The sequence below is a fragment of the Arachis hypogaea genome, chromosome 20 (assembly GCF_003086295.3).
Source record: "Arachis hypogaea cultivar Tifrunner chromosome 20, arahy.Tifrunner.gnm2.J5K5, whole genome shotgun sequence".
In the NCBI taxonomy this organism is placed as follows: domain Eukaryota; kingdom Viridiplantae; phylum Streptophyta; class Magnoliopsida; order Fabales; family Fabaceae; genus Arachis; species Arachis hypogaea.
This window is the reverse complement of record NC_092055.1, coordinates 19627364-19693407: the sequence shown is the minus strand read 5'-3', so window position 1 is coordinate 19693407 and position 66044 is coordinate 19627364. Positions and strand designations below refer to the sequence as shown.

The 66044-nt window shown below is 34.2% G+C and overlaps 3 protein-coding genes and 1 long non-coding RNA gene across 30 annotated transcripts; 2 read left to right on the top strand and 2 right to left on the bottom strand.

Annotated features, from left to right (window-relative positions):
* Positions 1-5793: 5793 nt before the first annotated feature.
* Positions 5794-9878, top strand: LOC112783688 (uncharacterized). Of its 2 annotated transcripts, XR_011878991.1 has the most exons (6): positions 5794-6217; positions 7568-7637; positions 7813-7887; positions 8245-8326; positions 8575-9256; positions 9629-9878. It is a non-coding gene; the product is annotated as an uncharacterized lncRNA (long non-coding RNA). The 2 variants fall into 2 exon arrangements; XR_003193523.2 differs by lacking the exon at positions 7813-7887 and having other exon boundaries at positions 5818-6217.
* Positions 9879-22008: 12130 nt separating this feature from the next.
* On the bottom strand, positions 22009-26832 carry LOC112784232 (ABC transporter D family member 1). Of its 26 annotated transcripts, none has more exons than XM_072229465.1 (11): positions 26473-26804; positions 26295-26356; positions 25823-26209; positions 25547-25689; positions 25126-25337; positions 24591-24876; positions 24288-24360; positions 23992-24131; positions 23293-23478; positions 23077-23169; positions 22009-22589 (listed from the first exon to the last, which is right to left on the bottom strand). In XM_072229465.1, the coding sequence occupies exons 3-6, from the start codon at positions 26122-26124 to the stop codon at positions 24754-24756; spliced, it is 780 nt and encodes a 259-aa protein (XP_072085566.1). In that variant the 5' UTR covers positions 26125-26209; positions 26295-26356; positions 26473-26804; the 3' UTR covers positions 22009-22589; positions 23077-23169; positions 23293-23478; positions 23992-24131; positions 24288-24360; positions 24591-24753. The 26 variants fall into 26 exon arrangements, with proteins under 26 accessions (XP_072085566.1, XP_072085564.1, XP_072085568.1 ...); XM_072229463.1 differs by having other exon boundaries at positions 22009-22397; XM_072229467.1 differs by having other exon boundaries at positions 23992-24102.
* A 1091-nt stretch (positions 26833-27923) lies between these two features.
* Positions 27924-32077, top strand: LOC112784234 (ras-related protein RABH1e). The gene is made up of 6 exons (XM_025827381.3): positions 27924-28285; positions 29853-29923; positions 30032-30120; positions 30478-30589; positions 30885-30975; positions 31253-32077. The coding sequence occupies exons 1-6, from the start codon at positions 28169-28171 to the stop codon at positions 31394-31396; spliced, it is 624 nt and encodes a 207-aa protein (XP_025683166.1). The 5' UTR covers positions 27924-28168; the 3' UTR covers positions 31397-32077.
* A 357-nt stretch (positions 32078-32434) lies between these two features.
* On the bottom strand, positions 32435-36434 carry LOC112784233 (uncharacterized). The gene is made up of 7 exons (XM_025827380.3): positions 36076-36434; positions 35466-35577; positions 35313-35371; positions 34229-34510; positions 33943-34018; positions 33191-33299; positions 32435-32664 (listed from the first exon to the last, which is right to left on the bottom strand). Exons 1-7 carry the CDS (start codon positions 36097-36099, stop codon positions 32589-32591), a joined length of 738 nt encoding a protein of 245 aa, XP_025683165.1. The 5' UTR covers positions 36100-36434; the 3' UTR covers positions 32435-32588.
* Between the last annotated feature and the right edge of the window lie 29610 nt (positions 36435-66044).

The following is a 66044-nucleotide window of genomic DNA, read 5'->3' as shown; positions in this document are numbered from 1 at the left end:
ATTGTATTAAAATGCACAGGTTATGTAAAGGTGGATCTTAGACTCATTTTAAAATTTAGTAAAATTTTTAAAATATATAACATTAAACTCAAGATGGAAGCTAAAGTAAATAAGATATAAATATCATAATATTTATTGTATTATTGAAATATTTAACTTGTTAAATATCAAATTAATTTGAGAGAGTAAATTAAGTTAATTTGTTTGAAATTAAATAAATATAATTAATCACATGAGTATAATAATATGGTTTCGTTTATTTTTATTATATTAAATTAAATTAAATTATTAATTTAAATTATATCTATTTAAATTAAAAATTTTATAATTTAAAGTTTTAAATTATGTAAATTAATTAAAAAAATAAAAATATATCAATACGATTTAAATTGTATGAAAATAAGAACAAATTTGTTATACGAGTGGACGAACTTGCTTCAATTTTTTTTAAAAAAAATATATTTTAAAAATTAAAGATAAAATTATTTATTTTAAAAAATAACTATTTTTTTTAGTTTATTTTAGAAAATTTTCCGCATACAAAAAACTACGCGAAATGAATACACGTTTTTATTAAGTATTGATCCTACAATTTTCAGCAAATACTTTGTGTGAATATTTGTTTCATTATATCCATAGGTATGTGCATATGGATTAGAAGAAGGACCTTTTAATTTTTAAATATATGTAAGTATTATAATAATATTTTCATAAATTATGCATACAAGTTTTATAATGATATTTTTACAGGGTGCTTGATTCCAAAAAAATAATCTCAAAATAATTCAAATTTTTGAATGAGGACTATGATTTGTTTGAATCTGAATTATAATTGTTTACAATATTTTGTCAGTATTAGTTTGGGTTAGCCACTTAACTCATCTTAATCGTTACACTGTAATTTGATGATCGACCCGCATTCATGATTTGCTGAAACTGGTGATGAAGTAAACTTAATTTATAACATGAACTCAATATACTATTTTATATTCATTAATTACTGGTAGCTTCCCCCATTAAGTTTGAGCTATTTTATACAAAAACTGGTTGATCAAAGAGAGATGATATTTTTATTTTTTATTTTTTTTTGGTTTAACTTCAAGGTTCAGTGCTAGTTTGCTGAGGTCAACGCTGTTTTTGGAGCTTAAGCGGCATCATGGAGATCATCTAGTACTAAGAGAGACTCATGAGAATGAGGTTCTTTTGGAGCTGCATGGAGCGAGTGACTTCATGGTGCTTCATGGGACAGTTCCTCATTTGTGCAATTCTGGTGCTTGACGTGATGCTGAAGGTTTATTATTATTATTATTATTATTATTATTATTATTATTATTATTATTATTATTATTATTATTATTATTATTATTTATTTATTTAACCATTTTTTATTTAATAGTCAATATAAGATTAATTTTATAAGTGAAACAAAGAACCAATCTCGACAGGTGGAAGCAAAACTTCGGGTATGCGGCTACGAAAACTGGCATATTGTTAACCTGGCAGGAGTGGCAGGAGGACTTGTGCTGGCTTGGAAGGACAGCATCAGTGTTCAAATTATTAGTAGTGGAGAATTTTTTGTGGCAGCCGAAATTAAGGAAGTCGGAAGCAGTGAGGTATGGGCGTTCATTGGTGTCCATTTGAGTTGTTCAGAACAAATTCGATCCTTACAGTTTGAGGAGCTTATAACAATGAGCCAACACATGGAAGGAAAAGTGGTAATAGCAGGCGATTTTAATGCTATAACAAGCCAAACAGAAAAGGAGGGTGGAGGCCAAAAATCAGCAAGCACCATTGCAACATTCACTAATTTTATTGACAGTAACGAATTGGTGGATATTGGAATGGTGGGGCACCCTTTCACGTGGACAAATCGAAGACAAGGAGAGGATTTGGTGAAGGAGAGGCTTGACCGCTATTTAGTTGGGATGGAATGGAAGTTGAAGTTTCCGAATGCAGTGGTGCACAGGCTCACAGAGTCAGGCTCGGATCATGCTTCAATTTTGATGGAAACCGAACCTCAATCCTGGCATAGTAAAAGGCGGTTTAAATACCAGGAACGTTGGTGTGGAGAAGAGGATGTCAAGAGAATTGTCAGTGAAGTGTGGAGAATGGAAGTTGTAGGCTCGGCTATGTTCTCCTTGGCCCAAAAGTTGAAAGTTTGTAGACATAGACTAGTTCAATGGCAGAAAACTCACAAAGCAAACTCTCAGAAAGAAATTGAGGACCTTCAAGCTAAACTAGAGGAGTTGCGGGTGGCTGGAATCAATGGGGGAGAGGAGGTTACCAGTTTGGAAGAGAAGTTGGAGCTGGCATATTTGAAAGAAGAGAGCTATTGGCGAGAAAAATCTAGAATCAAGTGGCTAAAAGAAGGAGATCAGAACACTAGATTCTTTTACCAGAAATTTCAATCAAGGATGCGAAGGAACAGAATTTGGAGATTAGTGGGGAGGGACAATGAGATTGCATCGAAACCGGAGGATATTGCAAAGGTAGCTGAGGACTACTTTTGCGATATTTTTACTTCTTCTTGTTCGGCTGATCCGAATCCATACTTAGAGGATTTGGAGTCTAAGGTTACAGCTTCCATGAACCGTAGGCTCCAAAGGCCAGTAACTATGGACGAGGTCAAAAGAGCTACATTTAGTGTTCATGCTCAGAGTGCTCCTGGTGATGATGTGTTTACAGCTAAGTTTTTTCACTTTTTCTGGGATATAGTTGGAGGTGACGTTTTTAAGGCAGTGAGAAGTTTCTTTCACAGTGGCAGAATTTTAAAAAGCTTCAATCATACTCAAATTTGTTTGATTCTAAAGGTGCCAGATGTCAGTGACATGACTCAGGTACGACCGATCAGTTTGTCTTCAGTTATGTATAAAATTATTTCTAAAGTTATGGTGCACCGATTACAAGGTATTATTCATAAAATTATAAGTCGAAATCAGAGTGCGCTTCTCAAAGGAAGACTCATTTCAGATAATATTCTAATTGCCCACGAATGTATGCACTATTTGAAAAATAAGAGAAGTGGGGCAGAGCATGAGATGGCTATTAAACTAGACATGAGCAAGGCTTATGATAGGGTTGAATGGCATTTTTTATGGTATATTATGGATAAGCTGGGGTTTGATGCTAAATGGATTAACTGGACTAAGGAATTGGTAACGACTGTTTCTTACTCTGTTGTTGTGGAAGGTCAACCATTTGGCTATTTTAGGCCAAATAGGGGCATCCGACAGGGTGACCCCCTATCTCCATATCTCTTTCTTTTTTGTGCAGAAGGACTTTCCTTCTTGCTACACAAGGCAGAGCAAAACAGATTAATTCAAGGAGTTCAAGTTAATCGGAGATGCCAAACAATTAATCACCTTTTGTTTGCTGATGATTCAATCCTTTTTTGCAAGAGCGCACCTAATACAAGCCAAAGCATTCTAGAATTGCTAGAGACCTATGAGGGTTTTAGTGGGCAAAAAGTCAATTTGAATAAGTCGGCTATCTTTTTCAGTCACAACACTCCTCAGAACACAAGACTAGCAGTTGCTCAGACACTAAATATTGAACATATCGGAGCACAAGACAAATACTTGGGACTGCCCTCTATAGTTCAAAAATCAAAGAAAGCAACCTTTGGAGCTATCAAGGATAAAGTTCAGAAGAGGATTATGGGTTGAAAAAGAAGTATATTGTCATCAGGTGGCAGGCACACGCTATTGAGAGCGGTGGGGGAGGCGATTCCTATTTATACACTCTCTTGTTTCAAGCTCCCGGACACGCTGTTGACTGAGATTCATAGCATGCTCTCGCAATTTTGGTGGGGTCAAAAAGGCGCAGAACGAAGAATGGTTTGGATTAAATGGGACACAATGACGAGACCAAAGAAAGATGGAGGGCTGGGGATCAAGGATCTAAGGGTGCAAAATTTGGCTTTATTGGGCAAGCAATGTTAGCGTCTAATGAAATACCATAATTCTACTATATCAAGAATGCTCAAAGCTAAATATTTCAGATATACAGATTTCCTACATGCAGAGATAGGAAGCGTACCGTCGTGGGGTTGGAGAAGTGTTCTTGAAGGGCGCAAGGTGATCGAGAAAGGCTTGTTATGGAAAATAGGCTCTGGCACTAATGTTCGCATCTTCCATGACCCCTGGCTCCCACCACCAGTGCCCCTTAATGTCCCTCAAAATGCACTCACAATCCCGCCAAATATGCAAGTGTATTACGTTAGTGCGTTACTAAATCCTGATAGAAGTTGGAATAAAAATTTGATTGAGTCGATTTTTTCAGTTGATATATGCAATAAAAATTTTTCAATCAAACCAACAGAGGAGGAGGATGAAGTTAATTGGTGCTGGACAAAATCTGGTATATATGAAGTTGGGTCAGGATACAAAATTGCTTATGGATTCTTTCATTCTCCTACTTCATTGAGGTCCCAGAACATACACAACAGAGTCTGGAATAGCATTTGGGAGTTGAAATTACCACATAAAATTAAGATTTTTCTATGGAAAAGTTTTCATGAAAAGCTTCCGGTGTTGCAACAAGTTCACAGCCGGTTCGCATCCACTCCTGCCACTTGTCCAAGATGCATGTTGAAGGCTGAATCAATTTCTCATGCTTTGTTCCAATGCCCCCTGTCTTCAATAATATGGAGCCTAAGCTTAATAACCCCTGACCTATGGATGAGAGAAGAAGAAACTTTTTTCAATTGGTGGCAACGAGTCTTATCCTAGGCAGTGGTTCAATTCGACGGTAGACAAAAGACCCTCCTCATAGCGGCGTTGTGTTGGAGCACTTGGAAAGCGAGGAATCGGTGTGTTTTTGAGAAGGTAATAAGCCCAGCACCAGAGATAGTGAAAGAAGCTAGCAATTTAGTGCGTGAACTCGTGAACCATACTTGATAGATGCTACTTTTTCTTTACTCTTACTTTACTCTTCTTTAAGCTCTTAGTCTTTCAGTCACAGCTGATGATAAATGGAAATACCCAATTCTTTTGTACTTCCTTATGGAAACACTTTTATTTTATATTAATAAAATAATATTTATCTTTGGAAAAAAAAGATTAATATTTTTATTAGTCATTTTTAATTTAATATTAAAATTAGTTTAATCTATTTAATTTAAAATTAATTTAACAGAATAATTTTATATATTTATAATCAAATCTAATAAAATATTAGGCTGAATTCTATTGACTATCAAATATTTAGATTAAATGAATATGTCATTTGTTAAATATTAAAAGATTTTTTTGTCACTTTTAATAAATATAATATTTATTAGTTATTTTTATCACAATTTTTAAATAATTTAATGATTATTTTGTCTACATCTGAATCTTTTAGATATCAAATTGGTAGTTATTTCTATTTTGAATAAATAATCAAATATATATAATATATATACACAGCACAACAGTGATATTCACTAAGTATATAAATATATTTTTTTAAATTTTAAATTTATTTATTAGTCACAATTATAAAATAACAAATCTATAATTATTTCATTCTTTCTTTTTAATGGTTGTGGTAACAAATTTATTTAAATTTTGAATTATTATTTGTTTTTTTATCATTGAAGTTAATAAGTGAAGTTCACTTATAGTGGGGTCAAATTTAATTATATAGTGGGGGCAAATAAATTTTATTACTATATATTAGTTAACAAATTTTTAAATTCCAATGGGGACTTGCCCCCACTCCCTTCAACATGGATCCGTCCCTGATTACGACATTGTGTCTTTTTTCTGTAGGGTATTTTATGTCCATTCCAATTAGACATGTATTTGAAATGAGCATGGTTAACAAAAAAGACTCAACTATGAAACTGTATTAAAGGGTCTCTGACATCATCATCACATCCTAATCATAGAGACCAAGGCTTCTACAAATTAATCTACAAGTGCTTTTATTCTTGCAGACAAAAAAATTGTTTAATTCCATTTGCTTTGTTGTTTATTCTTTTAGCATTGTTTGGCTAATTGGTTCATATTTGTGACTGTGACCGAATTTGAGCTGAAAATTTTTCTACTCCAATTTATTTAACAATAAGGATGTTGCACCTAAATATTGCTTCTATGATAGGTGATGCCCTGAATTCTTTGAAGAACAGATTGACAGATCCTGCTGGTGTTCTTCAAAGCTGGGATTCCACTCTTGTCAATCCATGTACATGGTTTCATGTTACTTGCAGCAATGATAATAGTGTGATCCGTGTGTAAGTTATACATACATCACTTTTACTTTTACTTTTACTTTTATAGCCGTTTGTGTATGCTTTGATTTACCTTGAATTATGACTCCACTAGGCAGCTTCAAAGTCCTAGATGCTTCACATAAAGAACAATAAATCACATATCACAATACATTAACAATTTTTGTCATTTCACACAAACAAGAAATTAAGAATCAATATGAAGAGAGACAGAAACCTTATAACTTCAGGTTTCTTCATTTCTGGCATAATTAGCGCAGCAAAAGCAAGAGAAGCTTTCTAAATCAAATGGTTAATACCCAGAAAATGCAGAACTAGCCTTCTGAAAAATCTTCTCTCTATTATTGCTCTGAGACTATTATTTTCTAAGCCTTTAGGTACAGCACATTTGAGATTTGCATTCTCCATGCACCTGGAATTTTTTTTATAAGGTTTGAAACAACTAAACATTATCTGTATCCAAAGGACAAAGCTTATCATGTTTGTTTTTTTTTTTTCTTTTTTCTTTTATTTTATTATTTCTTATCTATATACCTAGATTTTGGCCTCTACTATGGAGGGATAGATAAGGTGCACTCAGGTGAGTTTCTGTATACTACTACACCACCAACAACTTTTGAGGATAACAATATTGTGATGATGATGCTTTTTCTAACCATTCATTCCTTTGGAGTTGGAATTTTTGATTCACCTTGCGGGCCCTAAATCCCACATACACTATGCCAAGTTTCATAATTATCAGTACAAGTATCCTTGTTTTTGTTTACATCATATATATATACTATAATATATAGTAATTAATTATACAATTCGACCATACCACATGTCACTGGTATTATTGTGGAACGTGGCCAAGTTTTTTTAGTGCTATTTTTTTTAGTCTAATTAATAGCACTTTGATCCGGCCTTCTCCCTTAAAGAATACCAACAATATCAGATAAGATACCTACTTATGATTTCTATTCTTGTGATATGTATTTGTACTAGTACTATATTATGATGATTCGTACTTATGATAAAGTACTATATTGTAAACTATATACGTATACTTTTTTGTTTATATTAAGTTAAATCTATAATAAATGCATAGATATTTGTATGGTTTGGTGTAGAGCTTAGTTACTATCCAACAAGATTGTGTGTGTGTCTCTTTGTATATATATGAAAAATGTTAGGAGTCATTTATTTTTAGTACTTATGCATGCAAATTTTTCCAAAACATATGGCAATTGGCAGTAGGCTCTCCATTAATGCTCATCATTTTTCTTGAGGAAAATCTAGAATTGAGTTTATATTAAGAATATAACATTTTGTATATATAAAACCTTCTAATTTTTACCATTTTTCTTTCAGATTAGAGAGATCCGCCAGAAATATGATATGGTGACCTACCTGTTGGAGTATATTTACTATCCTGACCAAAGTATGTCTTTTCGGAGTTAAAACTCAACTTATTGCACGTTCATATGCTGTGGAGCATAAGTTCTTTTTATTTTTATATTCTTAAGTTGCACTTCATTTCTTTTGTGAGGTTTTGTCTAAAATGTTTCCACGCTTGGCTAAATGCCTCTTTAAAACTTGTGATAAATGTTGTGTAGGAGGAATTGCATAATAATCTAGTCAGACTAGATATGCTATTTCAAAAGGCAGTGGAGTCTGGAATTGAGATACAGGTCTGTTGTCCTTGTTTTTACTGGATCCCTTCAGTTTCAGTTTTAAGAGAATTTCTGTGATTCACTCCTATTGGAGAAGAAAAGAAGTTTTATGATCATTTATTTCTGTTAATGGTTTATTGTTATACTTAAATTTTAACAAGAGCTAATTGAATGGTGAAAAATCAGTTGCACTTTTAACAAGATCTATCTAAGAGAGATGGTTTCCACAACCTTATTATGATGCTGATTATTTATCCCAAATGTTCCATTTGATTCTATTTCATTATTCTTATCTCATTGTCAATCATATCAGTAGTTCAAGTGTGAAACTAGCTTATAGTTTTCAACTAAAAAGATTAAATTTTTGTAAAGCAGGGTGAAGTTTAACAGATCGAAGTCTCTCAACATCCTTCCCAAAATTAGACAAAAGATCAGAATGTATCCTGTGTTGCTGCAGGTAACGCTTCATAAAGTCCCATAGTTTCGGTTAATCATCCTATAGTACTGCTCTAAATTGCCCCTTGCAACCTCCACTACTCTTTCTTGAACCATCTGTTCCCTCAAAAACCTCTCACAATGCTCATTTCTTGAACCATCTGTCTCAATTATTGCATATCATGATGAATTGGTGTTACTCTTCTAATGTTGTGAGAAACTTATTTTGTACCTGATGAAAGGCTAATATTACCCAATCTCTTGTTTTAGATAGAGTCAAGGGAAGAGAACTAAACTGGGAGAAGAGATATGACACTATCATTGGGACAGCTGAAGGATTGGTTTACCTGCATGAGAATTCAAAAACTAGGATAATTCAAAGAGATATAAAAGCCAGCAACATCTTATTGGATGCTAAACTTTGCGCCAAAATTATATGTGGTAATAAATCTTGTTTCTTTTTATTTTCTTATGATTATGGAATGTCATAAAATACTAAAGAATTTTTCATTGAGGTGCAGAAGTGTGGCAGCATTCCAGTTAAGTCATGGAGAGCAATTATTGCATGTTTAAGTCATGAAACAGTATTTATGCACAGATACAAACTGTTTTCTTTTATGTAAAAATGAGATTTGAATGAGTTCTTGTAGGAAAGTATTTCCCAAGACAAGAAGAGAAGTCATGCTGGCTTTGTATTTAAAAGACTCCTCAACACTCTTGTCTGTTTCATTTGTTGTTTTCTCTTTTATATTTAGGTTAATTCTGATAGTGGTTAGCTATAAGAGCAGATTGCTTTATACACCTTTAGTGTATGCTACAGTACAAATTTTACAGGCTAATTCTGTTCGCAAGTGTCCTGAATGTAAACAGCCACTACCCGAAAGCTATTCGCCTCCGGCAGATGAACCTTGGACGACTGGGATCTTTGGATGCACTGAAGATAGGGAAAGTTGTAAGTAATGCATTAATGGTCAATGTTAATAGTCTGTTTATATTTTTTTTTATGCTGTAATTGCCTTCAGTTTGATATAATCTAAACTAAGTCTATATAGGCTAGAGTGGATCCATGACCATGAATTCATTGAGTACTGACTATTTGGCAGAAACTGAGTTGCATAGACATTTGACAGCATAACATTTTCATATTGTACTGATCATGGTTAGTCCTTATGCATTCAATTGACATAATTTTCATTAGGATGTTGAGTAATGAGTTTTTTGTGCCATAACAAAGTGAATAACTTTCACTATTGACATTTTTTCATGTATTTTTCACTGTTGTGTACTTTTACTGACATGCAGTACTTTGAAATAATATTTTCAGGCAAGAAGTGTAGCCCTTTTCCAATTGCATTAAGAGATATAAAGCAACACGACATTACTCAAAGCATCCGCGGACTACTGGTTGATTGGCTTGTAGAGATTTGCATAATGTAATTTTTTTCATATAATACAATGTTATGAATTATAGTTGATAAATTTAGTACGGTTGAACAATACACTGAGGATTATAGTTGATGTATCAATACATTTTGTTTATATTTTGAATTATATTGACTTGCTTGTTTATAGTACTTTTCTTTTAGTTTGATAATATGATGAATTTGTTTATTTTTTGAAATATTATAAATATTCAAATACAAATTAGATAAAAATTTATATTTATTAAATTTATATTTATTTTGTATGAAAACAGGTTTATTTTGTAGTTAAAAAATAAAAAAAAATTATTTTATCTTACAGACAGATTTACAGATGAATTTTTTGTCTGTATTTAGAGTTTGGAGTGGTTTTTCAAGGCTCTAATTACTGACAGAAAATTCATCGGAAAGTTCGACGCTAAAGGGAAATGGATGGAGAATTTACAGAGGAAAAATCCATCAGTAACTGATAAAAATCCGTCGGTAATTTTTCGACGGAAAAAAATCCGTCGGTAAATAATTTTCGACGAGGCTTTTACAGAGAGACAAAATCCATCGGTAATTTTATCTGTAACTAAAAATTCGTCTGTAATATAAACCAAATCTATCTGTAAATCTGTCTGTATTAAGCAATTTTCTAGTTGTGAATCTCAAAAGATTATTATTTTGTTTAGGTTGTTTAATATAACTATTGATAAAGTTTGTAAAGCAAGATGAAACTAATGATTAAATAAAATAGTTATTCTCTTTTTTTTTTAAACTCATTTTACCTCACTCATTAAAAATGACTCAAATCAAATAAAGTATTGAACATTTGAATATAACATGTATTTATTGAAAATTAAAAAATATTTTATATTTATTTATTTTATTTTATTTTTGATATACTTTATATTTATTTTTCACTTGACTTTTTTTTTTTATTCTTTTTCGACTTAGCTTTAATTTTGTTCGGCATTCAGTTTGGCTTTTCTAAAAAATTGTGGAAGTAACTTTTATTTCTTATAATTTTTACTATTATCTAATAACTCATATATTATGGACTTCAAAAACCATAAGCCTTTTATACTAGTATAGTATAAGTACAAAAACAATGCCAAAAAAAATATTTTATATTTAAGCATGACAAACTTGCATTATTGCAACATAAACTCAGGATCAAGGTAATTATGTTGCATAAAGACCTGTAATTTAATTTATCGGTCAAAAAACAACTCACTTCATGTCAAATCACTAATTCATATTCCACGCGTCAATATTATAAGAGGAACAACAAGCTAAAAAGTACGAGAAGTATCATTCACCTCATTTAGTCAGGTGCAGGCTAAAACTCACCTATTTTAATAGAATCTTCGATACATCTGAACCAAATATAATGATTCACATTAGAATATCGTTTCTCCATGTTACAATTATACCCAAAATATAATTGATAGATAGATAATATACATAATATTTCATATATAAATTATTATTTATTGATACAAAATTATAAATTATATTAATATTATTTGAGTCATTTTTTTAAATTTCGGTAAAGCAAATTTAAATTTTACAAATAGATTTAATTTTAATTAGTCAAACCCTAAACTAAACTTGAGTTTAGTCTGATTTGACTCAATTCGAATCTCTTCCTGTAACACCCTACTACACAGAGTTTTACGCTTAAGTCGTAGAACAAAGGTAGTATAGTGTTACGGACCTCTAATCAGAAAATATTTATATATAATAATGAAAAGAGATAATATACTAGGAGCCTTGAAAAACGGGTAAAAAAAATCGCAAAATAAAAAATGCAACGCTCAAGGAATATAATTACTTGCGTGCTAAGAAACCTAAAGGTTCAAGATATAAATGAACGAAAGAATGAAAAGAGATTCAAGAATACAGTAAAACTAGCTCCTGACTCAACCTGCGAAGCCAAGGCTGGCCGGAGAATATTTATATATATATATATATACACACACATAAGTATCCCAGATACCCAAAATACAGAAACCAGTTCCTAACTCTCTGGTAACCTCTATGAGGAACAAAATAGTCTAATTACTTGAAGAGAAACTAAGTGCTCAGGTACATATATATATACAAACAGAAACCCAAAATGTCCCGGGGGCTACTCCGCTTCAGGAATCCAGACGCCTAGCGAGGAGCCTCTCGACCTGCATCTGAAAACAGTAACACAGTATGGGGGTGAGAACTGGAGGTTCTTAACATGGTAAAGGTGCCACGCGTATAATAAATAAGGTCCTGGGAATGCCAGAGGCAATCCTAGAACTCCATCATACAATTATAGAACTTAATTTCTAAGCAGAAGCCATAAAAAGGGGTAGGTGATCTAAGCATTCCTAAACTTACTCACTTTTAAACCTAGCATAAACACCAAACCATTCCACCCTTCCTCCGCTCCTCCATCTTCCATGATTCAGTAGAGACAAACAACCAAACAAGTTCACGCACAAGTAGAAAACAGATAGTGCAAATAAAAAGTATAACAATTAGCAAGATATATGTTCAATTAGGCAATCCCAAGTAATGCACAGCAGACAAACAAACAAGATGCATATGATGCATGCCTGTCCTATGGCTGATAAGGCTCATCTATTGGTTATCCAGCCAACCCGACAAGTCCGAAAACCTTAGACTGTCCCCCGTTGCGCATCCCCATGAGTCTATGCATAGATTTCACATAAATTCATCATTTAATCATTCATTCATATATCACTCAATGGGGTTATCCATACCCGGGAATTTATACGTGCCCGGTCACCCTTACGACGTAGGGTCAACAGAGTATCGAGATTCTACTTGGAACACGAGGTGGCAAGCCACGGTTCTGTTACCCAGAAAAGTTCGTATCTCAGATAGCATCATTCATAAGCCAATTCATGTTCATAATCATTATTTAATCATTCATCAAGCCATGGCATCATAACTTCTTTTAATATCCATCTCTTGTTCCTATAAATCCTCATGTTTTCCCTTTTCTTCATTTCCAAGTTACCCTATTTCCCTAGCTTCACCTAGTTACTGGACTTAGCACTCTACTTTATGTTTAAAAGGATGAAAATGGGGGTTTAGAAGTGAAAATCTGGTTTAAAACATAAAAATTCAGTTTTGCAGCAAGCAGGAGCCACGCGTGCGCGTGGTAGTGTGAAAAGGTAGCACGCGTGCGCACTCCCTTACCATACGTACGCGTAGTTGAGAACAGCATGTCACGCGTATGCGTGGGTCATGCGTACGCATGGTCATGCATGTTGGCTCATCGTGCGTACGCATGGGCCACGCGTACACGTGAATGTACGCTTTTCCAAAAAAATAACAAATTGTCCAGAAAGCTGCAAAACCAGAAATTAACTACCTGCATTCATATTTTTTACACCAAACTTTCGTCGTCCATAAATTTCTCTACAAAATTCTATTTTTCACAAAATTTATATCGTTCAAAAGCTTGTAAAACCATCTTTTATTTGAAACAAACTGCATTTTCATCCAAAATTTGAGGAACAAGTTATGGACTACCAAAGTTCATCAAAAACCACTTTTTTACCAAATTATACCAAACCCCCATTTTACCAAATTCACATTCCTTTACTCATAAAACCTGCACATTTGCAACATAACCAGTCCCTTTTCATTAACACCGACTACTAACTCATTAATGCTCCTACCATCCCATAAAATTCATACAATAACTCCAAAATCCACCATTCTAATTACAAGCTAAAACTTTAAAATTCATTAACTTACTTCCTCAATTCATCAATAACAACCTATAAATCATCATTAACCAATCAACAAGCCATAACCACAAAATTTCATTAACATATACCAACAACATCATCAACTCACCATTATAAATTCCAATAACACATATTTATTAACATCAATAACTCATTCTCATTAATTTTAACATCTCATGTCCATTAATTCCAACACAAGTTCACTCATCAATTTATCCATCAACATCACAAAGCTAATCATTTAATGCATATAACCATTTCAACTTATCCTATATATAGTTTCCTAGCTAAGTTTTCACAGAGCCTTATATTTTAAATGCGCGAAACATAAACCATACCTTGGCCGATCACCGTGTTTGGTCCAAGGCAGCCACACTAGCTATACATATAGCCCCTGCAAGCTTGAGAATTCAACCACAATCTTAGCTCCAATCACCACCAAGCTTCCAAATGCCTACAATTCAATTCCAATGCACATATATATACTTAATTCACACCTAATACACATATATATATATATATATATCCCAAATTCAGTTTTTACATAGTAAAATCAAAATTGACTAGGGTTAAGGTGCTCCTTACTGTACCCATACGCGCAGCAACTCAAACCCAATGAGTTTCGCAAGCTTAATCGGACCTAGAACACCGAATTTGGCAAAATCTCATTACAAGCCTCAATTTCTAGAATAAAAAAGGGGGTAGAGATTCTGAGATAGAATTAGGGCTTACCGGTGAAATTGATCCGACAGAAATGTAGATGTCGATGCGTTGGACGCGTGACCGCGAACGGTGCGGCGATCGGAGCTCGAACGGAGAAGTTACGGTGTTTGGAAATTGAAACAAGGGTTTCGTACCCTTCTCTTCTTCTCCCTGCATCTAGCGCTGCTTCTGTTGTGTTCTTAGAGAAGAAAATGAGCTTTAGCTCATTTATATGCTGGGCCGGTTGGGCCCACGGGCCCAGTTTAACCAGTTCGACCCATCTGATCCAATTTTGGGCCAAAATTCTCAAAATTGGTATCAAAATTCTCGTTTTGAAGAGCTCTATCCTATTTTGATATTAGTTTTGCATTTTTAATTTTTCTAATTAAAATTTAATTTATTAACTAATTATTTGCTAATTTTACAGGGTTTACATCCTACCCACCTAATTAGGAATTTTGCCCTCAAAATTCAGATTCAATTATCTGAAAAGAGGTGTGGGTAGTCCTTCGGCATATTCCGAGTTTCTTGAAGCTGACCCTGTTACTCGAAACGTCCATCTACTTTCATTTAAACTGGCTTAGGTTGTAAGACATGAATTTGTTTTAGAAGCGTGTTTCAGAAGTTACGAAATATGGAGTACGTCGAATAGATTCGAAAGGTACGGCAGAAAATTATTTGGCACACCACTGACCCTCAATACTCTCTGAAAATTAAAATGGGCTAACTTAGCGGGTCTTAACTTCTTAGTTTTTTATTGCTCATCCGATTCTAGTTCGTTGAAGTAAGTTTTTCAGAAATAGGTATCCTCTTCCTTCCAACTTGAGAAGTCTTCTTCTTAAATCTGCCTAACTCTTTCGTCAGCTTTCATAATGAGAATTCTAACTCAGATTTGCGTAACTTTTTCTCTGTTGTCTCGGCTGTCAAATTCAGGAACTAAGACGTTTGATGTTCCAGTTTTTTATTAATTCAAAGGTGTTTAGCGTACTGTGGAGTCTCACCTTCTCCCTGATGTATAGTCTCGTTGATATCCCCAATAAGCAATTTGCTCTGATGGGCAAAATGGACTTGATCACTTGATCCACGATTTTCTAACAGCATCACCTTTTGTCCTAGACCTCGGTAATCTATTACGAAATCGATAGCTATTGCCTTTTACCTTTAATCTAGAACCTTCGGCGGTGGTAGCATTTCGAATGGCTTCTGGTGGTCTCTCATTTCTTTCTCATGCGTCAAACATGTAATCACATAGATTGCCACTTTGTTCTTCACTTCTGGCTACTCAAAATGTCTTCTTGGATTCGTGCTATGTTTTAGAAATCTCAAGGTAAACTCGAAAATCCTCTCTTGTAAGCATCGGGCAATAGTTTCTCATTTCAACTCCCGATTTTGACACATAACTCTTTCTTGGTATCTTCTTGATTCAATAGGCTTCAATACTCTTAGTAGCTCCTCATCACTATTATTGCGCTCCCTAAGTCCTCGACTTTACGATCTCCATTTCGGCATTTGGCATATAAATCTCTTCTTAATTCCCTTTTGTTTACCAAACTTCAATATCCATGGTGGCTCCTTATTGTCCCGTTACGCGTCCCGTATCTCATCGTTACCATGTTGTAAACTAGCAATGGATTTAGTCCGACACTTCCAACCACACTCACACTCTCCAACTTAGAACTTTAACTCTTCTAACATTTTCTCCTTTGGAATTAACGTCCAAGAATTCCTTAGAAACTTCTTGCTTAGGGCGTCTACTGCAACCTTACGATGTCGCATCAGCACGCCTCTTAAGTCCTCCTATAATACATCGTAGTCATTCCCTGAATGGTTCGTTAGGCTCAAATGATACAAGCATTGGCATGAAGATCAATCTTCTTTCCATGGCTCGAAGGCTTCCATCGTATCCTGGTATTTCATTCACACGGTGCACCTCTTTGCATCTATTTAGTCACGAGCAGTACGATCGGCGAGGATTAAGGTTTTAAATTCCCTAGTAATGCCGCTGGTTTATTTTCATGTTCAAAAGTCTTGCTCTAAAGGATTGATACTCTAATAATTGCATCTAAGAGTTATGCGCGTCGTAAGATCCAATACGAGTTGATTTTTCAAAGAAATGTTATGTTCAAAGAGACGAACGAGTAACACGAACGGTGTTCACAAGAATTCAAAAGAAAGTCTTGCATATAGTTAACCAGAGTTGTACAGAATTAATGGAATGCACAAGAAGAGAAACCTAGTTGCATCTCAGGAAAGAAGTTCGAATCAAAGCTTGAATAGAAAGAATAAGGCATGCCGAATTAAATAGGTTCTAGTTGGCTTTAAAAGAATGCGAGTTTCCACAAGAGAGCAACTCCACGCACCGCAGGTTTCTAGGATTCAAAGATTATGCGATTATATTAAAATGAGTTCAGGCTTATTTCAAAAGAGACAAGCTTTATACGAGTAAAGAACAAATTCGGAAGAACGATGAATTGGACTTTTACAGAAAAAGATTCAAGATGGAGCTTTCAATGTAAGCTATAAGAGAAAGGTTAGATTAAGTCGTGAAGATTAGTTGGCATGCTCTCGCAAAGAAACACTTAGATTCTCTCTTCCAGTACTCCCTTCAACTCGGTCCTGAGTTTTACCGATTATAATGACGTCTTTACTTGTGGTGCAATCAACACTAATCCGGCTTTTGACACTAAGTTTATCACAAACTCACGTTCTCTCTAAGGTGAAAATTCTGGTACATCTTCAAGAATGGTCTCAAGAACTCTCTCGTATAGGAATTTGGTCTTACCTTGACACGTCTCTTAATTAATTAGTAACTAAAGGTTGAATCCTCTTTATTCCTCTTCCTCGAAGTCTTAACGTCACTAGATTTCAAACGGTAACTCCGCATAGCTCTCGACAGTTCCAATTCCTTAGGTATAATCCACCCTGCTTTCACTGCGTCAGTCTGGCTCTTATCCTTCAAGAACCTAGCCACTCCTCTAAGTTAACTAAGTATCACTCCATCTCAACAACTAATAGTCTTCGACTAACCATCGGCTCGGACTCCATGATCATCAAAACTTGTCATGCATTACGAATTGAAATTCAACTGCTAGTTCATGGTTACCTCAGGTCTGAAAATCGGATTCGGCTGCATCCCGGCGTTTCTTCTGTGGACAGTCTTGAGCTATATGCCTCAGCTTCCCGCACTTGTAACATACACCTAGCCCGGCCCTATGCGGCTCGTCTGAAGCAGTCTCTCCATAGCTTTCCTGTAGCTTCGCCAACTTCATGGAGTAATCTTCTGCGAGTTGGCTCTTCTTAACCAATTCGGTGAAATTCGTTAGCTTTTGCGGATACACGTAGTTAAAGATATCTCTCCTAAGTCCTTTCTCATACTGAGCACACATCCACTCCTCATAGTTAGCTGGATTTCCTTGACAAACTTTTGAGAAATGGCACAGGTTGTCGAATTCATGGGTATAGTCAGCAACTGACATATCTTTTTACTTCAGCTACATTAACTCCAACTCCTTTGCAGTGCGAAGTGCATGCAAGAAATATTTCCCGTAAAATTCCGTCTTAAATCTACTCCAAGGGACATCTGTTAACTCCACCTGCAAGGTATGACATAACTCCTGCCACCACTTCTGAGCATCTCCCTTCAACATGTAGGTTACTATTTCCACCGACTGTACTTCAGGAATATGATGAGTGTACAAAAACCTCTCCACATCTCAAAACCACCGATCAGCTTCCAACGCATTGGCATTTCCATTAAACTGAGGTGGACCACTCTTGAGGAAGTCCGTAAGGGTCATAGATCTATAATATTGACCTACATTGCTTGTACCAGCACCCGAGCTTCCATCTCAAAGTGTTTGCATCGGTTCAGTTCTAAGATTTTCCCTCTGGTTACCTCGCTCGGATCTGCGAGACGACATTTAGTCCCTATTCACACCAAACAATTGATATTAGGGTGATCAATCTCAATATCTCAAGTTTAGTGCTTAAGAGTCCCAAATGCATGCTCACGAACATGTATGCTACACATATCAATTAGATATCCAAATAGCACATAGACACATACACAGAGAATGCACAGAAGCATAATCAGTCCGTCCTCGGGCTCTATAGGAACAAACTGCTCTGATACCATAATGTAACACCCTACTAAACAGAGTTTTACGCTTATGTGGTAGAACAGAGGTAGTGTGGTGTTACGGACCTCTAATAAGAAAATATTTACATATAATAACGAAAAGAGATAATATACTAGGAGCCTTGAAAAACGGGTAAACAAAAATCGCAAAATAAAAAGCGCAACGCTCAGGGAATAGAATTACTTGCGTGCTAAGAAACCTAAAGGTTCAAGATATAAATGAATGAAAGAACGAAAAGAGAGTCAAAAATACAGTGAAACTAGCTCCTGACTCAGCCTGCAAAGCTAAGGCTGGCCGGAGAATATTTACATATATATACATAAGTATCCCAGATACCCAAACTACAGAAACCAGTCCCTAACTCTCCGGTAACCTCTATGAGGAACAAAATAGTCTAATTACTTGGAGACAAACTAAGTGCTCAAGTACATATATATATACAAACAGAAACCCAAAATGTTTCGGGGATGACTCCGCTTCAGGAATTCAGACACCTAGCGAGGAGTCTCTCGACCTGCATCTGAAAACAACAACACAGTATGGGTTGAGAACCGGAGGTTCTCAGTATGGTAAAGGTGCCACGCGTATAATAAATAAGGTCCTGGGAATGCCAGAGGCAATCCTAGAACTCCATCATACAATTATAGAACTTAATTTCTAAGCAGAAGCCATAAAAAGGGGTATGTGATCTAAGCATTCCTAAACTTACTCACTTTTAAACCTAGCATAAACACCAAACCATTCCACCCTTCCTCCGTTCCTCCATCATCCATGATTCAGCATAGACAAACAACCAAACAAGTTCACGCACAAGTAGGAAACAGATAGTGCAAATAACAAGTATAACAATTAGCAGGATATATGTTTAATTAGGCAATCCCAAGTAATGCACAGCAGAAAAACAAACAAGATGCATATGATGCATGCTTGTCCTATGGCTGATGAAGCTCATCTGTCGGTTATCCAGCCAACCCGACAAGTCCGAAAACCTTAGACTATCTCCCGTCATGCATTTCCATGAGTCTATGCATAGATTTCACATAAATTCATCATTTAATCATTCATTCATATATCACTCAATGGAGGTTATCCATACCCAGGAATTTATACGTGCCCGGTCACCCTTACGACGTAAGGTCAACAACGTATCGAGATTCTACCTGGAACACGTGGTGGCAAGCCACGGTTCTGTTACCCAAGGAAGTTCGTATCTCAGATAACATCATTCATAAGCCAATTCATGTTCATAATCATTATTTAATCATTCATCAAGCCATGGCATCATAACTTCTTTTAATATCCATCTATTTTTCTTATAAATCCTCAGGTTTTCTCTTTTCTTCATTCCCAAGGTACCCTATTTCCCTAGCTTCACCTAGTTACTGGACTTAGTACTCTACATTATGTTTAAAAGGATAAAAATGGGGGTTTAGAAGTGAAAATCTGGTTTAAAACACAAAAATCCAATTTTGCAGCAAGCAGGGGCCACGCGTGCCCGTGCACGCGCACGCGTGGTAGTGTGAAAAGGTATCACGCGCGCGCATTCCCTTACCATGCGTACGCGTGGTCATGCATGTTGGCTCATTGCGCGCACACATGGGCCACTCCCGTATGCCCAGTTTAAAATGCCACACCACGTGTATGCATGGGCCACTCGTACGCGTGGATGTACGCTTTTCCAAAAAAAATAACAGATTACCCAGAAAGCTGCAAAACCAGAAATTAACCACCTGCATTCACATTTTTTACACCAAACTTCCGTCATCCATAAATTTCTTTACGAAATTCCATTTTTCACAAAATTTATATCGTTCAAAAGCTTGTAAAACCATCTTTTATTTGAAACAAACCGCATTTCCATCCAAAATTTGAGGAGCAAGTTATGGACTACCAAAATTCATCGAAAATCACTTTTTACCAAATTATATCAAACCCCATTTTACCAAATTCACATTCCTTTACTCATAAAACCTGCACATTTGCAACATAACCAGTCCCTTTTCATTAACACCAACTACTAAGTCATTAATGCTCCTACCATCCTATAAAATTCATACAATAACTCCAAAATCCACCATTCTAATTACAAGCTACAACTTTAAAATTCATTAACTTACTTCCTCAATTCATCAATAACAACCTATAAATCATCATTAACCAATCAACAAGCCATAACCACAAAATTTCATTAACATATACCAACAATATCATCAACTCACCATTATAAATTCCAATAACACATATTTATTAACATCAATAGCTCATTCTCATTAATTTCAACATCTCATGTCCATTAATTCCAACACAAGTCCACTCATCAATTTATCCATCAACATCACAAAGCTAATCATTTAATGCATTTAACCATTTCAACTTATCCTATATATAGTTTCCTAGCCTAAGTTTTCACAGAGCCTTATATATTAAACGCGCGAAACCTAAACCATACTTTGGCCGATCACCGTGTTTGGTCCAAGGCAGCCACACTAGCTATACATACAGCCCCCACAAGCTTGAGAATTCAACCACAATCTTAGCTCCAATCACCACCAAGCTTCCAAATGCCCACAATTCAATTCCAATGCACATATATATCCCAAATTCAGTTTTTACATAGTAAAATCAAAATTGACTAAGGTTTAGGTGCTCCTTACCATACCCATACGCACAGCAACTCAAATCCAATGAGTTCCGCAAGCTTAATCGGACCTAGAACACCGAATTTGGCAAAATCTCATTACAAGCCTCAATTTCTAGAATAAAAAAGGGGGTAGAGATTCTGAGATAGAATTAGGACTTACCGGTGAAATTGATCCGACAGAAATGTAGAGTTCGACGCGCTGGACGCGTGACCACAAACGATGCCGCGATCGGAGCTTGAACGGAGAGGTTACGGCGTTTGGAAATTGAAACAAGGGTTTCATACCCTTCTCTTCTTCTCCCTGTGTCTAGCGCTTCTTCTGTTGTGTTCTTAGAGAAGAAAATGAGCTTTAGCTCATTTATATGCGGGGCCGGTTGCGCTCACGGGTTCGGTTTGAATTCGATTCAACCGGTTTCACAACTAGAAAATGGCTTAATACAGACAGATTTACAGACAGATTTAGTCTTTATTACAGACGGATTTTTGGTTACCGACAAAATTATCGACGGATTTTGTCCCTCTGTAAAAGCCCCGTCGAAAATTATTTACCGACAGATTTTTTTTCCGTCGGAAAATTACCGACAGATTTTCCCTCTGTAAATTCTCCATCCATTTTCCGAAGGCGACGAACTTTCCGACAAATTTTCCGTCTGTAATTACAGACAGATTTTCAGACGGATTTTCCGTCTGTAATTACAGACAGATTTTCAGACGGATTTTCCGTTTGTAATTACAGAAAGATTTTCAGACAGATTTTTTGTCTGTAATTACAGACGGATTTTCTAACAGATTTTCCATCTGTAATTTAAACTTTGCAAAATCATCTCACACTCTGATTACAAACAGAAAATTTGTCTGTAAATCCTTTATTAAGGTAAAATAGATTTTTTTTTATTTTTCTAATTACAAAATAAGCTTGTTTTCATACAAAATAAATATAAATTTAATATAAATTTTTTATCTAATTTGTATTCGAATATTTATAATATTTCAAAAAATAAACAAATTCATCGTATTATCAAACTAAAAGAAAAGTACTATAAACAAGCAAGTCAATATAATTCAAAACATAAACAAAATGTATTGATCATCAACTATAATAAATAACAACCATATATCAAAGTGTGTTGATACATCAACTATAATTCAAAACATAAACTCAATATATTGTTCAACTATACTAAGTTATGCAAATAACGACCATATAAAAAATTCTTTTGATGTTTCCTATTTCTGCAGATGCTGTATCCAACTGGAACCAAGTTCCCATCGAATGGACCTTTTAGGAACAACTGCCTCCTCCTTTAAGTTTTCCAAGGATTCTTGAACCTTCTTCCGAACTAGATATTTAGAAGAATCAGAATCATCCAAATTTGATAGAGATGTCACAGACCCTTCCAATTGATCAGCATCAACTGCAGACTGGTGATGAAGCAGTAGCCTCAAACTGTAAATATCTCAGATTCATTAAGATCGAATATTTATGCAGCTTATTACCAACATAAATGGCAATAATATATATTTTAGTTTTCTTGTATAATTTCCCCTTAGGAATTACAAAGCACCAATAATGCCTCGACTATGATTATGATTTAATATAAATGGCAATTCTCCTCGCTTCAGGTGTCTTGTCCCTTCCCTATATCCAACAGTTGAGAAAAGATTATGATTTAATATAAAAGCAATATGTGAGCTCATGTGTGTGTGTGTGTGTGTGCAATTTTATTGCCCTGAAGAATTAACCCTGCAGAATGAATGGCTCATCTCTAACTCCCAATTTATTTGAACATAACCCACATCCAAATTAAATTCCCAAAGCAAGAATGAAGATTCATCGTTGAACTAAAGCTTTCAACAGTGTGACTTGAAGAATTCAAGAATATTCCAAAAATAATATGGTCAGAGATTGCTGCTATCACACAGATCCTACATTTTAGAGCCATTACTACAATTCAGTGCAGCTAAAACATAGAAAACAGAAAAGTATAAACAGTTACATATACTTCAAGTATGATCTAGTACCCAAATCAAAATGCTAAATGACCAGCTCAATAATAAAAATGCAGTTAATATCAACAGAAAAACTAATTAGAGAAGAGAAGTGACAGCTTCTGGGAGGAACATACCCACAAAGGTGTCAAATATGATAACAGTTCATCGAAGAAAGGTAAGAAGGAGGCTTTGAAGGTTTTGATCAAAGTTCCCAATATCTCTCCCACCTGGGACACATAAATGTTTTGAAAGGATGACCAAAGAATTGATCTGTACAAACATAATACAAAGACAGTAGTCCAGCAATCAACATAACTCAGATTTTTTAAAAACGAATTTAAACAACTAACTTGATCAAAAACTTCTTCCTCTTGTTCATTTTCCTCTTTAATCAGCTCACTCTCTTCAGCATCAAAATCTTCAGCTTTGGTCCTCTCTGCCCTCTCTCTTTTCCTACTTGAACTAGCTGTGATCACTTGTTTTATCTCGTCAACAATGGACCTGACCTGGCTTTCATCCAAAAGCATCCCAGAAATCTGAAGTACACAAAAAGATTAGAACACATACTGGATTGATGCTACACAGGAATTACTCTTTCCTTGTAATAATTTGATTATAAAATAAATAAGTGACAACAAAAAGAGTCTTCAAAAGGAAGCAAGCAATAGGCATCCATCTTAATAGTGAAGGGGAGTGAAAATTCTTGCATAATAATATATGATTATTTTTAAAAACAAGACTACAAAAACCACAACAATTACAAAGTGGAGCAGACTTACTATCACATGGAAATGAGGGGCAATGGTTGAACAGATTAATAACCAATTCAACAAATATATATATATATATATATCCTAATCTAGAATTCTAGATCAATTATGAAACATGAAATAAACAAAACCTTTTAGTTTTGGCTTTATTAGCATCACTTATGATGTTAGCTAATATATGTGAAGCTAGATTTTATTTCCAATTAGAATGTTAAGTATCAAACTTCGAGTGTAACACCCCCTAATTTTGTATAATATTTATCATCTAATGATACTAACCTGTAAGCATTCATTCAATGAATCCAACATGCTTGCATAAATTTCTGTATCTGGTTCCTGCAAGCAAACAGAAGAGGGAGAACTTCAGCACCACAAATGCCGTTGTAGAGCCTGGCCAGGCAAAGTCCACCCAATATAACCTATATTAAGCTTTGTTATCAAATCCATGCCTAGACTAGGTCTCCTAAACTAACAAAAAAGTCCATACTGCACACATAAAGGAACACCTCAGCTTATATGATATTTAGAGACTGATCAACAACCCCCTAAGGGTTCAGATCATAATAACAACTTACTCATGCTGTTCGCATTGCCGCTTTTTGCGTCCCTGGACGGCAATGTTGCTTTTCTCTGCATTTCAATTCCAACCTGGAGAGTGAAAAAAAACAAAAACAGAGGATCGATTAATTGATCACTCGAATTTGAAGTAGAATTGGGAAGTTCTGTATCAATAGAGGAACAAAAAGTTCAATGGAAACAGAAGCAACAGTGGATGCAGGTATTTGACCACCAGTCTTCTCTTCTACCCACTAATTGGATAAATATCTTTTAAAAAAGTAGTAAGCCATTTATTGCAGAAAATAAAAGAGTTGACTCACAAATGTTTGGCATGGTGCAACTTATCAAGACCAGGTACACTGCCACTAGAAATTGGTATAGGTCCTTGAAGCTCATTGTTAACTTATTACAATACCATCTTTTTTTTTTGAGACAGGATGGTGCCAACTTAATGCATAAACATAGCATTACTAGGTTACTCCATTAAGAAAACTGACTAAATGCATTGCCTGGTACAGCTTCATCAAATGCATTGCCTAGTAGTTGATTAAATGATGAGCTAGATGGAACTTGCCCACCAAAATATTTTACAATGGAATGTGTCCCCTGGAAACATACAGTTTTGATAAAAATTTCAATACCACTGTGACAGAAACAGCTATCACTTGCTAAGGAGTTACGATCAGCGAAAAGAAAAATTTTTAAAGGGTAAGCTAGCAAGTATGCACCTAAACATTGAACATATAGCTTATTGATAATATATATCAATGCTATAATAAGCATTTCAAAACCTTATGATGTGCTTACTGTTCTAAGGTTGAGAGAAAATTTGTAACGGAAGTAGTTCAAACTTACAGATGGTATGGGGACAATCTTACTAGTAGAAACAGACAGTGATGTAACTCCCCAGTTGTTATTTTCATTCCCATGAGTCTTAGAGTTGCAAAAGCCCAAAAATTCACATAATGCAGCTTGAAACAGAGTGAGGGCATCTTCTTGAATCTTTGTAGTTCCGTATCTTAAAGGACAAGATTTAGAAGGGAACTTTCTAAGTGAATCTGATTCTCCTTTCTGAAAGAAACATTAAAATAAGACAGATAGATTGATGCAAAACTACTGATGAATACAGAAGATGACTCAACCCTAAGAGTCAAGTCATCCACTAAGACATTACCAGTGGGAGTTACAACCTGAATTTTGGGAGCAGCATCAATATCAAAATAATAACAAAATCATAATGACAAGTTCAGGTGTATAGATGATTCATTGAAATCACTTGCCTTGACACCAGAGAATTCAATGTAGTTAGCTTCACTTATGAAACTTCTACTTCCTCGTCTTTGGAGTGAAGATTTCCCATTCTCCAGGCTTAGCTCCCTTGATACAGCCATTAACTCATGAATGCGATCAGCATAACCACTATAAAATATATAGTTTACTTAGAATATATAGGCTTGAACTTTGCAAGGATTTGTATATAACATATGCCTACATACCAAGAATAAAAACCGATATCAACTTCTAAAAAGGATAAATGACAGATTTAATATACCTGAGTCGATTGAGCCGTCTTGCACTAATAAAAAGAGTTCCCAGTGACTGAAATAGGGAAACAATAACACTAGTATGATATCTTAGATTGCTTAGCATCTCTGCATGCCCTAAAGTTGAACTGTCAGACCTTAGATGGCCAGAAAAGAAAGGCTCAATTATCAGAATAACAGCAACTGTAGCACCAAAGTACTTCAATAAAAAGTCCTGAATCATGCCAAACCACCAATGGTCATGTAGGACACTACTCAAATGCCTAACCAAGGTCTTAAACTTCTGTTGAATATGGGCTTCTTCTCTCATTTCTCCACCATAAAATGCTATACTTTCCAAGTGAGTCCTCAATCGCGAGTGAAGCTGTCGATAGTCTCCTTCCAGTTGCTGCTCTCTGAACATTAGTTTACCAGGAGCCAATGTCATCAAAATCAATATCAAACTATGAAAGTTAAAAACTATAGAAAGCAATGGCCTACCATGAATTTTAGGTCAAAAAAGCTTCGATTGCAGAAAATAATTCATCAAAATTAGAGTAAACCTGTAGATTCAAACAAAGCACAAAAGTAGAGTATGATAAACCTAAATCTGTCATAGAAAAATTGAGCCCTAAAATTTATCACGAAGAATAGAATCACAAAATCAGGATATATATACCTGAAATTTGATATGGTTACGAGAAGAACTGAGGGAGCGAGTTGAGATTAGATGGAAGAGGAGCCAGAGGGAGCAGATGCGATGAGAGCGGCGGCAGAGAGAGCTCTGCGACGATGGGAGTAGATGCGACGAGAGCGGCGGCGGAGGGATCTCGTGCGACGCAAGGGATGACAGAGAGAGATTGTGCGACGCAACGGCGGCAGCGGCAGCGGCGGAAGAAGCAGAAGTAGCAGCCACGGAGAGAAGAAGTAGCTTGTGCTACGGAGAGAAGAAGAAGCCGTGTTTCATTTGGAAGAAGCTGGAAGAAGGTCGAGTTTCATTTGGGTTTAATTAAATATTTTCGACAGAAAATTTTAAATTACAGACGGATTTTCCGTCTGTAATAATTTAATGAAACGCAGCGTTTTGTCTATTTAATTACAGACGAATTTTCCGTCTGTAACCATTTTTCACGGAAAAAAATTATTTTTACTGACGAAATTATCGACGGATTTTGTTTTACGTCTGTAATTTATGCTAATTCATTTTTTTTGTTTTCCGACAAAAATCTCTCTGAAATTTCGTTTGTATTTTCGTGGGATAAAATCCGTCGGAAATATCCGTCTGTAATAACTAGTTTTCTAGTAGTGTTTGACTCATCCGATCTAATTTTGGGCCAAATTTCTCGAAATTGGTATCAAAATTCTCGTTTTAAAGAGCTCTATACCTATTTTGATATTAGTTTTGCATTTTTAATTTTCCTAATTAAAATCCAATTTATTGACTAATTATTCGCTAATTTTACGGGATTTACACTTCCAACCTTGTATAGTTATATATGTCGAGGCATAATTAAATACATGTATAATTTTTTTTGTATTATCAATATAAAATTAAATTCTTTATTTTATTAACTTCATTTAAAAGAATTATCACGATGACTCGTATTATTTTACTTTATACATTGTTTATTTGCCACTTTATTTTTCTCATAATATTTATCATTCCTTTATACAAAAATTATTATTAAATATCAATTATATACTTAAAATTATTGAAGATTTTTCTAATATTTTTTATTAGTTAAAGATTATTAATATTTATCGTAATAACTTTGTATTTAGCCAAAATAACAAATAGAAAGACACGAACTGAATATTTCTAGTAACTTAGCAATGGAGTTAGACTGCCCTGCTTTTTTGCTTCCATTTTGGTTGCTTCAATTAAGGGAAGGGATATAACTTATAAGTGCCCAAATGTAAGAAGGAAGGGGCAAAATTTGTCAAAATAAAATAATTAAAGAATAATACTACACATTTAAATTTTGTTATGAATAAAATTTAATTAAATTAAAAAATAAAATTTAAAATAACACTACACATAATTAATTTTTATTATGTTAGATATTTTTGTTGGACTTAGTTAAAAAAAAATTTAATGTGTATTATTATTCTTAATTAAAATAATAAAAAGAAAATGGCGGTGACACGGTCCTCTTCGTCGTGGTTGGCGCTCTCCACAGCCATATATAAAGCCATCAAACTTTGAATTGCGACCCTCCGGTCGTCGTCAACAATTTTCTGTCCCTTTCTTCTCTCTCTCTCTCTCTCTCTCTCTGAGAGAGGTTCAGATCCAGATCTGAAACCTAATCTCACTCTCCGTTACTCGCATTCGCGTAAACGATACATTTCCAAATCGATAATTCAAAAAGAAAAAAATGGCGACGGTGTCACCTCTCGCCAAGTATAAGCTCGTTTTCTTAGGCGATCAATCGGTTGGAAAAACCAGTATCATCACACGTTTCATGTATGACAAATTCGACACTACCTATCAGGTCCTTCACCATATTCTCGATCTTTTCAGGTTTTGGTTTTGTTTGATCATTCTTCAATGGTTTTCGTTGATCGGTTCTCAATTCAATTTGATCGGTTTATCAAACGTGAATGGTTTTGGTTTTGGTTTTGATTTTGCATTTCCCGTTGATCTCTTCTTCTTTGCGTAGTTTTGTGCGGATCAACCTGAATTAGAATAGTGTTTCCGTTTTCAAAAATTAGCCATTTCTGTGTATGCTCTGTTAGGAGTTAAGAATTAAGATCAGAATAAGTTCATGCTATTCATTGATCACTTAATACTGTATTTAATTGGAAAATAAGTATCAGAATGACTTTTGCTATGATTTTTAAGACCTGTTTATCTCACGTGATTAACTGTGATATCTTGAATCGTATTAAGAATTATTTTGTTCAGTTTAAGAGTTGTGAATTAGTACAGGTTAAGAAGTACATCCAAAACAAGAAACATAATTATGTTGTATGCATCATACATGATTCCCTGCCTAAAATATAAACAAGTTACTTGAACCTCAGACATGAAATCTTAAACTTTAAATATCAATAAACAAATATAGAACTCCAAATAATACGGTAAAGCAGTTAGGCATTAGTTACTCGTATATCTTGACTGTTCCTGCAAACTTGTGGTACATCCTAATAAAAATTCAGTGTAATACTCGTATATCTTGAACACGTATTATCCGCTGAGAACAGTGCAATACTCTTAGTTAACTTTCTTTTCTCCCTTTAGAACCATGTTAGTACTTTGAATATTCTGTTTGATAAGAATAATAGAGCAATGAAACATTTGGATAGGATGCATATGTCGTGAGTGGGTGAATGCAAGTTCTTGTTATGTCAAATTGACAACAAAGTAGTAGAGAACTCAGGGTGCATTCAATAACATCCCCTTAGTTCCTTTTATCTAATAATTAAAGTTTCTTCAACTTCTCAGTTTCTCTTATGAGAATTGGTCAAAAGCACTGGAAAAATAAAATCCTGAACTGCAAAATCCAGAAAAAAATTTCCCCAGCCTTAAGATGTGCTTTGCTGGCTTGCTCAGTTCTCAAATCAAGAAATTCTAATTATGTATCATCCAATTTAAACAACTAGGAATTATGGATATTCTGCAATTGTAACTTGTACTTTTCCCTGGCTCTTCCCCCTCGCCCTCACCAGGAGCAAAACACATTGTTGTTTGATATCGTTTTGATATAATCGAAGATTGATTTTAGCCGGGAGTTAGACCAGTTGCTTACAGATTGATATTGCATTAGCAATGCACGTATTGAAGTTTGAGTTAGACAAGTGCTGAAGTAGAGTAGAACTGCAAAAGAGACTGTATGTACTTGTAAAAATGTTTGAATTGTTATTATTTCGCTTGAAAATAGATTTACAGGGGTTGTTTCTATGTGTACTATATTTTGTGATGCTTCTTGTTTATATTAGTTATCTGAGATAGAATTTTGTCTTCCCTTTCATGCTATTTTCATTTCAACACTTTCATTTCCCTTGTCCTGCTACTACCTACTAGGCTCTTGACAACTTTCTTGATCATCTGATTTTCAGGCTACTATTGGCATTGACTTCTTGTCGAAAACAATGTACCTTGAAGATCGAACGGTTCGTTTACAGCTTTGGTAGGCTATGTTCCTCTTAAACTTGTTAGACAAGATCGTCCATTTTTGTTTTTTCCATTTTACCTATTCTTTGCATGTCTCTCAGTGTAGTGCATTTTAACTTCACAGGGATACTGCAGGGCAAGAAAGATTTAGAAGTCTAATTCCAAGCTACATAAGAGATTCTTCTGTTGCAGTTATTGTATATGATGTAGCCAGTGAGTAATGGTTTTTTTTCTTTTCCTCTTTGGTACTAGGATCAAGTCTAATTAACGAGGTCCTTTATGGATCATACATATTTTATTATGACATAATTTCTTCTTGTTATTTATGTATTTGAATTTTGAAGAAAAGATATTATAGCAAATGAATACATTCTTAAGCCTGGTTTTTAACTAACTGTTCTGTTCTTATTTTACAAAAAGCATGTGGTATGGAAACATCAGCTTTCTGTGTGTCTTTTGTTTTCTCTTTCTCTGTTAAGTTTGCATGTGGATCTGACGTGTATAAACAATCTATCAAGATTCAAATTAAATTATAAATATTAAATTCCTTAGCAAGTTGTTCTGATGCAGACCGGCAATCATTTCTGAACACTAACAAGTGGGTTGAGGAGGTACGTCAAGAACGAGGCAGTGATGTTATTATTGTCTTGGTTGGAAACAAAACTGATCTTGTTGATAAAAGGTTAGCAGTGAGATTCTAAATTTGGTCAATACTAATATACTATGTTGCAATGACTATTGTTCCATAAAAATATTGATAATTCACATGTTGTCTTTGCATTCTATGATGTGATTTAAGTTTTCATTTATTACCTAATTTACTTGGGTAACTGGGTAATTATGTTACAAAAAGTTATTGGTAATAGGTTAGATTATATTGTTGGTGGTGGTGGAAGAGGAGGCCAAACAGTGCTATTTTTGCAAATCAACAAATTTCTGTTTCAATTTATAGTGTCATTTTTTTTATACTTGAACAGACAAGTTTCTATAGAGGAAGGAGACGCCAAGTCTCGTGAGAGTGGAATCATGTTTATAGAAACCAGTGCTAAAGCAGGCTTCAATATCAAGGTAAAAATCAACGAATGCTCCCTGTAACCCTCATTTTTTTTTATAAAAGAAAAATATGAGCAACATACTTCTGATTATAATGTCTATGATCTTTACCATATCAATCTGGAAGAAAGATGGCATGTTTCCACTACTATTTTTTACGTAGAATAGGCCAGTCTAGAGATTTCAGTCGAGTTCAACTATGTTATTTCCTTTTTACATGTTCATTCCTTTGAGTTATTATTATTATTATTATTATCAATTCATGTATGTTGTCTGAATCCCAAACTTTCAGCCTTTGTTTCGAAAGATTGCTGCAGCATTGCCGGGGATGGATAGTATGTCTTCTACAAAACAAGAAGACATGGTTGACGTAAATTTGAAACCTACTGTGAATTCATCGCAGTCAGATCAACAAGGAGGAGGTTGTGCGTGCTAAAGAAACTCTGTTAACGAAGGTGCTAATATAAATCTATTAACTTGGCACAATTATTGGTTTGTATGCTTGTGCTGGTGGAAATGTTAAACGTGCATGATTATATTGGTGAGGGGGCAAATCGCAATATACACAAATCTGGTAGTTATTTATTTGATTTTATTTATTATTATACAGTTAGACCGTAGATGTAAGAGCACAGGTAATAAAGTACTAGTATAGAAATTTTGTTAGTGGTAGACATGAAGGAAGCACCGTTACCTCTGACGGCTTATGCGTGAAGAGAAAGCTTCAAACTGAAGGTTTGGTTAGAATTTCTAGAAAATGGTTACATGCTTAAATAGAGGAACGTTATATGTTCCACCAATGCTAGTTTATATATGAGGGTAAAATGCACTTTTATTCTTGATGTTCAGTCAATGTGCATTTTATCCTCAAAATTTTAGAAACAATGCATCAAACCCCTTGTGTTTATGAAGTGCACACCCCCAATGACAAACTATTGGAGAAGTGGTTGCAAAATGAAGATTTGACAATTTGGATGTAGTGCACAAAATTTAAGGGGTTAGAATGCATGTGTTCCAAATCAAAAGGATACAATGTACAATGCACATTGATTAAACTTTTGGACGTAAGTATGCATTTTCCCCTATAATAAAATAAGGACCTGTTAATTTTGATGAATTTCCGATTTTTTCTGAAGTTTAGACCCCTAAACAATTAATATTTGAACATAATCGTATGAGATCTATAGATGCATATCATACTAACGTAATCGAGCATAAAAGATAAGTAAAATGTTCACAACTATTATTTTACTCTTGTATATTGAGATTTTCATGCCCATCTTTGCGGAAAACTTGATCCATGGAAAAATAAATTTTCTCAATTTTTTTTTCTCAATTGATCCTGTAAAATATAATTTCTCACCATTCAGTCATACAAGATTTAACAATTGAGAAAAAACAAAAGTTGAGAATCTATTCCCTTTCAGGCAACTATAGTTTTATGATTTGGCGGATGATTCAATTAAAACTGGGGTTTTAGGAAAACGTAGACCTCAATCATCAAATCTTATCCCGAGCAACATTTTCAATATAACTTGAGTATCATAAGCACCCCTATTACAATTCAAAGTTCATATTAAACAGCCATGGAAGTTTACACGCACTTAAAGGCACCGAATATCAGAGCATCAACTAAGAAAGCCTTCAGCCTTTTGCCTAACCCTCAACGTCAGATATATCAAAATCAATGTTCCAAAGCTTGACCTGCAGGATATTGATCATTATGGTTAATGTTCATATAGAATAGATAACAATTTGCATTAAATGTCCGTTTCAGCTCAATCGGACCAAGTCCCGACACATTGTACTGCTGTATCAAACACAAGCCAACTGTACACCGTACTAAAATAATGCTAATTAATGTTCTTTCAGTGGTGGGTGTTTTGTTTTCATTCTTATCAGCCTCCTGGAAACATCAACATTTATTTTCATAAATTCACAACAGAGTGCTACATGTATAGCTTTAAAATATTTTGTTACAACTATGGGGGAAAAAAAAAAGAAACGTTTTACCAGGAAATGGAAAAAAAAAAATTCAGATAATAATAGATGAAGTTATATCAACTGATACGTCTATTTTATTATTTTACGGCAATTTTTATTTGAGCATGTCAAATAATCACATTGGTATATACTCAATAATATCCATCAATCAAATACTATGGAAGATATAAATTTACAGGGCAAGTAGATAACTTATTCTTTCATTGTCTAATCTGTTAGAACTTACAATATTGAAAACAGAAGAGCAACTTTTCTGGAATCAAACGAAGCTGCACGCTTATATCTTCTCCATCTGTTACTTGGTAAATCATGTAACTTCTCACTGACTGGTTTATCTGTTAATTAGAGATATAAAAGTTAAAAATGTATAGAAATCACCAATCTAGTTGATGTTGGAGAACATAAGCACATAAACACACTTGGTAGCTTAAACATCACAAAAAGGATTAGGATAAAAACATGGAAACTACGCTTTACCGAACTATGAAGGCTTCTCCATGTGATTAATCAGGAAATGCAAAAGGATTATAAGTAACTTATCCTTATCTTCAAGTTCAGATCAACCAAATGTTATTACCAGAGTCTTTAATATGTTTGATTAAATGCAAATGCAATGGGGCAATACCAACCTATCCATATTTACCACCTTGCAAAAGTTAACTATATGGTTAATCAATACTCTATAGCACATGTCAGTGACATCCAGATCCAATCACAAAAGAACATGTTTCAATAGTAAAGAGGGCATCTGTTCTTTGAGATGTGAGAGGATACATCTATTTATCTTGCTGCTTCTAGCACACATTTTTGTTATCATGCCACTGATTTGTATCACTTGGACAATATTTCTTTTCAGATCTAACTATTCCAACCGTCTGCTTACTTATTGTGTGCGAACTACATAATCATCTCCAGTAAAGAAAAACTATCATCTTATCTGAATTAAAATATCATGGTGACCAAGAATGTCAAACATACCTCTTGAATTGAAGCTCATCAGACTTTGCAGTTGCTTTCCACCTGATTTCAAACTTGATTCTCTCCACAGTACACTCTGCAATGTCGTGAAATATCAGTCCTGATACTCATAGAATTTGTGTCCTTGGTATATATATACCAAGAGATTCAAAATAATAATAAACAGAAATGAATGACAAAAAGAATGATCACTGCTCAAATATATCTGGAATTAATTGAACCCATCTATTCATTTATATTTTAGAGAACATCAATCAAGAACATAAGTTTATGAGAATTGACTTACAGTTGGGGAGTTCCCGGTTTTAAAAGTTTCAACACCCTCTTCATGGGATTCGGGTGAAACTGAGTTTCCATTCACACTAGGTATATCAATTACGCACTCAGAATACTCATCGCCTTTCATTTGAAAATCAAAGCAGTCTTGGCAATTTAGGTCAACATCTAAACAAGCCGAGCTTTTAGCTTGATCAGGAACCTGTAGGATGCTTAAGAAAGCTAGCGGCGAAGCATAATTTGCAGTTTCACCTTCCTCATGCAACATTGAAATGCTGTAAACATCTTGACCCTGTATTTATACAAGGACTTCACTTTTCAGAACATTGAGTCATATCCATCATTAATAACATAAAATTGATGAAGCACTTCAAATAAGAAAAACATGCAACACATTGGAAACTCATTCGATTTATACCAGTTCCTTTCCCCTTTCCCTTTTGGTCCTTGTATTTTACCAGTTTTAATTAAAAAAAAGAAAAAAGAAAAAAGTGCAGCTTTGGTGTGTCTTAAGCTTCATGAAACCATTTGAAATATATATATGGTTCAAAGTAATAAGGTGACTAAAATTAAACCAAAGTCAAACAGAAACCCAAAAGCTAAGTTCATTTTATGTTTAAACACCAAGGTAACAGCAATACAACAAATCCTTGTCCTACTAGGTGGAATCGGCTTCATGGATCAAATGATCAAATGATGCCATTGTGCTGTCCCTATCCACTACTTGGATCAAGGAAGATAACAGTAACCCAAAAAAAGAAAAAGTGAAGCATCACTGCATATATTTTGTAACCTTTGTTGCTCTGTTTTCAATCTTACTGTTCTAATACTCTAACATAGTGAATCATCACAAACCCATGAACCATCAATAATGAAATGCCAAAATGTAACAGTTTGGTTTTGTTTCTACTTTCTACTCACTGGCATGCCTTTATATAAAGCCTAACATTCAGTATTTTTTTTTCCGCCAATTTCATGCTTACCAACGAATAAGTAATAACTGTTCAGTCACATAAAGTTCACTACGTGAACTAAAAATTAAATTAGAAGGAAAAAAAAGGAACATTTAAATCACGCTAAACAGAAGAACCAACATGTGAACCGTGCAATCTGGCTGCATGTGAAGTCTCTTCAACCCGAATCGGCGGAACCTCTGAAATAAATTTAGAAAAAAAAAGAATAATAATAATAAAAAAGAATCGAGCACCATTGTAAAGTTATATTATGAATCTAGTAGAGTAAATTACCCAGAGGAAGCTGACGATTAAGGTCATCAACACCTGCTTTGAGTAACTTCAAACAAGAACAACCCACAGGTACATTCCCATTCACATTCCCTTCTCGAATTTGATGCTCTTTCTGCAAAACAAAATTCAACCATAAAAAAAAAAAAAAAAAAAAAAAAAAAAAAAAAAAAGCAAAAAAGCAATGTCGGTTAGGAATGCAATTGAACAATGTGACTCATCAATTTAACCTTGAGTACGCGATCCGTTCAGTCAAAGTAAGACATTCAGCAAATCCAACTTAATGTACTCGAATTTTACAAAAAATGGCGAAAATCAATTAACATAATAACCTACAACATCAAATCGCGTCGTTTTCAGTTCACTTTCACACACACAAAACGCACGCGCGTGCGTGCAGAGACTTCTCCAGCTTTCGTTTTCGAATTAAAGCTGGAAAGTACCGCCACGCAACTCAACTCAACTCAACTTGCTCTTAGAAAGTAGTAGAAACGGAAACAAGTTGAGGTTGAGGCTCCGATTTAGTTCAAACGACGTGTCGTTTAGCTGGTGAACTCAAAATGCAGGTTGAAATTAGAGACATAAACGACAGAGGAAATGAAGGAGCGTTTACCGCGGTTGACGAATCGAGAGCCATTAGTGAAGTGCGGGTACCGTTTTGTTGTGTTTTTAGTGGCGGTTTGAGGAGAAGAGTAGAAGAGAACAAAATGTGAGTGTGATGGGTGAGGAAGTGAAGGTTACATTGGGAACGAGAGTGAAGAAGAGAAGGGAAGAAGGAAGGGAAATGGGTGTGTGAGTAGAAGACATGTAATGTAAGTAAGGAACGGTAAGAGAGGCTCTTGAATGCGACGTCTACTATAACGACAAAGAAAGATCAAACACACCCTTCAATCCTTCGTTGAATCTTCTTCTCTCTCTCTCGGCAGCACCGAGTGGGAGAGTGTCACCATTGTCGTGCCCATTATGCCCCCCGTGCTATTGTGCCTTTCCTTTTAGGTTATTATTTCTAATTTCCAATTTTATAATAATTATTAAAATTATATTCTGTATATTTATAATTATGTGGGGAAAAAGCATAGTGATACCTAATTGGCAGGAGAAGTTACTAACAATGGTCTATTTACAAACGGCTTGGATAATATTGAATTGGATTTAACTAACATATATATGCTTAAGTCACCAAAAAACTAACATATATATGCTTAGGACACCTAATAAAATTATTATTAATATTTTTTTAATTTTTTTAATAAATACAAAATAAATATATTAAAAATTTTACTTTTTATATTTTTAATAGAAACTTTTTAAATTTGTAAATTTTCATATATTTTTAAAATATAAGTTAGTTAAACCTTATTAAATTATTAATGCATTGTATTTATTTACAAACACAGAATACTAAAACAGAAATACAAAGATACAAAATTATATTTAAAAATAAGATATAAAAATAAAAATTATATCTTGAGATATTAAATTAATATATTTTATATTATTTTTGATAGAATAGACACCAAGATATTAGTAAAGAATATAATTTATTTTTTAATTTTTTTATTATTCCTATATCTTTTTTATAAATTACATGCTTTATCATTATATATTTTTTTAAACTTTTATATGAAAAAAAGAATAAATTAAATTTTTATAATTTATTTTTTATATTTAATTTATTATTAAATAAAAAAATACTAATTTTTATGTCTCAATTAATATATTTTTTGTATCTTATTTTTAGTATTTTAATTTGTTCTATTCTCAAAATTAAACATAATTTTAAAATCAATTCTATAAGTGACAATAGATTTTTAAAAAAATTCTAAAGTTGAAAGTAAATTTACTATAAATTTAAAAAGAAACTAAGATTAAGTAAATATTTCACCAAATCCATATTTTATAATTTATAATTATTAAAGAATTTCTGTAGTTTTTATTTTTCTATTTATCATTATTTTAACTCTTAAAGTTTTAATGTCTGTCATCATCTATTATTCCGTATCCATTATTTCAGTATTATCTTATTTTAGTATTATCTTATTATTTGTACATACTTCTACTTTGATGTGTGAATACGGAATAGTGGATGACAAACATTAAAACTTTAAGAGTTAAAATGATGATAAATAAAAAAAATAAAAACTACAGAAATTTTTTAATAATTATGTCGAAGATATTCTTCCATGTGCAAATTGCAAAATATGGGTTTGATGAAATATTTACTGCTACAGTTCATGTGCTTAAAAAAGTTTGCTTGTCATTTCCCTCTCACAAGGATGACCGCAAGTCAGAAAGCATTATACATTTGGTTAATATTTAAATTAATTTTTAAAATAGTAAATGTTGTAATTTAATTCTTAGAAAATATTAATATGAATTAAATTAGTGAATTTTTTATTGACGTGCTGTGTTATGTGACCATAATATACTCTACCTTAAGTCCTTAAAAGCTTCGGGTGGAAAATATTAAAAAGACTAAGTTGACTTATGCAGCTATTTTTCAGAGACAAATTGAGACTTTGGCCATTAACTTATAAATTACTTTACCAAAGATAATAAAATCTCTCATTTAATAGTTTACTTAAAGGAGTTCTAATAAATATCTTATCTAATAAGAAAAAATAAAACAACATTTAATAGTACAAAGTGAACAAATTTATTTAAAAAGTAAAAATGTAAAACTTTGAAATTTCAGTAATATTAAATATATAAAAAAAATTATTACTGTATTATTAAAAAAATACCCTTAAGACAATCTTAAATTATTTTAAAGCTTCTCAACTGCTTATTAGCTATTGCTCAGCTTCTCTAGTTATATTTTTTAGATTGACCGAGTCCAATTGGAGAACGCCTCAATTGCATTAAGAATTTTCTTAATTAATGTCCTTTTTGTATCAATTATGAAACTCCCTTTTCATTAAAGAAAATTCTTAATTTATGATAGTGTTGTTGTCAAATGTTTTCCAAAAGCTCATTCATATATATCATGGACCGCTAACAACTGAACTTTATATATCACAATCAATCATTCAATTGTGTTAACATCATCATTTTCTAACAGATCTTAGTTTTCTACTAACATAAGGACACAACTATCCCCTAAGACATTGCCATCATTCCATCATAAAACAATTACAACATAACCCAGTTAATCACCATCATAAAATGAAAACTTATTAAATGTTCTCAAATGTCACATAAAATTATGCCTACTTTTCTTATAAAATAGCATTTTGACTCGCTGAGAACATTTAATTACTTTTCATTTTCGCGTCCAAACAAAATCATCTTAAATTAATTTTGAAAATCATTTGATAAAAATTTAATGACAGTCCTTGATATTAGACTAAGATGACATTTTCTCTGAATTGATTTTTTATATACATTAAAAGATAAATTTTGTTGACAATTGTCCCAATTGATATTATTAATGTGAAAATTTCATGTTGAAAAACTAAAAAATAAATAAATATTCAATATATTTATCATTTAAAATTTTTTAAATAATTTATATCTTGAATAACCTTAACCAAACCGTCAAGAAATTTAGATTTAAAGATAAAGTTATAATTAGAAATTAAAAGAAATTTTTTAGTGTTTGTTAGACAGAAGGGGAAGTGGCAGAATTGAAGAATTGGAGTGGATGTTGGGGTGATGATGAAAATAGAAGATGGTGAGGGTTGTAACGCATGTGAGTGAAGTTGTTAGGTGTGTAGCTGAAAAAGGTAGCCTTCGATGCCACGGACAACGAGACAAAAGTCAGTAACTATTAACTAATATAAAGAGGGTCACGGGTTGCTTCACTGTCCATACTGTTTAGTATTACACTATTACTCCTATCTCTTACTCCTTTCGTCCTCTTCTTAATTTATTTTATTCTATCTTTGTTCACTTTAATAAAAAAATTAATTAATGGAGTGTAAAATAAATTTTATGTCTTGAACTATTCAAACTGTGATGTTAATAGTTTGACGAATAAAAAAAAAAAAAAGAAAAAGAGTGAAAGTTGATGGAAAGAAAAAAATTCATTCCTTATTTTAAAAATTTTTAGATGAATGAAAAATAAAAAATGAAAAAAATCTTATGTACTTCTTATGTATTTCTACTATAATTAATTACCATCAACATTAAACTAATAAAAAAAATAACAATGCTAGGAAACTAAGATGGTTCATGCCAAAAACCAGCCAAATACTTCTTGGTGAATCCAAAACTTTTACGTGGATGATACTTATGCTAGTCATTAGGATGTTTCTTTTCTTTGTAAATTGGATGGTTTTGAATCTGTTTTCTGATTTATCATGTTTTAGGCATTTGGAGGGGAGAAGAGTGAAGAGACGGAAGCTAATTGAATCAGTTTTTCCGTAATTCACGTTGCAATGATACTGAACGTATCTCCTCCTAATTTGAATGTGGTGAAACATTTAATAACCAATATTTTAAATCATAAATAAATAAAACTATTACTATATTTATAATTAACTAAGTTGTTCTATTCTTGGCTGATTTGAAGTTGGTTCCATATACTTTTCCATAAAAAAAATAATTTAGGTAACATCTTCCAACAAGTTAGAATTATATAACTCTAACAATGCTAGCTTGGAAACATTAGTAAGAAAAAGATTCGGTGGCAGAGCTTTAGGAAGAAAATCAGCAAGTTAGTCTTTGGAACGAACTGGCATAAAATGAATGAGATTAGACAAATATTTTTCACGAATAATGTAGCAGTCTACTTCAATGTGTTTAGTTCTTTCATGAAAGATGGGATTATTGACGATGTGAATGGCTGACTGGTTGTCACAGAATAGAGTGATAGACTTTTGAAACGATAAACCAATGAAATCCATTAAAAAAGATAACCAACTAAGGAGTGGCAACAACAAGAGACCTATATTGAGCTTCTACAGAGGACTTGGCAACGGTGGTTTGCTTCTTACTCTTCCAGCTAATGAGAGAATTTCCAAGTATGAAGCAATAACTAGAAACGGAGCAGTGAGTATCAACACAGGTAGCCCATTTAGTATTGGCAAATTTGGTGAGATGCATATTAGAAGTAGAGGAGAAGAATAGACCAGTTGCAGGTCTGCCTTTTAAATATCAGAGCACGCGAAAAGTAGCCTGTAGGTGAGAAGTCATTGCACAGTCCAAAAACTAGCTCAAACGTCCCATAACATAAGAGATATCGAGTCTAGTGTTTGTGAGATAAAGGAGTCGGCCGATAAGTTGTCTGTAAGTAGTGTTGTCCGGTAAAATAGTACCTGACTCCTTCGAGAGTTTCTAACTATAATAAAATGGAGTAAAAAGAGGCTTGCAATCTAGATAACCAAAATCTTTGAGAAGGTCCATGACGTACTTCTGCTGATAAATATGAATTTCAGAATTAGAGCGTGTTCCATTCCCAAGAAATACTTGAGATCACTAAGATCTTTTATTTTGAATTTGTCATCCAAAATTTGCTTAATGGAATTGATTTCGCCAATGTCATCCCCGGGTTAAAACCAAGTCATCAACATATACTAGAATGACAGTAAAGCTTTTAAATTGTTTCTTGATGAAGAGGGAATGATCATAAAAAAAATAGCTTATAACCAGCATCAACAAGAGTCTGAGTGAGTTTAATGTTCCATTGTCTGCTTGCTTGCTTAAGCCAATATAGAGACTTTTGCAATTTACAAACCAAACCTGGTTGTGACACAGCAAAACCGAGTGGTATCCTCATATAAATTTTCTTGTCTAAATCTCCATGAAGGAACACAGTATTGACGTCCAGCGGTTTCAAATGCCATTTCTTTGCCGCTGCTAATGCTAATATTATGGGATAAGTATTGTTTTGGTCCCTAACGTGGAGGGTCAGAATCGAAATTGTCCCCAACATAATTTTGGATTTAAAATCCTCCTTAACGTTTTTTTTCCGTATTAAAATCGTCATTTTTAATAAAATTTTTAATTTTATTCCTAAACTACCCCTATTTTAATAAAAAAATTATAAATTTTTTTAAAAAATAAAAGAAAACAACGCGTTTTGGGGGAGGGGGTGGAAAGGAAACGCGTTTTTAGGGGTGGGGTGGGGAGAAGGAAACGCGAAGGGGGGGAGGGGAGGAGGCCATCGCCTTCACCGCGGGCCTCCACCGTCGCATGAGGCCATCGCCGCCACCGTTGGGTCTTTTACCACCGAGCATGAGCAGCGAGAGAGGAGATCTGAAAAGAGAGAGGGAGCACCGGTGGAGGGAAGGAGGCCGCTGCCGCTGCCGCTGCCGTGGAGTGCGTCGCCGGGAAGGGGAGCCTGACGCAAGGAGGGCGGCGAGAGAGAGGAATCTGAGGCTGCGTTGGGTTCTTGCCACCGCTGATATGCCCAACCGCCGTCGCTCCGTCGCCCACGAGCTGCCGATGGTTCTGCTTCGATTTCTGCATCTGCTTCTTCTTCTTGCTTCGACTTCTGCTCCTTGCTTTGGCCTCTGCTTGCTGCTTTTGCTTGAGCTTCTGCTGTATGTTCTTGTTGAATTTGTGCTTCTGCTTGTTGATTTGGCTTTGTGCTTAAACTTTTGCATCTGTTTCTGCTTCAATTTCTGCTTTCTGCTTCTGTCTTTTGTTTGTGTTGATTTTTTCTGCTTTCTGCTTCTGCTTGTGTTGATTTCTTTAATGTTGAATGTTGTGTTATTATTGATTTGAATGTTCTGTTATTGTTGATAATGGATTCTTGAATTTAAATGTATGTTATGTTGTTATTGTTATTGTGGAAAGAAATTGCTGATAGTGGAAATAGGGGCGGTGACGGTAGTGGAGAATGCAGAATGAGCAGTGGTGGTGGAAAATGCAAAATGATTGGATGGCTAATAGTGGAAATAAGGGGGTGGCGATGGTGGAGAATGCAGAATGAACGGTGGTGGCAGGAAATCCAAAATGAACGGTAGTGCAGTTGGGGGTTGGGGATATTGTTGTCTTTTAAAAAATTATTTTATTTAAAAGGACGATTTTAATACGAAAAAATACGTTAAGGATGATTTTACATCTAAAATTACATTGGAGACGGTTTCGATTCTGACCCTCAACGTTAGGGACCAAAACAATACTTATCCCTAATATTATTTGTAGAGTAGTCATTTTGATAACTAGACTAAAATTATCATCATAATCTACTCCTTGTACTTGAGTGAATCCTTTTGCAACTAGCGTTGCTCTGTGCCTTTCTATGGTACCATCGGGATTGAATTTTACCCATCATTTACAACCCACAACCTTCTTGCTTTTTAGGAGTTCAGTGAGACACCAAGTTCTATTCTGATATAGAGCTATCAATTTAGCTTGTATTGCCTTTCTCCAACATTCATATGTAGTCGCTTTCTCATAAGTTCTAGGTTCCGGATTTGAGGTGATGGCTAAAGAAAAGGACTTATATTTTGGAGTTAGTTTATCATATGACAAGTGTTGTGAGATAGGATATAAAGAGTTAGAGTTGGCAAAGTTGCTAGAGTGAGTTGTGTGAGTTATCATACAATGGTAGTCCTTCAAATAAGCAAGTGATTTCTTCACTCTTTTAGATTTTCTAGTAATGTAGTCAGGTGTGATGTCGTAGTTTTGTGATGCAGGTGTATTGTTAATGTATGGTGTGGTAATAGGTGCAATGGTGTGCGAGAAAATTGGTGAGTGCATTGAGTTTGAGAAATGTTCATTTAAATCTGTGAGTGTGGTATGTGTGAGTGATTGTAAATAATGTGTGGATAGTATATCATATTGAAAAAGATCAATGCATTGTGGAGTACGAATGGGTATTGTAGGAATGTCATTGCTAGTGGAATGTGAAAATGGAAAATGAGTTTTATAGAAAGTTATATTTCTAGATATGAAAATTTTTTCTTTGATTTTAAATCAATAAGTCGAAAACCTTTTGTTCCTAGTTTAAAACCGAGAAAAGTTGTTTTCCTAGCTCTTGGGTCCAATTTTGTTCTTGAATTTGTTAATGTGAAAGAATATGCAAGAGAACCAAATACTCTTAAATATGAAAGGTTAGATAAGTTACCATACAAAAACTTATAAGGACTAGCATTATCCAGCTTAGTGTTGGTCAACCTATTAATTAGGTGAATAGCGTGAGCAACTGCGTATTGTAAAAAATAATGTAAAATTCCTTATTGAAATAACAGTGCTTTAGCAACACCTAAAATATGCTGGTATTTTTGCTCTACAACCCCGTTTTGCTCTGGTGTTTCTACACAAAAAGTTTGGTGTAAAATTTCAGTGATGCAAAAAAAGATTTTAGAGTGAATTCTGGCCCATTGTCAGTCCTTATACACTTAACTTATTTTTCAAATTGTATTCTGACAAAATCCACAAAATTAATAACCAATTGTGATGCCTCAGATTTGGTTTTTTTTTTAAATCCAAGTGAATCTGCTCTTGTCATCCACCACAGTAAAAAAAATACCTGTGTCCTTCATTGAAAGGGACAGAAATAGGACTCTAAATATCCATATGAACTAAGTCAAAACAATCTTTTATTTCAATTGTACTAAGATCAAAAGATAATTTCTTTTCTTTTGCAAAATGACAGGAGTTACAAGGAAGTTTTGAAGTAACTCAATCTATAAAAGGGTAATATTTCTTCAGTAAAACCAGTTTATGAATTGGTATCTGTCCTAATCTAAAATGCCAAATGTTGTTGTGCTCAGTGTGTGAAGGTATTGTGGGATGAGTAGTAGTCGTAGTTGCCGCCAATAAAGCTTGCTTTGTTGGAGGATGGGAAAAGTGAGAGAATTTTGGTTCTGTACTCATTGTATATAACCATTCTCTATACTTAGTAATGCCAATCATCTTTAATGTGGATCGATTTTGTATCTCACAACACTTATCATTGATTAACAGTTGGTAATGTAAGTTTGAGGTTAATTTTGACATAAAGATTAGTTTAAAATCAAAAGAAGGAATGTACAAAATATTTTTGAGAAAAAAGTTTTTAGAGAATATGATTATGCCAATGATGGTGCTGACAGTTTTGGTCCCATTTGACAATATCATATTGACTGGAGCAATATTTTGAAAGCTTGCAAAATCGTTTAAGTCGAAAGTCACATGATCTGTTGCACCGGAGTCAATGACCCATAGTAAAATCTTTACTCGTGTTACACGAACTTGTGCCATCTCTTCCTTCATTGTCTTCATTGGAATTCTTTGCTTTGGATTTTCTGAGAATGTGATTTGATTATTTTCCAACCATGACTTATCGTTCCTATGTACTCTTGTTTGCCTGTAAATCTAATTGCCTACCAGAACTTCTTTCGAGTATTACCTTTAACATTGCCTGCACTTCTATTTATGGACCCTATTTTCTTTGGTTTGAATTTGAATTTGTTTTGATGTAACAATTTTCGAAGACAAATTTTTACAAGGTAGGTAGTATGTAACGACCCGCATTTTTGAAAATCTAAATAAGAAAAAGGTTCTAATTTATTTTATTAATTTGGGCTCCTTATTTTTAGAAACTAACTTGTTAAGAATAATTAAATTGATTTTTATGAATATTTTGAATTCAAATTTTATTTAAAAAAAAAAGAGAAAAGATGATTAATTTGATTATTGTACTTTTAAATTTAAAATAAATATTTGATTATATTAGTATGTTGATAGATATATTTTTATATGTTCCTAAAATAATATTTGGTATCATAATTATACTTTTAAATTATTTTAATCTTAAGATTTTGTAAAACTCTTATACTCCTAGTATGTATTTTTAATACTAAATTTCTTATTTTTATACACATCTCTATTGTTTAACACGTATAATTCTCATCCCTCACCTTCACACACGTACATAGACACTAATCTTACTCTCACCTTTACTTTAACCCTAACCTACCCCCTTTCCTTACCCACACCCACACCTCAACGAAGAAAGAAAGCAGAGGGAAAGAAACAAGAGATGGGGATTGAGAGAGTTAAGAAGGGAAATCAGAGCATGAGGGAGAAGAAGAAGAGAGGGGGAGGGATGGCGCCGCAGGGTATGCTGCCGTGCCACCATGTCCAGCTTGCCATCACGCCTCACCACCATTGCCGTTGTCGACAAGAGCGTCAAGAGAGAGAGAGAAAGGGACGAACTCGCGAGGGAGAGAGAGGAGGTTGCGTCGTGCAGCCGTCAAAGCCATCATCGCACCAGTCGCCGCCGCTGCCGATGATGGAGCCGTCGCCGAAGCTCGTGTCACCATCATTCTTGCCAGCTCGCAAGAAAGAAGCACGATGGAGCTCCTCCGTTTCTGTTGCACTGGTTCACCGAGAGAGAAGCTCGTGGATGGAGGAAGGCCGACGGAGAGAAGAACGCCGTTGAGAGAGGAAAGACACCGCTGTCGTGCATCACGATCGTGGTGATGGAGCCCGCGTCGCCGTCACCCATGGTCGCTGCTCTATTTGGTTCTGTTTTGAGCTGCGCCGCCGTCTGGGTGGTCACTAACAACAGCTACTAGAGCCACCAACTCCACTGTTACTCCTCAAATTATGCCTCTCTTCCATTAGGGTTTGCTATCTTAGCCACTTTGAAGCTACCGCCGGTTCTGTTGAGGGTTTCTACCATGAATGCCACCACCAGCAGCACCATCCTTCTTGTCTTGGTCTCAATTATGTAAATCTTGAATCTACCATGATTTTACCTTCGTTTTTGGTCCAATGTTGTTTCTTAGTCAAATTCTTGTTTTAATTTCAATAGCATGTCTCTATTTTAGCACGGCCATTTTGCTCCTCCTGTTTTTTGCTAGGGCTGTCTTGAGTGTTGATGATTGTGCCGCTATAGAATTGCTAAAGTTGCTGCTGCCATGGATTAAAAATAAAGAAGATTGTTGTATTTAAATTCTATGGTTTCAACTAACTGAGATAGGGGGTTCGTTTTAAAATTAGGAGTTTTTAATTTAAGAATACCAAAAAACTTATTGAGTAATTGTAAATAATTTATAAATGCTTTGTATGACCAATTAATGAGAACTGATGAAGTTGGAAATTGTTAGTGAATGTGAGTATGCTTGAATATACTGAAATTGATTTTTGGTATGTTTGATGGTGCTGTAAAGAATTAGGTGATTAGATGAGCTATATGTGTATTTGTTAATTTTGATTCTGTTAGTGATGATGATATTGTTGTAGTTGCTGCTGGTTGTATTGTGATTGTGAATAAAGATAAATTTAGTGTTTCTTGTTGAATTGAAAATATGAATTGAGTTTGAATTAAGGATGTGATTGATGCTGGGACCTCTGGTTATGTTGATGTCTTGGTTTGATTGTTGACTTGAGAAATTATGAAAGTCAGGGAGCCTGTACGGGTGGTGAATTCAAATTTAAAAGGGAGGTTCTGTCCGAGTTCTTGTAAAAATATATGAAAAAGTGATTTTGATTTGAAAATCTGACTTATAAGCTTATTTTGAGAAATGATTCTATGGTTGAAAAAGAATTTGGTTTACATATTTATACATATCGAGAAAAAGGTATTGTATTGAAAAGTTTAATTTATACATCTAAAGTAAGGAATGACTTGGGTTTGAAACCGTTGGAAAGAGTTTGAGGAAACGTTGGTTTAATTTATTAGTAACGAATTGAGAGTTGGAAATGATTTTGATATTGAACCTGGTTAGCTTTCAGATTTATAAATGATTTGACATTAGATTTAGTTTGTTTGATTTATCAGAAATGAACTTTGGAATCGAAAATGGTTTGGTAAGGACCCTTAAAGGGTGGCAAAGTCCGAATTTTAGAAGAAATACTGCAAAATTTGTTATAAAACTCCGAGGCTTTGTTTAAAGCATTATTTAAAAGAAAATTTGGTTTAAAAATCATATTATTTGGTTTTCGATTTATTAAGAAAAGTATTATGTTTTAAGTTTAATCCATTGAGAAAAGATTTTTGTTTTAAGTTATGATTTGAGTTCGGTTTATTAAGAAAATGAATTTATCTTGATTAAACGTTAAAAAAGTTTGGGTATTTGGAAATTAAACGTTTTGATGCTAAGACTGATGAATGACTGAAAGTAAACCTATGTGGTGATGTGGAGGTATAAGTGATTACATGGTGATGTGGAGGTGTGAGAAATTATATGGTGATGTGGAGGTAAGATTGATTATTTGGTGATGCGGAGGTATGACAAAAAGAAAGGAAATGAGAAACGATGATTAAGAAATTTAAGTGAGAAACTATGAATGATGAACAAATGATTGAAAACTGATGATTGTTTACCTACTGAAAATGAGCAGAGATATGGTGGTGAGTCCACCGAGATTCGCTTTTCAGAGATACATCGGCCAATCTGAGGGATGGTCTCACCTGTATGACAGAGGTTGCTTATAGAGGTTATCAATACAAACATTAGCTAGAGAGAGCCTAACCTGTAAGACTGAGGTTGCTTACAGAGGTTATGGTTGCATACATTAGCTCAAGAGAGTCGAACCTGTAAGACAGAGGTTACGTACAGAGGTTATGGCACTGGAAGCCAAACTCAGACAAAGGTTGCTGAGTTAACTTGGGAGCGGGTTGAAACCGACAAATGAGCTCATTACCTGTACTAGGGAATAGGCATGCATGTAGTCGTACTTTTTGTATTTGATTGGCTCTACAGAGGTGCAAGGAGTGAAAATGTATTCGCACTTTCTGTATTTGATTTAGTCTTAGATTTTATTTTCCCTTCGGAAGAGAAGGACTTGTATTTGAGGATCTTTGAATAAGTCTATATATATAAAGCTATGTGAATATATACTTTTGTGGTTAAGTGATTTAAAATAAAGTCTCCTTTCTATTTCTTGATTAAAATTTCGATTCATATTCGCGAAGGCTCAATATTTAATAAAGATAATATAAAATAAAAGAGTTTAGAGGTAAGTGATATGACGCCTGAACTTTTAGTACGATCATGAGGTGCTAAAAATTAGGGTGTTACATATTCCTACTATAATTAATTACTATCAATAATAAACTAATAAAAAAATAATTTAGGTAACAAGATGTACTAATTTATCGACCCTAAATATATGTATAATCAACAACTATGGTATTCATGGATTGAATATGTAAAGAGATAGGTTTGTGTAGATAATACATTAGCATAAAATATGTATTTTGTCTTTGAAAAAATTGAAAAAAATAACTATAATGTCTATATATATAGTGATTACAGTAGCTATAAAATTAAAATAATATTTAAAAAATATTACTACTATAACAACAACAAAGTCCCACTAGATGGGGTTGACTACATGAATCAAACGATGTCATTAAGTTCTATCATGTATCATAACTACAGAGAAACCGTTTATATGTAGATCTTGTTTGACCACCTCATGAATGGTCTTCCTAGATCTTCCTCTGTCTTTCACCCCGGGTCAATCTTCTATCTCATCCACCCTCCTGATTGGGTGCTCTGTCGGTCTTCTTCTTACATGTCCAAACCACCTGAGATGCGATTCTACCATCTTTTCCACAATAAGTGCTACTCCAACTCTCTCTCTTATATCTTCATTCCTTATTCTATCCAATCGTGTATAACCACTCATCCATCTCAACATCTTCATCTCTGCCAAACTTAACTTATGTTAGTGCTTCCTTTGGCTGCCCAATACTTTGTACCATAAAGCATAGCCGATCTGATAGCAGTGCGATAGAATTTACCTTTAAGTTTTTAAGGCACTTTTTTGTCGAGTTAAACCCCAAAATAGTGAGATTGGCGTCATGCACTAAAATCGTCCCTAGGATTTCAATTGCACCAATTACGTCCCTAAGATTGACAAAAATACACCACGTTAATCCCTGACCCATTTTTCATTAACGACGTGATGACATGGCTTGATAACGTGGGCTGTTAGTGACATGTGTCGCTCCATGATTTAGCCAAGTGTAATGGTATGATGATGTGTTGACCAGTGACACGTGGCATGCTAACCTGGATGGTTGTGCCATGTGTCACAGTGCTATTTGGCCATATGTCACAACAATATTCGTCCACATGTCATCCATTATGTCATCATTGTAGATGCACCAAATTAGTTCATTACTTAGCATTAAGTGACTTATTTTAGTCCCTGAAATTGAAGGTCGTGCACCAAACTAGTCCCTTCACTAGTTTTTTCTTCTTTTTTCCTACAAATTCAAAATTCTCAATATTTTTGAATCCATTAATTTCAATTCTATTTTTTCACATGTTATTTAAAAACAAATGCTTTTATAAAATATTTTTTCTCTTGCGAGTACCCCTAACCGCCGTCTTGGAGTTGATGTGAAGATATTTTAAGCATCCCCACTACCATCTCCGATCTCTTTCATCTAGACTGAAGAAGTCGGAGATAGTAGTGAGGGTGCTTGAAGTGCTTTCAGTTTAGCCCATTTGCACACAACGGAAATGTGTATTTCATAAGAACCGGAAAAAAATATGTATTTTAATTCTTGATTTCTTGTTAAAAACACATTTTTTAATGAAAAAAATGTATCTAATCAATCATATAATTTTTTTTTTATAATAACATACTTATATATTACAAAATTTACCAATGTTAAATTATTATAGAAAAAAATTATATAATTAAAACTAATATCTTAAAAATTTTTATAAAAACACTTGTATTTAAACTATATGTGAAAAAGTAGAATTAAAATTAGTGCATCCAAGATATTGAAAATTTTAATTTTTTTTTAAAAAATGAGAAAAAACTGGTGAAGAGACTAGCTTGGTGCACGGCATTCAATTTCAGGGACTAAAATAAGTCACTTAATGCAAAGTGACAGACTAATTTGGTGCATCTACAATGATGACATAATGGATGACATGTGGACGAATACTGTTGCAACACGTGGTACAAACAGACACGTGGCCAAATAGCATTGTGACACGTGACACAACCATCCACATCAGCATACCACATGTCACCGGTCAACACATTATCATACCATTATACGTGGCTAAATCATCAAGTGACACGTGTTACTAACAGTCCACGTCATCAAGCCATGTCATCACATCGTTATTGGAAAATGGGTCAGGGACTAATGTGGTGCATTTTTTTTCAATCTTAGGGATGTAATTGGTACAATTGGAATATTAGGGACGATTTTACTACACGATACCAATCTTAGGGATCATTTTGGGTTGTCACATATGAAACCAGATGTGTAACAATCCAACTTTTGACATGTCATGACCAATACCTAGATAGGTGTTACTTGTCGTACTAACCTACTAGGCTCTAGACTTAGAATTTCTTTTCAAATATTTCTATAAGCCTTTATCAGATAACGTGATAAAGACTGTTTTCAAAGTTCAGTGAGCTAGTCACCTTCCCATCAGCATATTTAATTGGTTAAACACGATATTGATCTGAAATTTAAACTGGAGGTTATAGATATAAACAAAGTGTTAAATTGCTGTTGGTTTCAACTTAATCACTTATCAAAATTAAAAGTTAAGTGGGTTGGAAGTTGATGATTCTGCAGCAAGATAACAAAATTTTCTGCAGAAACCAATAATTTTCGAAAATTCCTTTCTCTTAACCTACTCAATGATAAATTCTAAAATTTTCAAGGGACATTCAAGACACACCAAGGTTTTATAGAAAAAATTTTCATCCAAAGTGGTGGTCTAGATTGTTCTCAGAATTTGTTACAAGTTGTTGTTAAACATGGAAAAATTATGCATTGAACAATTTATCAACCTTACTCCCCAAATTTTGTATCTAAGCTTAGGACTTTTCCAAAGTCACAATTCCAACTTCCATTTGATTAAATAAAGTTGTTAGAATCAGTAGTATAGCACCAAGAACTTGAAAGTAATAATTCACAAATTTACACATACATATTAATAATAGTTCATCAACTTCCAACAGAATTTTCAAGCATACCCTCATCATCATCAAATCACATAACCAACAAAAATCATTATCCTCAAACACAGCCACAAATTAATACCTAACTATCCTAACCCTTACTTTTGTTGTTGATCAAGCACAAGAACTTGTCCCTGCTGCCTCCTTGAACCCGAGCCCTAATCACAATAATAACCAGAATTTTTCTGTCACACACAAGGCCATTCGGCCAAATCAAGTACAAGCAAGGGAAAATCACTTACCCTTCTTGGTTGTGGTGCTGACTGTTCAAAATTCGAACAAGCTAAAGGAATGGAGAAAGGGATGGGTCAAAATTTGAATTGGAGAAGAAGAGAAGAAGATGAAGCCGCTGTCCTTACCTAGCAGAGAACTCGAAGATCAGCTGGGTGGGTAGAATGCAGCTCTTTCCTTAGTTTCGATCGTCTTCTTCCTTGCTTTCTTTATTTCTGTTTCTGTCACTGGTCCTCCCTCCTTCTTCTTCATTCGTGTTTATGTAATGAAGAACAAATGATATTACTCACCTATACGTGTATTGAAGAGAAGAAGGGCTGAGGTGTTGAAGAAGGCTCCGTGGCTTCTCCTCTCTTCAACACGGTAGTAACACATTGATGGGTAGGTGGAACCATGATTTGTAGCTGAGTTCCTAATGGTGCAGATAGAAAAAGTAATCAGAGTTTGGTTTAATTGGGTGGAAAGTGGTTTGATTGGACCAAAAAAAAAAGAAATCAATCCGGTTTAAAGCTTGGTTCATCAAAATAGTGTGGTTCAATGATTCACTTATCAATTCTTTTTAAGAATAATTAAAGAGATGATTAAAATCTTATAGAAATAATTATTCTACAGAATAATTGAATCGAAAGGGTAATTTTTGAAATTACTGAATCTCACTATTAATTAAAACAGAGTAAAATAATATTGAACTTGGCAATGTAAGTTAATTATATTCCTCTGCCTTAATATCTATCAATCACACATACATATATCAGTTTACGAAAATTATTATTTTTAGAAAATAGATGAAATTTTTTTGGTAGAAAAATTGGGTTCTTATGTTCTACATCCCTAAAAGAAAAATTTTGTCCTCAAAATTTTATTATCTCGAGTGAGGGAATTAGTTCCAGTGATGTATTTAGATTCACAACAAACACCCTTCCTTGTTGGTGCTGCCTAGGGGGAGCAAGTCTAATCCTTCGTCGTTGATATTCTCTGGCTATGGGTCCGAGCTCACCACAATTATAGTAAATCCCCGTCCTCAGCAGGCAAGGGGCTGCCTCCATGACCCTTTCCACACATAATGCATATTAGTCCTGGCTAGGTTGGTTGTGGCTGTTTGCCCAAATTTAGGCGTCGATCGATGTTATGCATGCTAAGATGTGGAGGAAAAGTACCATTCTTTGGATTCTGACGAGGAATAGGTTGCCTTGTCACCTTGAAGTTCCTTCCTTGAGGGGCAAGTTTATGATTGAAATCCTTGGTAAAAAGTTCTTTTGGCTAGTTTGTGCTGCTGCTAACTTCTTTACGCATTCCTCTGTCAGCTGGCTCTTGTTAATTAGTTCCGCGAAATTTGGGATCTCCATTGGACCCATGTAAGCTAGTAGTTCCTCTCTAAGTCCTCCCTCGAACTTGATGGGCTTCCATTCCTTGAATGCAGCCGGTGCTCCTTGACAGACTTTCGAGAATCGATATAACTCTTCAAACTTACGAGTATATTCAGTGGCTATCATGTTTCCTTGTCTCAGCTGAAGTAACTCTAATTCCTTAGCAATGCGGAAAGACTGAGAAAAATACTTCTTGTAAAATTTATTTGAAAAGTCCTCCCAAGTGATATGAACAGCTTCCCTTCCTAGTAGTTGAAGTACTCCTTGCCACCAATGTTGCGCGTCATTCCTCAGCATGTAAGCAGCAAATTCTACACGCCGTCCTTCAAGGACTTGTTGTGCTCGCAATGATCATCCTATCTCCTTGAACCAGTCATCAACTCATGTAGCACTTGTGTTTCCATTGAACTGTGACAAATTTATCTCCAAGAAGGAAGCTAGCGTCATTGGCCGGTTATCATTGCGTATTTTGCCTTCACCTTCATCGTTGTTTTCGTTTCCATGTGTAGTTCCATGGCTACTTCCAGCTCTGTTGTGACGATCGAGACATTCAGCTACTCGATTGGTAGCAACTATAGTAGTGGCCATAGCATTTACGGATTCGAGAATAGCCATTGCGTCTAGAAAAGTCTCCTAACTCGTTTCCTCCCGTCGAGGGGTCCTCGCCTGTTCGAAGCCATTTAAGTCCTATTAACATCTAATAATCCATCTTAAGGTGATCAGTCTTAACATGTCAAATATCAGATGTTAATATTACTAAAATAGATGCTCACAGACCTTCATGCAAAATATATTATAGAATATCCTAGCTGCATGGAATAAAAAGATTCAGAGTATGCAAGGAAGCATAATCAATCCATCCCAAGGATCTAAGGACAAATTGTTCTGATACCAACTTGTAACGACCCAACTTTTGACATGTCATGACCAATGCCAATTGCTAGGTGTTACTTGTCGTACTGACCTACTTGGCTCTAGACTTAGAATTTGTTTTCAAATATTTCTATAAGCCTTTATCGGATAACATGATAAAAACTGTTTTCAAAGTTTAGTGAGCTAGTCTCCTTCCCATCAGCATATTTAATTGGTTAAACATGGTATTGATCTGAAATTTAAACTGGATGTTATAGACATACAAAAATTTATTGGTTTCAACTTAATCACTTATCAGAATTAAAAGTTAAGTGGGTTGAAAATTGATGCTTTTTCTGTACAAACCAACAATTTTCAAAAATTCATTTCTCTCAACATACTCAAAGATAAATTCTAAAAGTTTTATGGGATATTTAAGACACACCAAGGTTTCATAAAAAAAAGTTTCATCCAAAGTGGTTGTCTAGATTGTTCTCAGAATCTGTTACAAGTTGCTGTCAAACATGCAGAAATTTTGCATTGAACAATTTAACAATCTTACACCCCAAATTTTGTATCTAAACTTAGGACTCTTCTAAAGTCACAATTCTAACTTCTATTTTATTAAAAAAAGTTGTTAGAATCAGTAGTATAGCCTTAAGAACTCAAAATCAAAAAAATTTACACATACATATTAATAATAGTTCATCAACTTCCAACAGAATTTTCAAGCATACCCTCATCATCATCAAATCACATAACCAACAGAAATCAATACCCTCAAACACAGCTACAAATCAATACATAACTATCCTAACCCTTACTTTTGTTGTTGATCAAGCACAAGAATTTGTCCCTGCTGCCTCTTTGAACCCGAACCTTAATCACAATAATAATAAGAATTTTTCTGTCACACACAAGGCCATTCGGCCGAATGAAGTACAAGTAAGGAAAAATCACTTATCCTTCTTTTCTTGTGGTGGTGGCTGTTCAAAATTCAAACAAGCTAAAAGAATATAGCAAGGGATGGGTCAAACATTCGAATTTGAGGAGAAGAGAAGAAGATGAAGCCGTTGTCCTTACCTAGCGGAGAACTCAACGGATGAGCTGGGTGGGTAGGATGCAGCTCTTGCCTCAGCTTCGATCGTCCTCCTCCTTGCTCTCTTTTCTGTTCCCATTGCTGGTTGTCCATCTATCTTCTTTGTTCGGGTATATCTGATAAAGAACAAATGATGTTACTCACCTATACGTGTACTGAAGAGAAGAAGGGCTGAGGTGTTGAAGAAGGCTTCGTGGTTTTTCCTCTCTTCAACACGGCAGTAAAACATTGATGGCGAAGTCGAACCATAATTTGTGGCTGAGTTTCTAATGGTGCAGATAGAAGAAGTAATTAGGGTTTGATTTAATTGGGTGGGAAGTGGTTTGTTTGGACCAAAAAAAAGAAACAAATCTGGTTTAAAGCTTGGTTCATCAAAATAGTGTGGTTCAATGATTCACGTATCAATTTTTTTCAAGAACAATTAAAGAGATGATTAAAATCTTATAGAAATAATTATTCCACAGAATAATTGAATCAGAAGGGTAATTTTTTAAATTACCGAATCTCGCCGTTAATTAAAACAAAATAAAATAATATTGAACTTGGCAATATAAGTTAAATTATATTCCTTTGTCTTAATATCTATAAATCACACACACACACACACAGATATATATATATATATATATCAATTTATGAAAATTATTATTTTTAGAAAACAGATGAAATTTTCTTGATAGAAAAATCGGGTTCTTACAAGACGCATTCCACCATTTTGACCAACCTGTTTGGATCCTATGATTTACATCCTGCTCAATTTCTCCATTATCCTGTATAATGCACTCAAGATACTTAAAACTTTTAACTTTTTATAGGATATTTTCTCCAATCTTCACCTCTATATTAGGGTTTTTCCTTCATCGGCCAAACATACATTCCATATATATTCCATCTTGCTATGGCTTATGCACAGACAATACACTTCTAGAGCTTCTCTCCGTAAACCCAACTTCTTATTTAGGTCTTCTCTTGACTCTCCCATAAGGATGATATCATTGACATAAAATATGCACCATGGCACAGGCTCTTAGATATGCTCTATGAGAACTTCCATGACCAATGTGAAAAGGTATGGACCTAAGGGTGATTCCTGGTGTAATCCTATACTAATAGAAAACTCCTCTGCCATACCACCTCAAGTCTTCACACTAGTTGTAGCCTATCATACATGTCTTTAATTACACGAATATATGCGATTCTTACTCTCTTCCTTTTCAAAACCTTCCATAGGACCTCCCTTGGCACCTTATCGTACACTTTTTCCAAATCAATAAACACCATATGTAGATCTTTTTTATTACTATGATACCTCTCCATCATCCTTCTTAACAAGTATGTAGTTTCAGTGGTGGATCTGTCTGGTATAAAACTAAATTGGTTCTCTGTTACTTGTATCTTTTGTCTCAGCCTCCATTCTATCACCCTTTCCAATAACTTCATGGTATGGCTCATGAGCTTGATCCCTCTATAGTTTTTGCAACTTTGTATATCCCCCTTATTCTTGTAGATAGGTACCAAGGTGCTCTTTCTCCACTCATCTGGCATCTTCTTTGACCTTAAAAACTCATTAAAAAGTTTGATTAACTAACTGATGCCTTTCTCTCCAAAGCCCTTCTAAACTTCTATCGGAATATTATTGGGTCCTACTGTCCTGTCATTTTTCACCCGCTCTAGAGCCTCTTTTACCTCGAAGTCTCAAATCCTTCGATAGTAGTCGAAGTTTTTATCTTCTTCCCTCATGCATAACCAACAAAGGCTCGGAAGAGTCTTCTGTCCTTCATCAAATAACTCATAGAAGTAGCTCTTCCACTTTTCATTGATCTTCTCATCTTGAGCCAAAACCTCTCCATCTTTATCCTTTATGCACTTAATCTGATCTAAGTCTCACGTTCTTCTTTCACGGCTATTTGCGATTCTATATATACCTTTTTCTCCTTCCTTCATGCCTAAAAATTGGTAGAAACCCTCATATACTCTTGTTCTTGCTTCACTTACAACCACTTTTGTCTCTTTCTTAGTCGACTTATATTTTTCCCAATTATCTGCATTGCGGCACAAGGACCACTCTTTAAAGCACTCCCTTTTTGCCTTTATCTTTTCTTGTACACTCACATTCCACTACCATGACTCCTTGTCTCTTGGTCCTATCCCTCTAGATTCACCAAACTTTCTTTTGTTCTTATAATAACTTCTGCCATCTCCCTCCATATCTCTTCCGTGCTTCCGTTCCTTCCCAATTTGCCTCTTCTCTTACCTGTCTTAGGAAGCTTCTTTGTTTCTCACATTTCATCCGCCACCACCTCGTCCTTGGATTCTTCGAATGATGTCTTTTTCTCAACTTTTACTCAATGTGAAAATCCATGACAAGCATCCTACGTTGTGTTGTTAAACTCTCTTCCGGAATAATTTTTCAATTAAAGCAAAATTTTCAGTCGATTCTCCTCAACAAGAAGAAGTCGATTTGAGAGCTTATCATGCCGTTCCTATAGGTTATAAGATGTTCGACTCTCTTTTTAAAACATGTGTTTGCGATGAGAAGGTCAAAGGTTGAGAAAAAGTCCAAAATAGTTTTACCTTCGATATTGACCACCCCAAAACTATGGCCTCCATGAATACTTCCATACCCAGTCACTTCTCTTCCAACATGGCCATTTAAATTTCCTCCTAATAAAATCTTATCTTTCGAAGGTATGTCTTGGACCAAACACTCTAAATCCTTCCAAAACCTTGTCTTGTGTTGCTCGTCCAAACCCACTTGCGGTGCATAGGCGCTAATCACATAAAAAGTACCTCCTTCCACCACAAGTTTGATAGAGATGATCCGATCACCCATCCTCTTGACATCCACTACGTCCTTCTTCCATTGCTTATCCACGAAAATACATACTTCATTCCTATTCTTCACCTTTCCTGTATACAAAAATTTGAATCCGAAGGTATCTACTCCCTAGCCTTTGCGCCAATCCATTTTGTTTCTTGTAGGCACATGATGTTAATCTTCCTCCTTGTCATGGTATCCACCACCTCCATAGATTAATTTGTTAGAGTGCCTATGTTCCATGTCCCAAATCTCAACCTTTTGTCGTTCCAACCTTTGCTTTTACCTTTTTATTTGTTAACTAGCTTATTTACTCTCATCTATTTACTAAAACGTGGGAACTCTTTCTCATTTAACACTACACCCGGGCACCGATGCAGCAACTCTTGCTCATTTGATACTGTACACGAGCTATACAGCGTGTTGCTTTCGGGCAACGACCTAACTTTAGCGCAATAACGTATTTGGTCCATGTCATGAAGATTCCACTAAATTTTTATGTTGGCTGTCGAAGGCCTAACACAACCCTCCTCCTTTATCCAAATTTGGAACCAGCTATGTACCGCAAGTGTAGCATAAGCGGAGTTATTTAAAAAATATTACTAACATTAAATTAATATTTTTTAATTTAAAAATAAAATATATATTACTAATATATAAAAAATATTATTTTAATTTTAACAGTATTTTAAGTGTTACTAAAGTTATTTACCTACCGTAACAATAGGCTCATAGATAGCAACTTTTTTCACTTCGATGTCACTCTTTCACTTTTTATTTCTTCCATATATTTTCAAGAAGGGATGAACATGAATTATATCGAATCGGATCGGATATGACTAAAATTTCGATCTGATCCATATTAAAATCAAAAGATCAGATCGGATCTAATATCCGCAGTTTTAAAGTTTGGATCTGATCCGATCTAATCCGCACATTTGTGAATCAGATCTGCACATTTGCGGATCGGATCAGATATATTTGCAAAACACAAAAATGTAAAAGCTTATTTTTATTTAAAAAATATCAATAAAATTCTTTTTTTTTCACTTTTTTAAACATGTTTACTCTTAAAATATTATTAAACATACTTTTTTAAAATAATAAAAACAAAATAATACAACATATATGATCATTATTAGTTAAAATAAAATATAAAAGAATATTTTTACTTATTTATTTATTTTTACAGATCCACGTATATGCGGATACCTACCTAAAATCCACAATATGATTCTATTAGTGTGTGGATAAGATCTGATTTGATAGCCTTTCTGACCAGATTTGGATAAACATTGTAGATATGCAGATTGGATCCGATCTATGAATACTCCTACATTCTTGTCCATCTAAACACTCGTTCACTGTCTTTCTCCTTTTTTTCTCTATCTCACCTATAAGTTGTCTACTCGAAAATCCTCTAAAATAATTTATATTGGAGAAAGATATACATCATATCATGGTGACTACAGTAAAAGGTTGCAGAGGCTGCAACAGTGAAAGTAGCAATGATATCACATTAAAGAGTGAAAGTATGAAATCCACAATATGTGCAGGTTGTGGCAACTATCACCATAACTTTGGAAGATTTTATGGTAAGAGTAGTTGTAGGAAAATAGTGAAGGTGGAAAGGACTCAGTATGAGAAGGGGGATTCTGCAAGTTTAATTTTTTTCTAGAGTAAGAAAACTTTATATATTTATCAAGTCTTTAGACTTGTATGCAATAGATAATATCATCATTAAATTCAGGATATCCTTTAACATGTTGATTTAAAACAAATTTCGAGATTAAACATATCAACATAGTTATTTTAGCATCAGTTGTTTCAGATAATATGTTAGTATACAACTAAAAGATTTATCTAAGATACATTAGATTGTAGAAAAGTGTTTAAAAATAGAAGACAAACTTAAAAGAAGATGATTATTGAAAATGTACACAAACATAGGAAAGTAATTGAAAAAACATGAAGATCAAGATCAAAAAGCGACAAATGCTTTTAGGTCTAGTTTCTTTATGTAAGAACCAAACTCGTATATATATCTCTCTGTCACACACTTGAAAATGATTTCAAAGAGTTTGTTTTATGAAAATCATAATAGAAATGGATTAAGATAAAAAGATTTTGTTAAACGTTAGCCAAAACATTTTAAAAACATTATTTATGCCAAATACAGAGGATAGAATTGATTCTTTAACCCTAGAATCGATTTTTTGACTGCTTTATTGATTTAAACAACTCCCAGGAAAAAGAATCGATTCTTTTGAGCACAAAATCATTTTCTTCAGCAAAGACTTGATTCTCTAGTATTATAGAATTGAAGTTTGATTATGTAAAGTCTTGAAATTGATTCTATGGTCCAAAGAATCGATTCTCTATCACATAGAATCGATTCTCCTTGTGAAAGAATCTATTCTGTCATTTAAAATTTTGAATTTTCTCATACAATGGCTAGTAAAATCAATTTTCTTGTAAATAAATTGATTCTTTCATTGATAGAAAGTTTGTGACGACTAGTTTTGACAAGATGACTCCATTTTACCTAACTTGCAATATTTCAATATTTTGGAAATGCTATTATAAATAGGTGTGTTAAAGCCTCATTTGAGAGATATACAAATTCGTGTTCATTAAAACTTGATTTGTATTCATTCACTCTTCTTCAGAGTATTCAATTTCTGTTTTCTTAAGTTGTGAAAGAAAAAATTTGTAGCTCTTCTTGTTGAGTAATTTGGAGTGTGATTCTCCTAGTTGTGAGGCTTGTTTATATGTATACACTATATTCGGTGAGGATACCAAAAATGTATATTAAGAACTCAAGAGAATTCTTAGAGGTGGTATCTCTAAGTGGAGTGGCCAAATATACGAGTGGTGATCATATACCATGAGATGTACATCAAGTACTCATTGTAGCGGTTTGTCAAGCACCTTAGAAGCTGGGTGATATAGTAAAAATCTCTGACACCATAGTGGGGAGGACTGGACGTGGGCAAAGAGGTTACATCGAACTAGAATATATTGTCATTTGCAATCTCTTTAAACTCAATCTTTTATTGTCATAGTTATTTATATTTTGATAAGTGGTGTAGAAAGTAGAAGCTCCTTGTAAGTACTTAAGAAGTGACTTAAGTCGTTGAAAAATACTAGTACAAATTTATTTGTGGATTTTACTTCAAGTTCATTTAAGTTTCACAAAAATTTATCAATGTTTTTTGATACTCAATTCACCCTCCTTTTTGAGTTTGTGTGCTTAGTGACCAATACAGACCCAATTAGATAGGAATATGAGATATCAATAGATTGTGATATCAACAAATGAGATATCAACAGATTGTGTGCTTAGTGACCAATACAGACCCGATTAGATAGGTCCCTGACCTTGTGCTCCGCAGACATTTTCGTCCCTGAGCATTTGAAAATACTTTTAAATCATCGACCTTCACAAATCTTGGACGGATGAGTCCCTCCGTCCAATTGCCTCCGTCAGACCCAACAGAAAAGTCTGACGTGGCTCTGTTCTGATGATGTGGCATGACGGATTAACATGTGGACTGCTGACTGGAAGAGTACTTTCAAAAATTGGACAAATAAGTCACTGTACCTAAAAAAAACTCAAAGACTGGAAACGAAGTGTTTAGATTTAGAACATTGAAGAACACAGTGTGCAGGTTCGTCGATCTTCCTTCGTCTATACTTCTCAACCATGAAACATATTAATCATCAAAGCCTGACATCACTCGTAAGTCATAATGAAAATATTAGGGACGAAAGTAAACAAGCAACCTGGCTGTTGAGTTGTGGTTGCATTTGAAAGAGATGAGGAAACAACAGGATCCCCATTTCGGATTGAAACAACATTCTCTGGGTTAAGGTTAGTATCCAGAATAACCGAGATTTGTGCTTCTGCCTGCATTTTTTTCACCCTAGTATATGCTCATTCTATGGTATTCAAATGCACTAAAGATACAAGATTTAGTTCCCTATGATCAACAACAAAAATCAATTTTTTTCCCTGAGAATAAAAAATATGCCTCAGCTGCAACTCACTCAAATAACTTGTGGATCATAATTTTTTTTTAATTCAGGTACACAGCCAAAATTCACAATGTAGCTTACAGGCACAGAAAAAAACCACTAGCATCAGTCTTATTCCCAGTAGCCCACTTCACCTTCTTGTAACCTAATTTCCCAATCAATGGCGCATACAGCTTTTCAAGGTCCACCCCTTTGCTGAAGAATCTGTCAATTCACAAGTACCATCCACCTCTCATAGTCGTCGTCACAACTGTCACGTTGCGGAGCTTCATCGTGGCGGCGAATGACCCGGTGCCGCCACCGACGTCGAGGCCCAGCCGGATGACTGACTTTGCGGACTTGGCGATCTAGAAGAGCTGCGAGATCGGGAGATCGAGGTCGGTCTTGTAGGTTGTGAAGTTAGACGAATCGGAGGAAGGGTTGAAGCCTAGGTTAGGGTTTTGGCGGTGGAAGCAATCGAAGGATTTGCAAGGATAATGGTCCCAAATATAGAGAAATCGAAGATTGAAGAAGGGAAATGGCTTGAGGGAGAGGGGAGGAGGGTTTGTGCGGCGCGGTTCGGGAGAAGCAGCGGCGGCGGGAGAGGGGTGATTTTGGCGATTGGAGATTTGAAGAGAGGTGATAGAATGAGAGGATGTTGGTGGCCACCATTGCCATCAGAAGAACAAGGTTCAGTGTCAATGAAGAAGGTCTCAAATGAAGTTGAGGATTAGAGTTGCACACAAAACGTCGTCGTTTTGAGCGACAGGAACTTATGTGTCCATTTTTCAAAAGTTCCATCCCACTAATGTGCCACGTGGGAAGCTGTGCCAGGTAAGCAGAGGAGGGAGCCACATCAGCCTTTTCCGTTGGGTCTGACGGTGGCTTATGGACGGAGAGACTGATCCGTCCAACTTTTAAGGATGTCAGGGACTTAAAAGTATTTTTCAATGGTCGGGGACTAAAAAGTCCGCGGGATAAAAAGTCAGGGACTAATTTGTCCTTTTCTCAAATATTTATCAATTTGCAAGAGTTCCAAAGTTCTATTTATATACTCTTGGGGTAAAAAATAGTAATTGAAAATACTTTCTAATCATTGTCCTTGCATACTCATTAAGATGAGTGAAGGTTGAATTTCTTTTTGTTCGTGTTAGTGCCTTCTTGTGTATTTTTAAAAGTGTTTTTTGTGTACTTTGTAGCAAATGAAACATGAAACTTCTTTGAAAGTGTTTGACTTGTTCGGCATATTCTAATTTAAATTGTTGGAGTCAAAATAATTAGTTCCATGAATCACTTTCTTAGATGATTAGTTTTGTGCCTTCTATTGGAGATAAATGTGTATGTTCAACAAAATATTATTATAAATTATTATTATTATTTTTTTTTTATAAAAATAAACTTTTATAATTTATGATAGTGTCCTTAATTAAAATTATAAACGAACAATTATGATAGGGATCATAATAATAAAATATATATTTTTTAGTACTTTTAATTTAAATTATTCTTAATCATAGAACCACTAAAATTAGGTCATATATATATATATAATAGTCTTCATTGAATGAAGATTAATAGATCTTATTTATTAAATTATATATATAAATGCTATATATAGAGATATGACCATCGAACTTATTCATTTTGAGAATTTCTAATAGTTATAGTTATCGTATATTTGTTACTAGGATATTCTTATAATGAACATAATATTAGAATTCTTCTTTGATCTGCGACTATCATAATAATTGATAATGTATTCATTGTACTTGGATTTTGGACACCTAATACCCTACGATGCTAGTTGAATTGATATTGGGTATGATTTAAATACTTGTAGAATTAATAATTAGTTAATATGGAATCTATCAACTATGGTAATTAGTTTGAGCTCTACGATTATAATGAATGAAATAAACAATGCCTTGGCTAAAGAGTTTGAATGAATTAAGAAATGAGTTTCTTAGGTCATTAATAATTCATTATAATAATGGTAACAAGTTAGAGTTTGACAATCAAACCATACTCTAAAAGTTAGCTAAGAACTGAAAAGATGGAAGGAGTTATATTTTTTGTTCATCTTGAATTCTTAGTAAAAATATTATTACTTCATACTATCGGGTTGTCAAAGAGTATTGCTAGATACCAACCTTAATTAATAAATTTAGTATGACTAATTTACTACCTACTTAGTATTGAACATATGAGGTCACACACTAACGAGTGTTCTAATCCTTGGTAAATAATTATTTAATTATTATTTTAATTTGATTAAATAAATAATTATATTAATTCAAATAGAATATTGTTATATTCTTTGCTAGCACCATGAATATAATAATATGATAGTTGAGAATATTAAATAATTAATTATTTATTCTATGATGAATTTTAAATATGGATAAAATCCTAACTGATTCTATTTCAAATTATGTTGTAATTTGATTCATAAGATTTGATCCTAAAATCAGTCACCAAAATTATGGTAAAAGAAAACTGTACAACTTTTTCTTCTACCTCTACATACATAAAAATATTTCAATTCTTAGTGAAGAATTACTAGTGCAAAGAATTGCAAAAAGCTTTCTCAGTTAAATCCATTGGTCAAGGAATTGACAATAAAGATCAGTCTCGGTGTATATACACATAGTACCTTCATGCTATCGAAAGAGAAAGTTTTATTCACTAGGTATTGGTATCTAATTCTCTTATTTCAATAAAATTTTAAGTACAAAATAAATTAATAGGATTACTTTATTATTTCATTGCGTATTATGAACATATGTAATTCTACAATGGTATCAGAGCCCGTTCTTTTTGTGTTTAAAATTTTATTGCCAAAATTTATAGAATTAATAGGATTAATTTAAGTTTTATTATTGTAGTGAATGTGATTCGTAATCCATGGCATGAGATGCTATTGTCAAAATTATAAATTTAGGGCAAAATACTAAATTGGTCCCCTATATGTTGGGCATAATCCTGTTTTGGTTCTTAAGGTTTAAAGTGTCCTATTTGAATTTAAAAAAGTTTCATTTAGCTTCAATGTAGTCCTACCGTGAGGTCAAATTTAAATAATTAACGGAATGTCCTACGTGACAGTACAAGAATAAGATCGATAATTTGGAGGACAAGTACAAGCTCCAGAAGCACAAAATCAACTGTGGATGTATCAATACATTTATTTATCATTCTCTTTAGTTCTATAGAAAATATTTCATTTAAATTATAAGAAAAATAATAAATAAATATATTGATGCATCCACAGTTGATAATTTGATATTGTGCCTCTGGAGCTTGTACTTGTTCTCTAGATTATCGACCTTGTTCTTATACTGCTATCATGTAGGACATTCCGTTAATTATTTAACTTTGACCTCACGGTGGGACTACATTAAAGCTAAATGAAACTTTTTTGGATTCAAATAAGATACTTTAAACCTTAAGAACCAAAACATGATTACGCCCAAACATAGGGACCAATTTAATACTTTACCCATTTATATGGCATAAAACTATATGTATGATAAGGAACATAATATTATTATTATTTATGAAATAAAACTAAAAGAAAAAAAGGATAAATAAATTTTATATTTTGTTTACGAGGAGCGACCTGACAACCAGAAAACTCGTACTCAAGGATAAAATTTATATATGTATTTGATACATTGAATGAATTAATTTTTACTTGAACCAAGACAACCTAAGATTATAAAATATAATTTAATTGAATAATGACTTAACAACCAGGTATTTATTTGGGATTAGAATTGTATGTGATATATTTAATTATTTATTTAAAAAAATATATGAGTAATGACTTGACAACTAATGTACTCATTCATAATTTTAAATATTTTAACACTCAATTTAAGAAATAAAATTTTTTAATTTTTTTGTAATAATAATTATTGTAAAAAATGTTATTTGTATGTGTAAATATGTACTAATATTTGTTTTTCGAATTTTTTTATTTAAATAAATATATAAAAATTATTAATTTTTAAAATACGCATAGATAAAATTGTTGATGAAAATGTGCACAGCCGATTCACGGGAGTCGCCCGCAAACTGGAATTCGTCTTCAACTCAGCCCAGACGCTCACAAAATGGAACTAATGCAAGTCAGAACCAAATAAAAAACGTAAGACGCAAAGCGGGTGTGGATACCCTGCGTCGCCTGCGGATTGGAGGAGTTGCAGGTTGAGGATCCATGCGGCTTCTGGCATATGCGAAATGGCCACATTAGCTACGTCACCCACGACATGAAATCTTTAACTCTGATGTAATACATACGAAATGGACAAAAATATATACTTTCCACTCACTTGTCTTCCACTCGTAACCTTCTTTTTCAT

Excerpts from the sequence above, each read along its gene's own strand:
- LOC112784232 (XM_072229456.1), bottom strand. The coding sequence starts at position 26,124 with ATGAGAGAAGAAGCCCATATTCAACAGAAGTTTAAGACCTTGGTTAGG. Across the intron at positions 25,690-25,822 it reads AGACGGCTCAATCGACTCAG|TGGTTATGCTGATCGCATTC; the intron begins GTATATTAAATC and ends TATATTTTATAG. Across the intron at positions 25,338-25,546 it reads ATTCTCTGGTGTCAAGGCAA|GAGAATCAGATTCACTTAGA; the intron begins GTGATTTCAATG and ends TCTTTCAGAAAG.
- LOC112784234 (XM_025827381.3), top strand. The coding sequence starts at position 28,169 with ATGGCGACGGTGTCACCTCTCGCCAAGTATAAGCTCGTTTTCTTAGGC. Across the intron at positions 30,121-30,477 it reads TATTGTATATGATGTAGCCA|ACCGGCAATCATTTCTGAAC; the intron begins GTGAGTAATGGT and ends GTTCTGATGCAG. Across the intron at positions 30,976-31,252 it reads AAGCAGGCTTCAATATCAAG|CCTTTGTTTCGAAAGATTGC; the intron begins GTAAAAATCAAC and ends CCAAACTTTCAG.
- LOC112784233 (XM_025827380.3), bottom strand. The coding sequence starts at position 36,099 with ATGGCTCTCGATTCGTCAACCGCG. Across the intron at positions 34,019-34,228 it reads AAACCGGGAACTCCCCAACT|AGTGTACTGTGGAGAGAATC; the intron begins GTAAGTCAATTC and ends ACGACATTGCAG. Across the intron at positions 32,665-33,190 it reads GCTCTTCTGTTTTCAATATT|GTCAAGCTTTGGAACATTGA; the intron begins GTAAGTTCTAAC and ends AATATCCTGCAG.